The 60,948-nt window shown below is 37.4% G+C and overlaps 4 protein-coding genes, 1 long non-coding RNA gene and 1 pseudogene across 8 annotated transcripts in view; 5 read left to right on the top strand and 1 right to left on the bottom strand.

The window, feature by feature from the left end:
• Nucleotides 1-6,860: 6,860 nt before the first annotated feature.
• LOC130725307 (replication protein A 70 kDa DNA-binding subunit C-like) lies at nt 6,861-9,565 on the top strand. Its single transcript, XM_057576549.1, has 10 exons — nt 6,861-7,016; nt 7,152-7,419; nt 7,634-7,730; nt 7,843-7,964; nt 8,079-8,163; nt 8,264-8,399; nt 8,488-8,642; nt 8,768-8,885; nt 9,033-9,224; nt 9,326-9,565. Exons 1-10 carry the CDS (start codon nt 6,861-6,863, stop codon nt 9,563-9,565), a joined length of 1,569 nt encoding a protein of 522 aa, XP_057432532.1.
• Nucleotides 9,566-13,343: 3,778 nt separating this feature from the next.
• LOC130725306 (uncharacterized) lies at nt 13,344-20,244 on the top strand. Its single transcript, XM_057576548.1, has 6 exons — nt 13,344-13,401; nt 13,709-13,795; nt 14,703-14,810; nt 14,898-16,301; nt 16,389-17,607; nt 19,785-20,244. The coding sequence occupies exons 1-6, from the start codon at nt 13,344-13,346 to the stop codon at nt 19,816-19,818; spliced, it is 2,910 nt and encodes a 969-aa protein (XP_057432531.1). The 3' UTR covers nt 19,819-20,244.
• A 9,634-nt stretch (nt 20,245-29,878) lies between these two features.
• On the top strand, nt 29,879-31,440 carry LOC130724465 (expansin-A23-like; annotated as a pseudogene).
• A 2,911-nt stretch (nt 31,441-34,351) lies between these two features.
• Nucleotides 34,352-39,288, bottom strand: LOC130726239 (uncharacterized). 4 transcript variants are annotated; one of them, XR_009014760.1, is made up of 7 exons: nt 38,665-39,288; nt 37,664-38,079; nt 37,488-37,566; nt 37,296-37,374; nt 36,900-37,195; nt 36,336-36,628; nt 34,352-35,729 (listed from the first exon to the last, which is right to left on the bottom strand). It is a non-coding gene; the product is annotated as an uncharacterized LOC130726239 (long non-coding RNA). The 4 variants fall into 4 exon arrangements; XR_009014759.1 differs by having other exon boundaries at nt 36,900-37,181; nt 38,665-39,287; XR_009014758.1 differs by lacking the exon at nt 36,900-37,195 and having other exon boundaries at nt 34,355-35,729; nt 37,664-37,707; nt 37,959-38,079; nt 38,665-39,274.
• Nucleotides 39,289-48,026: 8,738 nt separating this feature from the next.
• Nucleotides 48,027-51,044, top strand: LOC130722767 (uncharacterized). The gene is made up of 2 exons (XM_057573600.1): nt 48,027-50,104; nt 50,594-51,044. Exons 1-2 carry the CDS (start codon nt 48,230-48,232, stop codon nt 50,702-50,704), a joined length of 1,986 nt encoding a protein of 661 aa, XP_057429583.1. The 5' UTR covers nt 48,027-48,229; the 3' UTR covers nt 50,705-51,044.
• Nucleotides 51,045-59,656: 8,612 nt separating this feature from the next.
• The window catches only part of LOC130722424 (E3 ubiquitin-protein ligase At4g11680), a 3,820-nt gene continuing 2,528 nt past the window's right edge, over nt 59,657-60,948 (top strand). The window contains exon 1 of the mRNA XM_057573144.1: nt 59,657-60,870. Within this exon, the coding sequence (XP_057429127.1) occupies nt 60,395-60,870 (476 nt within the window). The 5' untranslated portion in view covers nt 59,657-60,394. The remainder of the gene's footprint in view (nt 60,871-60,948) is intronic.

Raw genomic sequence — 60,948 nt, 5'->3', positions numbered from 1 at the left:
GCTTTCGCCGTACATTTTTTGGTCGCCGCCTTCTTATTGCTTAAAAAATTTAAGAATGAATTTCATAATTTAACGCCCCACCACGCCGGAGTAATAAAATACCCAACATCCTGAGTGTCCAAGCACTCGCCTTCCACCTTATTCATTCGCCGACCTTATATCTTGCGCTATTTTTTCACGCGTCATATGATTGAATTACGCCTAACAACTTCGTGCATTAATTTTAACTAGGACTTGTTGCTTGGTATTCCACCACCAAGACTTTAGACGTTTTCCCTAAAGGAAGAAACAGCCTCCATTCTCGAGGGCTTCGCCCGGGGCTTTGCCCGCTCGGGGCTTACAATGCTTGGATCCCAATGGCCATTTGGGGGTCCCAAGACTTTTGCCTAGTTAACGGTGCTCGTCGTATTCTGGCGAGACTTACCCAGCACATCGTTTACGGGACCGACGATCACGTCAGACTTTCCGGGGGGTGATTCCCAGGCGTCAAAGGCCATTTGTGGAATCGCCGCCACCTTCAGGGTTCCAGCAGGCCCCTTTGGGAATCAAGCTTGCCCCACTTAGTGATCGCCGTAATTCTTTATGTCGATCGGCAATTCCAATCGTCAGGGAATCCCTGGAATTTTCGGACACGAATTTCGTGAATTTTCATTTTATTTTATTGATGGAGCGCCTCATTAAAAAACTCCTTCCGGAGAAAAAGAGCACGCTTTGTTATTGCAATACATTGGAGAATTTGAAAACACTTTTCAGAAAATTTCAAAGATATCTGGCTCCGGCGACTCCGCCTTGTTCGCTTTCTCGCCTGCGGTCAACTATAATAGTAACGCAAGCTCAAACCATTGAACGACCGAGGTAGCCGCCTTCCATCAAGCTCTTCTAAGTGATAGGCCCCATTACCAAGAACCTTAATAATGCGGTAGGGCCCTTCCCAGTTAGGCGTGAGCTTGTTTCCCAGGGCTCCCGATCGCCACTTGAGGACCAAGTCGCCGACCTGCATATCTCGGACGCGAACCCTGCTGTTGAACTTTGCCGCCACGCGCTGCTTCATCGCTGTTTCCCGAATGTGCGCCTCGTCACGCGTTTCCGACAAAAGGTCCAACTCCGCCGCCATATTGGCTTGATTCTCTCCCCTTCAAAATCTGGCTGGGTTCGCCATGTGAAGTTGTCAATCTCCACTGGCAACATAGCATCAACCCCATAGGTCATTCTAAAGGGGGTTTCCCTTGTAGTGGATTGCACAGTGGTGTTGTATGACCATAGCACCACCGGGAGTTCCTCTAGCCAGGCTCCCTTAGCCTCCTTGAGCCGTCGCCTTAATCCGCGCAGGATTACCCTGTTTGCAGATTCCACTTGCCCGTTTGCTTGCGGATGCTCCACAGAGGCAAACCTCATCTGTACGCCCATTTCCTTGCAAAATTCTCTAGTTTGGTTGCTTGAAAACTGGGTCCCGTTGTCGGATACGATCGCCCTTGGAATCCCGAACCTGCAAACAATTCGCTTCTAGTAGAAGTTGACTATCTTTGCAGAGGTTATTTTGGCCAGGGGCTCGGCCTCAATCCATTTAGTGAAATAATCCACCGCTACCAATATAAACTTCATTTGCGACCTGGCGATCGAAAAAGGCCCTACTAGATCCACCCCCCACATGGCGAAGGGCCATGGGGCGCTCATCGTTACCAGCTCCTTTGGCGGTGCCTTAGATAAATCAGCAAACACTTGACATTTTTTGCATTTTTTCACAAAGTCCATGCAGTCTTTCCTGAGGGTGGGCCAGCAGAATCCCGCCCTCAACACCTTGCAAGCCAAAGATCTCCCCCCAATGTGGCTTGCGCACACTCCCTCGTGCACCTCAGACATTATTGCCTCGTATTTTTCCGGCGGTACGCATTTTAACAATGGCGCCGAAAAACCACGGCGATACAAATGTCCGTCGATGAGAGTATAGTGGCTCGCCTCTCGCCGTTGTTCCTTCGTGCATTGCTCCACTTCCGCTGGGTCCCCCGCTAAGATGGACAATATAGGTCCCATCCACGCCGCTCCCCTGTCCACGCATGCCATGAGCTCGCCTTCAATGCTGGGGAACGCCAGCGTTTCCTGAATCACACTTCTATTGTTGCCGGGCTTCCGCGTGCTCGCCAATTTGGCCAACGCGTCCGCCCGCTGGTTTTCAGTCCGAGGAACATATTCCACCACAACCTCTTGAAAAAGTGTCATCAAATATCGCACTCGCTCTAGGTACTTGATCAGATTAGGATCTTTGACCTGGAAAGTGCCCTTCACTTGGTTCTCCACCAACTGCGAGTCCGTTCTTATCAACAAGCTTCCAAACTTTACTTCACGCGCCAACTTCAACCCGGCGATGAGAGCCTCATACTCTGCCTGGTTGTTTGTGACCTTGAACTCGAATTTCAGCGATTGTTCCAGTACTAGATCTCCTGGTCCTTCCAACGTTACTCCCGCGCCACTGCCACTGCTATTGGAGGATCCATCTACAAAGAGAGTCCACTGAGTGTCTACTCTTTCAAACCGATCTGGGGTCAATTCCACCACAAAATCAGCCAGCGACTGTGCGCCAACCTTGCCTCGTTTATCATATTGCAAACCATATTCGGACAATTCAACCGACCAGGCGACCAATCTGCCTGACAAATCCGGTTTTTGCAACACTTGTCTCAGGGGTAAATCCGTTCGCACCCTTACTGGAAAACTCTAAAAGTAAGGTCTTAACCGCCGGGCGGTGACGAGGACCGCCAATGCTGCCTTCTCGATTTTTTGGTATCTGACCTCTGCGCCCTGGAGTGTGTGGCTAACGAAATAAATAACTCGATGTTCGCCATCCACCTCCTGCAATATCACAGAACTCAGAGCACTATCACTCACAGCAAAATACAAGTGCAGCGGGTGCCCCTGCATTGGTTTTGACAAGATCGGCGGTGATGACAGGAGCTCTTTGAGGCGAACAAAAGCTTCCTCACACTCCGCTGTCCACTCGAATGCAGCATTTTTTCGAAGACACTTGAAAAATGGGAAAGATCTATCGCCAGACTTAGGGAGAAAACGAGATAGAGCTGCTATTCGCCCGGTTAAACGTTGGACTTCTTTCACATTAGAGGGACTTTTCATCTGCCGAATCGCCTTGCATTTGTCCGGGTTTATCTCTATTCCCCTGGATGTGATCATGAATCCCAGAAACTTGCCACCCTGAACACCAAAAGAGCACTTCTCCGGGTTAAGGCGCATATTGTGCTTTCTGATCTCGCCGAATGCTTCTTCCAGATCTTGATGATGATCCAAACCACGTACTGACTTAACGATCATATCATCGACGTAAACTTCCATGTTTCTCCCCACCTGCCCAGCAAAAACCCTATCCATCAATCTTTGGTAGGTCGCCCCAGCGTTCTTTAGTCCAAACGGCATGGTGCGATAGCAATAATTGACTCTGGCGGTCATGAAAGCCGTTTTGTCCTCGTCTTCCGGGTGCATGCGGATTTGATGATAGACAGAATAAGCATCCATCAAGCTAAGCAGTTCGTTGCCCGAGGCACCATCAACGAGGCTATCAATGCTGGGAAGGGGATACGAATCTTTTGGACATGCTTTGTTTAAATCTGTGTAATCTACACACATTCGCCACTTCCCGTTCGCCTTCTTCACCATTACGACGTTCGCCAACCACGTCGGATACTTCACTTCCCTGATGAACTCTGCCGCCAGCAACTTGTCAACTTCCTGTTGAACCGCCTTTCCCTTGTCTCCTCCCAAGCGCCGCCTGAGTTGTGAAACTGGCTTGACACTTGGATTCAATGCTAATCGATGGCAAATGAAGTTTGGATCAATTCCAGGCATGTCTTTGCAGCTCCAAGCAAACAAATCTAAGTTCTCCCCAAGCAGCTTTGTCCAGCGCGTCTCTTGCTCTTCCGTCAGTCTGGACCCAATCTTCAAAGTGCGATCGCCAAACTTCAGCGCCTTCGTGTCCTCAATTGGCGTGGGCCTGTTTACCCGCCCCTCGCCACGTGGGTCAAGATTTTCATCCGAAGCTTCAATTTCATAACATCTATGACCGACCAACACACTCTTCTTGCCTTACAAGTTAAGGCAATTATTGTAACACTCCCTCGCCATCTTCTGGTCCACCTTCAGCTTTCCAACCTTTCCACTGCTTAGCGGATACTTGACCGCCAAATGGGCTGTTGAAATTACAGCACAAAGGCGATTCAATGTATTTCGCCCAATAATGACATTGTAAGATGCCACCACCTAGAGAACCAGATACCTACCTTCAAAACCCTGGCACACTCATCTTCCCCGAATATTGTGTCTAGATCAATGTATCCTCACACCATTACTTGCTCCCCCGCGAAACCTACCAAGGTTCCTGCATATGGAGTCAGATCATTGTCAGTTAGTCCCAACTTGTCGAATGCATCACCATAGATAATATCAGCCGAACTACCCTGATCCAGGAGTACCCTTCTAACGTTGAAACTGTTCATCCTTAACTGCACTACGATCGGGTCATCCTTATGAGGCTTTATCCCCTCAAAGTCTGCCATCGAGATTGTTATGTCAGGGTGTACGAATCCAAAAGCGACCTCATGAACAGAATTAACCGCACGAACATGGCGTTTCCGTGCCGCATGGGTGTCGCCACCGCCGCCAAATCCCCCAGCGATGGTGTTTATGGTCCCGACGGGCGGTCCTAAGTGTTGAGCGAACGTGTCATCAGCTCCTCTTGTGGCGATAGCCGCTGATTCTTGCTTTTTTTTGCCCTTAGTGTCCACTCGCTCCTCTTCTCGCTTATGCGTTTTGTTGTGATCGCCGTTGTTGCGCCACTGGCCTTGGCAATTTCCTTGATATCTTGCCCGAATCAACTTATCAATTTCCCGCTGCAAAGTCCAGCAGTCGTCTGTGCCGTGCCCGGCGGACCGATGGAATTCACACCACTTCTTGGGATTGGCGTCCCGTGATTGATACTTAGGGGCCTCTGGCTCATCCACTAGATTTGCGCCCCTCGCCCCGCGGAGCATATCCGTTAATTCAGTATTCATTACCATGTCAGCTTCCTCCCGCTGGCGATGGGACTTGGATTGCCATGGCCGGCGTTGTTCATAATCATCACGTCGTGGATACAACTGCTCCTTGGTCGGCCTCAATGCCGCCTTCCCTTTATCTTGCCTTTGCTGCTTGCCATCCCCCTTATCTTCGCCATTCTTATCTTTTTTCGCGCGCTTGGGCGACGTGTCGCCCTTTTCCAACTTCGCGCGCTTTCTTTTGAAAGCGTCGTCCTCCTCATCAAGAATATAAGTGCTGGCGCGAGCACGCATCTCCTCCATCGAACGCGCCGGCTTACGTGTCAATTTGCTGTTCAACCCTCCCGGTAGCAAACCGTTTTTAAATGCTAGAGCACAAGCTTGAGGCTCCTCGTCCTCAACCTTGACCGACGCTGCGCTGTACCTTGCCATGTACTCTTTCAGTGATTCTCCTTCTTGCTGGCGAATATTATATAGGTCGTTGATCGTCACCGGCTGATTCTTATTCGCCGAGAATTCCACTAGAAACTTGGATGAGAAGTCTCTGAAATTTGAAATCGATCCGCGCGGCAAAGTTGTGAACCACGCCATCGCCGTCGATTTGAACGTCGATGGAAACATCCTGCACTTCACCGCATCTGACGCCGCAATTATCACCATCTTCGTATTGAAATACAGAAGATGATCCTTCGGATCGGAATCTCCGCTGTAAGAATCCAGAACTAACGTTTTCATATTATCCGGAATCGCCACACTCTCAACATCCTCCGAGAACGGACGGAACTCAGCCACGGAATCTGCTTCTCTGCTTCCATCGTCCCGCTGCTCGCGACGGTAGAAATCCAACTGAGCCTGTAGATGCTCATTTCTCTGTTGGATGTTGCCAATGCTGCGCATCAGATGGCGCCATTGCTCCTGTGTCACCGCCGGTTGTTGCTCCGGAGCAGGTGAATTCTCTGGTGAGCGCTCCAGAGATCCAACCTGTGAAGGCGATGGAGGAGGTGGTGGTGACGGAGGAGGAGAAAGCGGCTGTACTCCCGCCGTTCGTACCGGAGAATCCAGGATCACACGATGAGGCTGCCGAGGCGGCGAAATTCGCTGTCGCACCGGTGAATGATGCTGCCTCCTGCGTCGAGTCTCCATCCAAACCAAGAACGATGCAAACTCGATCGAAAAACGAACACCGGTTACAGAATCAAAATCAAAAGACCAGAGAATTGCCTAATCACCAACAGAGATAACTTCCTGCACAATCAATCTACGTGAATGGGAGTAGAAAGTTTACGGTCCCCACAGACGGCGCCAAATGTTCTAGCAATGAACATTGAAGAAAGGTATAGTACCTAGAGAGTGGAGAATTGTGCTAGAGAGAGAATGAGAATGAGAGAGAGAATGCTGAATTTCATGTATCATTTCATCAAATGAGCCAAGGTCCTTTACAATTGGTCACTCCCTCCTATTTATAGAGTTCGGGCACTATCTCTTGGGCCAATTGGGCCTCCGAAGCCAAGGCCCATCTTAAGGTTAGGGCCCCGCCTCGGGGCGGGCTATATGCTAGGCGTTGCCCCCCTAGGGGCTCGCCCAGTCCAGTTGCTTTTACTGACAGGTACTCAAGTTTTAGATAAAACTTCGTAATAAGCAGTAAAAGTTAGGGATAAACTTTATCATTTATAATTGTTTAATAAAAAATTTTGAATTACAAAATTGTAAGAGCCCGCCTATATTGCCTATATAAGATAGTAATGTGTTGTGGTCCAAGCTAAACGTGTTAGTAGTATTCAGTCTTTGCTTAAGATAAAGTTTCCAAACTTGGAGTAATTTGTGATGGCTAACTCTTTCTCTCTGGGTATTGTTAATGCCTTGTGTCCACCCTCTCAAATTTGGAGTGTGATAGTGAGGGTAGTCAGGCTTTGGACTGTGTACACATGTAATGGAAATGGAGTACCAAAATCAGTGGAGATAATTCTTATGGATCAATATGTATGTAGTATGATCTGAGAATTGTTTTATTTCAGAAGTCATTCAAAGTTTAATTTGGTTATTATTGGATAGTTATTAAGTGTGATTTATGATTGTTTGTTTTGAATAATAAATGCTATATGGTTTCATTTGAAGGGAGGCAAGATTCAATGCTCTCTAAGGAGAGAAATGTATGTTAAATGGGGACAAACATTCATGGAAGGGAATGTATATAAGATAACTTTTGGTCGGTTGGTTCCTAATTTGGGACCTTTTCGTGCAACTGAACATCCCTTCAAGATTCTTCTTACTCATGATTCTATTGTTGTCCCATGTGAGAACACTTTGATTCCGATGTGGGGCCTTTCTCTAAAGAATTCAGAACAAGTAAATATGGCTTGTGGACGGTCAGATTGTTTAGTTGGTAAGAATATTAAAATGTGTGATAAGTTTTATGCTTCATAGTGGTATGTAGAATCACTTATGGATTTTATCGGTTTCCTTAAGCTATTGCAGTTCTGAAAACTTGCATAAATTTGTGGTTGATTTCAGTAGCTGTGTAGGGTTATTAACTTGTTATATTAACTAATGTATGGTATGCATAGATGTTAGTTTATAATTTATTTGTTATTGTGCAGATTTTATTGGGTTGCTCACATGTATTGTTGAAGAAAGGACTTGTGTTAAAAAAGGGAAGATGTCTAAGATGATGATCATAGAGCTTGCTGATGACAAGTAATTTTCATATCCTGTTTAGTTAAGAATTAAACTATTATTTAGTGCATGTGTTTGTTGGTCTACTCTGTATTTATAATTTCATTCTTGTTTGTGTTAATTTTATATTTAGGGGGAGAGTTCAATGTGTTTTGTTTGAAGAGCATGCCAAATTTGTCACGGACTATCTGTCTATTCATTCTACTGAAGAAGCAATCTTGGTTTTCCAGTTAGCCAAAATAAAAAAATTCAGAGGTATAAAGCTTGTATAAAACTTGATATATTGTTTGACTATAAATGGTGATGTGTTTTGTTTGTATTTTTTTAATAAGTAGGTAATTTCTTGATTTATGTAACATGTATTTTTAGGAAAAAGTGTGCTTCAAGGTGTAGTGGGTGCAACGAGGCTAAGTTTTAACCCTCAAATCCCGGAGGTTTTATCATTCTGGAATGAGTATGTTTTTGTTCAAAATTGAAACCTCTTTGTAGAGTAAGGTTTTTTTTTTGAGTTAGGTGGATATAATCTACTTGTGCTTTTATTTCTTCTTTTTCAGGATTATGGTGACTGATACTCAGTTTGCTGATAAAGCTGAGTTTAATATGATTGAAAATTCTGTTGTTTCAGTGTATGATGATTTTATTAAGAATCATCCAAGAAAAACTGTGAAATCATTGAATGAAACGATTGAGGTTTTTGTAATTTCTTTCATTAAGAGATGTTTTATTTCTTTAGTACCTTGTGTTTGTGGAAAGAATGAATTAAGATGTATAAATGCAGGATGGAGATTTTGTTGTTCGAGCGAAGATAGTTACACTTTTGGAAGATGATAGCTGGTGGTACCTAGCTTGCAAGTGCTCTCGTGCAGTTATGAATGAGAATGGGCATTATTACTGTTCTGGCTGCTTTAGACTTTTTAATTATGTTGCTCCTAGGTATATGTTATAAATCTTGACATTTAAAATCTGCAAGGGATATTTATTTTTCAGGAGTTTGAAATTGTACTTAGTTGTTGTGTTGTTTTTATAACCTAAATGACTTGTGTTCTTGATGTTGTTAGGTTTAGGATTAAGCTACAAGTATCTGATGGGGTAGATTCTGCTGATTTTGTGATGCCCGATTCAATTGCTGAAAATCTGCTAAAGAAAACATGTAGTCAGATGCTAAATGAAGTTGAGGTATATATATATATATATATATGTGTGTGTGTGTGTGGGAATTTATGATTTTGATTTGATTATTTTCGATTTTGTTGTCTAATTTAGCCTTAGTTGATGAGTTTAAATATCTCTAAATATGTATTCATCAATTGTTAAATTGTTTAGGATCCGAACTGCACTCGTGCTACCACTGTTATGCAGGAAGGGTTGGTTGAAAGGGATTTTCTATTTAAGGTTGAGAAGAATTTGGTTAATGTGTACAACTTTGAGGATCCATATACTGTGAAACGTGTTTGTGATGATTTTGATCTTATGGAAGTGTTTATGGCAAATTCATCTGTTGAGACTCCCATTATGGTTTGTTTATGTTATTTTGGTGCTTAATTTTTGTTCTACTGGGTTAGTATTGGAAACAACAATTTGGTAAAATAGTTAATTGTTTATTTGATATCTTGTAGGCAAAGTTCCCCAGTTCATTTTCTGAGTTGAACCTTGATGATTATGAGATAGATATGGAGTTATTGGGAAGCCCTCCTGATTTAGTGGTCCCTGTGATTGTGAAGCCAGCTATTGAAAGGAGCACTAAAGAATATGGTGGTTGCTCAAAATCATTCAAGAGAAAGCTAGAGGATGAATTTGTTGTGGAGGAAGAATTTCAGAATGTGAAGTTTAAGGAGTGCAAGTATGGAACAGATTAGTACTTGTGTGAAAATGGGGGTGTTTATTCCTTGGTTTTGAATCAAGTTAATAACTATGGGTAGTTTTTTTGTAGACCATAGTTGCACTATTTGATATCAAGGAAACTAAGAAGTTGGTAGGTTAATCAGTTGGAATATTAGGTAGTGTTTGTAGGTTAATGTTTATTTTGGCTTACTCTAAGCAATTTGTAGTCTTGTTTTGTTAACTACTTGATGACTAAAATTGTTTATGTAATGAATGTATGTATCCATGTTTATATATAAGTTGATGATCTTGTATAGTTCTTTGAATATCGAGTTATTATTTTGTCATATACATGTTATATAGTTTTGCTGTATTGTGTTTGGGTTTTTATTGACTTTGGAGTTTATGTTATTTAAGTACTTTTTATGTGAAAGTTTTTTTTGGGATAGAATTTGTATCATTAAGAGTAAAATGATTTCAGGGTTTCAACTTCTTTTGTTATATGTAAGTATTCAGTGTTCATGATCTGATACTATTTAGGTTCTGGAACTGGCTTAAAGAGAAAAGTCAAGCTTCAAGTGTTTTATTTGTGACTGACAAACTATCCTCCTTTGTTCCAATCTTGTTTGTTATATATTTTTCTCTTGAGCAGAGGCTAACTTGTACTGTGGCTTGTGTTTCTACTGTTTTTGCTGCTGCATTGTGGAAAAGGTTACTCCTCGAGTGCACTTGGGCTTCTTTTAATGGCAATGAGACTTTGACCAAAAGAAGAAAAACAGAAACAGTTGGACGGTGTCTTGCATGCACGGGTATTGGGGGATAGTTATGAGTAAAATCATAATTCAAAATGTTTGTGATAACCATGGGAAAATGAAGTATTGACCAGTATCACTGAGTTTCAAGTATATTCACTGCCACAATCAAAACAGCTTTACATGGGGTGCACATGAAAACTGATTGAGTTCAACAGCATAATGATAAGATTTTTATTCTATTACTGATTAGTATTAAAATATTATATCCACCAACTATTTTAAAAAACAAATCATTATTGTATTTATTAATATTTTTAATTCCTTCTCAATTTCAGAATCAATCAGTAAAAAAACTTGATATATCATGTAGATTTTTGACCGTAATTTAGTATAAGTAAAATAATTTATTTCTTTGTTGACCAGATTTTTATTTGCTTAAATTTTGTTTTGAAACTAAAGCTGAATACATGTTTTATCTATTTTTTTTTTTAATTTGGTCTTGCTTGGTCTATTTCCTATTGTTGCTTTGTTGTCTTGATCTTTTATTTAGTCACAAGGGAGAGTTTGTTCTCTTTACCTATGTTCATTTATGAATGTTTCTGTTTTCTAAAATTATATAATTTCGTTATGTTGAAACAGCTGTTTTCTGTTATAGAATTATGGGAATGGTTGTGGGAATTTTGTTGTCCAAATAATAAAAGGTGGTGAGTAGGAATAAAGTAAATTAAGTTATATAAGTTGTGTATGGTTTGCGCATTGAAATTATAATTTCAGAGTCTTCACTCTTCAGAGTCTGGATTGTCAGAGTCTTCTACACCATCAGAGCTTCTGAGTGTTCAGAGTCTTTTGGTTGCCAGATCTTCTGGATCTCCAGAACTTCTGGTGACTGAGTCCATATCAGAGTTTGTAAGACTTCAGATCTTCTGAAGCTTTTCCACTGTCCAGAGTGAACATGGAGAATGCGAAAGCGTTGCTTGGGTCACTCTTTATGCACAGTGCTTGTGATTTGTGTGAGACAGAATCAAGGTCAGAGCCTGTAAATAGTACACTCAGAAAAACACGTTAGAGTACCATAATTGTTCATATCAAAAGGTTAACTTGTAATCATCAAAACATAGAGTTGTACTACTAGATCAAAACTTGATCTTACAATCTCCCCCTTTTTGATGATGACAAAACTAAGATTTTTGATGACAATTCTTAAACAATAAACTGAATTCACTCAGAGTTTAGGGATATAGAATAAGACTTATCCTGATGTGAATAGTTTATCTTGTTCATTCTGAATTCAAGCCACCACTTGATTCTGAGCTTAGCTCCCTCTGAATCTAGATTCTGAGCTAAATAATATAAGAGTTCAGAGTGAAAAACTTATGACGTAGATGAAATAGAATAATCAGAGCGCATAAGTATTCAGAGTCAACGGACAAGGTATCAGAGTTTTGGGTCGGAGTCAAACTAATATCACTTCAGAAGAAGTGAAATGTATTCCTTGTATTTGCCCAGTGACACATCTATGGTCATAAAAGTGGTACTCTTAAATTCTCCAAAAGAAAAATAAATTACAGTAACACATCTTACACATCAAAAACTGGGTTTTACTCCCCCTTTTTGTCATAAGCAAAAAGCTTGGGGTGTGAAAAACTTAGCTTGAAGTACAAGGTACTCCCCCTTAGAGAATTTCTAAGTTTGAAGAAAAAATAAAATGATGCAAGAATCAGAGTTAGGCGAAATAAATAGAAGAGTTAATGCAAAAGAAGAACGTTTACCACCGGCCAAGGAAGTAATGAAAGGGGTCAGTTACCAAGAACTTAACCTCGAGAAACTGTAGAAGCATTAACTTTCAGAGAGAAAGTGAAGCCTATATAAAGCGATGGAGAAATTGGGTAAGCTTCACAACTGGAACAATTAAAAAAAATGGCATCATACATGGAAGCATTTGAAGAGCTCAGAAGGAAGGCCTGTGAGGAGGACTTGTTCTTGAACATAAGGCATCCAGAGGGTACAACGACCATATCAGAGCTAACGAGGACACTGCTTGAGGAGGACCTTCGTCCAGAGCTGAAGAACGACTTGAAGGAATTTCTTGCTTTCGTGGAGGAAGTTCAAGAACTCAGCCAGCTTGAGCTGAGGCTACTGGAAGAAAGGAAGACCATAGAGGAGAAGCTCAAGACAACAGAAGAGGTTCTGGAGAGGGAAGATTTGAACGTCAGTCTCAACAACATCCAGTGTTCACTGGATCGTCTGGAGAGGGAGAGGTCAGAGCAGCGTCAAGAGTGCAGAAGAATGAGGAAGGATCCTCCATTCTAGACTTTAGGAAAAATAAAATGTATGATGTAACGCAATGTATTTTAATCAAATTTGGGTTACCATAAAGTATTAGTGGGAAAATTATTTTGTTCTTACTTTGATAGTATAGTATAATTTTGTTATTTGAATTTGGTAGTACGCTATTTATGATAGAGGTTATATGTATTCAGTACATAACATAGGGTACTTGACTAAGAGAAGTTCACATAGCATTGTAAAAAGTTAACATTTATTAGTAAATTTTTGTCATTCGTGGAAAAGTTTTTTTAGCTTATGTTTGTTCTAGAAGCTATATTGGTACGATGACAAAATATAAGGATGAAGAGTTGTTTTATCATGTAAAAAGTGTAACGCATTAAAATTTTAAAAAATTGTGTACTAGAGAAGTATTGACTTTTGTAATGAATTGGTTACTTTTTTGGGAAGAATCATTTTCATGAAAAAGTGACTCTAAGTATATTGGATTTAGTTTGCTATAGAGGTAATACCTTTAACACCCGCGGAGGCAAAAAAAACACATTTTCAGTATAAATATAATACAAGTAGGTTGTAAAATTTCACTTGTGTTTTGTTTATTGCCCTTATTTTCTAAGCTCTTACCTTAGATTTGTTGTCCAAGAGAATAGGTAAGACTTGAAGTATAACCAGTGAGGAACAATTGGTTTTTTTTCTAGCATATTCATTTAATTAGTATCATGTTTGTTAAATTTTTAGGTAATTAGTGTGGGCAGATTTGTGGTGCTTTGTCATGGCTGGTGTTCCTAGAAAATATAAAAGAGTAATGTCGTCCAGTAGCAAATCAACAGGTAAATATGTGTTCCTTCTATATCAATTGTGTGAAAGAATTATGATTAAAAGTGTTTGATATGAATATATGAAGAAGAGTTGAGCTTATTAATCCTTTGTGTTTTTTTTTTGTAAGGTATTGGACAGGGATCGGTACCCTCATTATCTGAAGAAAGAACAAGGGGTAACAAAAAGAAATGTTTTCCGAGAGGCCAAAGATATATGCGCCAAGAGAAATTCAGTTGAGTTAATTAACTTAGCATGTTAATTAGTAGTGATTATTTTGTTGTGAAGGTTTTTTTTACCTTAGTTTTTATCTTTTGGTAGTGTGCTCAAGGGTTACCTCAAGTTTGGCTAATGACACTCTTTATGATGCTATGGATATTTCCTCGTCATCGGTGTCGACTAATGCTGGTATTTTTTTCTAATGGTTTATAATGTGAAATTTTGAGTGAGTGAAAAATGTATAACTTGATTTTAGAAATTTTTAAGATAAGTAATATTAACTGTCAAATGAACGAATTATCAAAAGTGGGATTATAAAGATAATTGTTTTTGAGTTAGTAGTTTAAATCCAAGGGGATGATTTTGTGGATTATAAAATATTACAATGGAGGTTATTTAGGTGTCATATGATATGATATGAATCTGAAGTTGTAGAAATTAATATAAGGTATACTTTTTTAAGTCCAGTACAAGAAGATGGCGCGTTTGATGTTGGTGTGGATAATTGGATTAGTAGAGATGATAAGCTGCCAGGGTATATAATTTAAATAATTTTATGGCCAATTTTTTGTGTGTAGGACAGTTCATTTCCATTTTCCAACCATGATTTTGATTTATAATTTAAAGTATTGTTTGGTAGACATTTGTGAATGGAATGTCACATTTGAGTTCAGTTCTGTGATTGTTATTTTTTTATGATGGAGCAGAAGAGAAGAAAAATTAAATGCTCTTGGAATATCACATTTTTGTTCTTTAGAAAATGGTGGAACATAATGAAACACACTCTTAAAAATTTAAATGGTCCATATTGCTCCTAATTTATATTTGAAATATTTATCTCCAAATGGTTTTAAATTGCATCTTTTGTAAAAAAAACTTATTGACAAACTTAAATAAAAAATTATTTTATTCAAAAAATTCACTTAAAATAAAATCAATTATTTTTTTAAGTAAATATTTTTATGCATATCGCTTAACTTTTTGATCAATAGAGTAGAATTGCTTTTTTTTTAATGGAGGTTTTGAATAATGTTTATTTTATTTTTTGTTCTACTCTTTGTATTTATGAAATAATAATAATTGCAACTATTTGTAGATGAAGTTCAAACATTTAGTGGTTGTTCATCAAATGATGAAAGTGAAGATAGTGAAGATGGTGAACGAGAAGATATGCCTTGCAGTAAAAATTTAGATGAGTTTGAGGGTAAATTATTGTTTTATGATATAAATTTGTAATTAAAAGTTGATTGTGAAAATTTTTCCATGTAAGTGTTATTGAATTTAAATGCAGAATATTCTGATATTGGAGACATGAAGTATGAGTGTCAGTATTGCGGGGCTTTGCATTGGTATGCTGAAGGAGTTAGAAAGAAAAAGAATAATATTCCCACAATTTTTTCTCTGTGTTGTCTAAACGGAAAAGTGTTAGTTCCTTTCTTCAGGAAGCCACCGACTTTATTATGGGATTTGATAATGGGAAATGATGTTCGTAGTCGGGAATTCTTGGCAAATATAAGAAGTTATAATAGTGTTTTTGCTTTTACTTCATTTGGTGGAAAAATTGAAAGTGGTCTAAATGACGTAGGCGGTCCACCACAATTTGTTATTAGTGGGCAAAATTATCATTGTATTGGTAGCTTGGTTCCAAATGTGGGAGAGACTCCTAAATTTGCCCAACTTTATGTTTATGATACTCAGAATGAGATCCAAAATCGAAGTTCACACTTTAGGTACGTAAATGCTATTTTTTCTTATGAATGTTGTATATTATGTTTTAATGTTATTAAGCTAAACAAATCCTTAATTGAAGATCTTTTGGCAATGGTTGATGAGTGTAATGTCTTGGTGAAATCATTTCGAAAGGTACGTGATTTCATTTCTATCAACCCATTGTTAAGGATTTCTCTAAGATTGTTTAGGGCTAGACCCAAAGACCCAAGAGTGTACAATTTACCTTCTGTGGATGAGGTAGCTGGTTTAATTGTTGGTGATTTTGATTCTACTGATTGTGGTCGAGACATAGTTGTTAGTTCAATGGATGGTACTCTTAGAAGAATTCATGAGACACACACTTCATTTTTACCGTTGCAATATCCTTTGCTTTTTCCTAATGGAGAAGATGGATATAAAGAAGATATTTTGTTTCGCCAAGATGGAGATGGTCGTGTTTTTAAAAAGAGAGTACGAGTATCTTTGAGAGAATTTATTTCTTTTAGAATTCATGAAAGAATGAGAGAGGATTCAGTTATATTGCGTAGTAGAAGATTATTCCAACAATTTCTTGTGGATTGTTATTCGATGATTGAGGCTCAAAGATTGTCATATATCAAGGGTAATCAAAAGACAATACGTCGGGACTTCTTATCTGGATTGGAGGAGGCTATGGAGAAAGGTGATGTCGATTCAGCATCAGTTGGAACAAGGATAGTTCTACCTTCATCATTTACTGGTGGAAGAAGATATATGTTTAACAATTGTCAAGATGCAATGGCAATCTGCAAACATGTTGGATATCCAGATCTTTTTATAACTGTTACTTGCAACCCAAAGTGGCTTGAAATTCAAAGGTGTGTTTCTGAAAAAGGCTTGAATGCCTATGATCGCCCTGATATCTCGTGTCGGGTTTTTCATATTAAAGTGAAGCAGTTAATGCGTGATTTGAGGAAAGGTCAATATTTTGGGAAAGTCTCAGCTGGTTAGTAATATTTCAATTGAATATAATATATATATATATATATGTAGATATTGAAAAATATTATATGGGTGATTAATTTATTTATAGGAATGTATACCATTGAGTTTCAAAAGAGGGGACTTCCACATGCCCATATACTTATTTGGTTAGCGCCTGGTTCAAAGCTAACAACACCAGAGAAAATTGATTCAGTTATATGTGCAGAGTTACCTGATCCAGTTGCTAGCCCGAAACTATTTGAAGTTGTTTCTATGTTCATGGTCCATGGTCCATGTGGTAGTAGTAGAAAAAATTCTCCGTGCATGGTAAATAGTCGGTGTTCCAAATTTTTTCCTAAGAAATATGTGGATAAGACCTCATTTGACATTGATGGTTATCCGACATATCGAAGGAGGAACACTGGTGTTTTTGTTGAAAGACGTGATGTTCAATTAGATAATGGGTATGTTGTTCCTTATAATGCAAAATTGTTGATGAAGTACCAAGCCCACATTAACATTGAATATTGTAACAAATCGAATTGCATCAAATACTTATTTAAGTATATCAACAAAGGAGTTGATCGGGTTACAGTTTCAATGAAAAATGAATGTAATGAAGGACAAAATGTGCCGGAGGTTGATGAGATCCAACAATATTATGATTGTCGTTATTTGTCTGCTTGTGAAGCTGCTTGGAGATCATTTTCATTTCGTATTCATGATCATTGGCCTCCCGTTCAGCGATTACCTTTTCATATGCCCAACAAACAAGTTGTATTATATGGTAATGAAGAACCAATTGATAGGGTCGTTCAAAGAGGTCAGATGTCTGAAACAATGTTTACTGGGTGGATGGTTGCTAATATGATATATGAACATGGTAGGCATTTGACATATGCTGAGTATCCGCAGTTATTTGTTTGGCATCCTAAAGATAAAGAGTGGCGACCACGCAAAAGAGGGTTTTCCATTGGAAGAATGAATTTTATACCTTTGGGGTGTGGGGAGGTATATTATTTGCGTTTATTGTTAAATCTACAATGTGGATGCACAAGTTATGCCGATTTGAGAACTGTTGATGGTGTTGTTCGAGTGAGCTTTCAGGAAGCATGTTCTGCCTTGGGATTATTAGAGGATGATAAAGAATTTATTGATGGATTAATTGATTGTGCTGAATTGTCAGGTGGTATGTCTGTTAGAAAGTTGTTTATGGTGTTGCTATTATCTAATTCAATTGTCACACCAGGAAAAGTTTTTGAGGAAACTTGGAGGTTGTTAGCCGATGGAATTCTTTATAACCGAAGGAAATTACTTTTGCAATCCAGGTATTTTTTATTTATTTATGTATTTGTTTATATACATGTATATATTTATGTTTTGTACATGTCATTTCTTTGTGGTTGTTAAAGTAATTGTTATTTTGACTTTATATAAATTGTTTTATTTTATCTAGCTTTGCGTTTGGATGATCAGACTTTGAAGACGCTTTGTTTGGTTGAGCTTGAAAAAATGTTAATTAATAATGGGAAAACACTAAAGGATTTTCCTGGCATTCCGTATCCTATTTCAGATGAAGTCCCTCAGTTTGAGAATGTCATGTTGTTTAACGAGTTAAGATTTGACATTGATGATATGTCAGTTAAACATAATGACCATTTGATGAAGTTGAATAATGGTCAAAGGAAAGTGTATGATGAGGTTATTGATGCAGTTAATAAATCAGATGGAGGATTTTATTTTGTCTATGGTTCAGGTGGTACAGGAAAAACTTTTCTTTGGAAAACTCTAAGTTATAGATTAAGATCTGAGCGGAAGATTGTGTTGAATGTTGCATCCAGTGGTATAGCATCTCTTTTGTTACCTGGTGGGAGGACTGCACATTCGTTATTTAGTATCCCACTTGTGTTAAATGAGGATTCATGTTGTAATATTAGGCTGGGTAGTAACAAGGCAGAGTTGCTTAAACATACAAGTTTAATTATATGGGATGAGGCACCTATGGTTAATAGGTGGGCATTTGAGGCTGTTGATAGAACCTTGCGTGATATAATGGAAGTTGGGGATGTTTATGGTGGGGGAAAGCCCTTTGGTGGAAAAGTTGTGGTTTTAGGGGGAGATTTTAGACAAACTCTTCCTATTATCCCGAAAGCAAGTAGGGAAGAAATTGTAATGGCTACTATTAACTCATCAAGACTATGGAAATTTTTCAAAGTCTTAAAACTTACTGAGAATATGCGTTTGCATGGGAATGATTCTTTACATGATCGTGAAAAATTGGTTGAATTTAGCAAGTGGATACTTGATATTGGTGATGGTAATTTGGGTGATTACAATGATGGTGAATGTGATTTAGATATTCCACATGACTTGATGGTTCCCTTTAAAGATGATGCTGTGTCAAGTATAGTTTATTCCACCTACCCTGATATTCAAAGGAAATTTTTTGATGAGGAATATTTTATTGATAAAGCTATTCTTGCTCCCACTTTGGATATTGTTGATAGTGTGAACCAGTTTGTGCTTTCAATAGTACCTGGCAAAGAAAAAGTGTATTTAAGTTCAGACAGTGTAGTCAAAGTTGATGAAGATGTAGCCATTGATGCAAATTGGATAACCATTGAGTTTTTGAACGGCATTAAGGGATCTGGACTTCCTGATCATAGGTTGTGTTTGAAAATTGGAACGCCCATTATGTTAATGAGAAATATTGATGTTTCAGCTGGGTTATGCAATGGAACTCGGCTTATTGTGTTGGATCTTAGACCAAATTTGATTTATGGGAAAGTGCTAAATGGAAATAAAGCTGGCACAAAAACATACATCCCACGCATGACTATTGTTCCTTCTGATAGTGGTCTACATGTTAAAGTTCAACTTAGGCAATTTCCGGTGTGTGTTTGTTTTGCAATGACAATTAATAAGAGTCAAGGGCAGACGTTGTCTCGAGTGGGGGTTTTTTTTACCGAGACCTGTTTTTTCCCATGGTCAACTATATGTTGCGTTGTCGCGTGTGAAATCAAGGGATGGATTGAAAATTTATGTTGACCAGACAGAGGTTCCGCCTTTGGAGCACACAAAAAATGTTGTTTACAAAGAAGTATTCAAAAATTTAAGCTGAGGTATGAAGATGAGTCAATTGCTAATTATATATGTTGGTCCCCTTATTTAAATTTAGTATAAGGTAGGTTTAGATAGTGACAATTTTTAAGCAAATACTATGATAAATAGTAATTTTATGATTTATGTTAACTCAATATTTATGGTAGTTGTTTTATTTTCAAATGAATCTCCAGATGGGGAAGGTCTCCTATGTACCATTTAATGGAAGGCATGGATTCTCATAAATGGTAAGTGATTTTAGGTGTACATTGCTTGAATGGATCTTGTAGCCGTGCTCTTGTATTGCTCAGTTAAATAACAGATTTGTTCAACTAAAATGAAGTATAGATGGCCGTTTTTTGTACTCTAAGTGATGGTGTTGCAACACTCTCTTTTGGTGTAGGATATTGGTTTTTTTGATTGATGCAAACTCTTGAGCTCCCATTAGAATGGCTTTTGCTTCCTGGTTCCTTTTTCACAAGTCTACCTCTGCTGGTTATTTCCTGGAGGTACAGATTTTGTATTAAGAATTTGGTGGAAGGTTTGGTCTTGATTTTGGAAGGCTTACCAATTGGGTTTGGGTTGAGTATTAGTTTTCTTTGTAAACACCCTTGAAAATTCCTCTTGACTTTTCAAAATAGGTACTCTTTTTCCTTGCTAGGTTTTCCCAAGGGGGTTTTATCCTAGAAAGGTTTTAATGAGGCATGTTTTGTTAAGTCTATTTTCAAGGGGGTATTAGGTGGGTAGTTTTCTTCTTTTATAGGGTTTTGGTATTTGTACATGTAAGTATCTGATTATTTAATTTATTATATGTAAAATGTTAAAGATGAACTTATTATGTATTCATTGGTTTCGTTGTTAACTTAAAGAAGCAACTTCCTTTAATAAAAAAATAGGTACGTCTAACCTGTTGAAGGGATAGGCCATTTGGCACTAAGTTTGTTGAACATTTTTCTTCAAACTTCTCTCATTGGATTTGGTATCTTGTTATCTTCATCTTGTTAGCAGAAGATAGGTTTTTATTTATTCTTGAAAACCTGAACATGGATTTTTGTCCAGAGTAAGGTTTTCTTCAGAACTTCTGACCATGGTACCTCTGAAGTCATCAGATGTTACCCCTTTCAGAAGTTACTCGATCAGAAGCACTTAACCCACTGGTTAAACTTCTATGGTAGACAACAATACACGTGTCACTTCATTTGTGACATAGTTCCTTGAGTCGCGTGGTATATCTGCTATAATGATGATGTCTACTCTCCTCTACTATGCTATTTTCAGACTATCTATTTTATAACCGTTGATTTTGCCTTTAATTTCTTAAAACTGTCAACGGTTACCATTAAACCCACGATATGCACTGTCACACACGATCTCCCACTCACTTACACTTACGGTTTTGAAACTATCCGTGTGCATTGCATTCATTCATATTCTTTCCTCCAACATTTCCTCTTCTCTCTGAACCCTAAACCTCCATCTCTAAGAATCATGGGCAAATCGAGGAAACCTAAGGCGAATGTTTCTGCTTCTACCACACAAACTGCCAAAGATCAAGAGAAGCAAAGATTCGAGGAAGCACAGAAGATTCTGAATGCACCAAATGTAGTCACCTGTGCAAAAAAAGTAGAAGAACTGAGTGTGTGCTGCGAAGCAAGAGTTGATTTTGATAATCTTGCTCAACATGGGTTTGATATTAGGGATCAAGTCAATTTGCAAGGATGGTATGGGTACTTCAACAGGCTCTGTGGTCCAATCTATTACAAGTTGGTTGTCGAGTTCTGGAAGAACGCAGTCTGCAACGACTACTACGTCGTCTCCCATGTACTGGACAAGAAAATTGTGATCTCTGAAGAATCTATAGCAAAACTGCTGGGTATGGAGTTTCAGCAGGGAAAAAGGATCAAGAATGTTGAAGCAAATGTTGCTAGGATGAGGACCGTGGTCAACAAGGCGCTCTATAATAACTGGTCTTACCAGAAAACCAAGTACAACATTAAGGACTTGAAGTCTGAGATGAAGATTTGGCAGAAGATCTTCATGCAGTGCATTCACCCCAGAACTGGAGGAACTGATTACCTGAATGCAACTCAGAAGGTAATCATGTACTACATTTCAACTGGTGAGCTTATATGTCTGCCATTCCTACTCTTCAATTACCTGAAGGAGTGTGTTGAGAAATCAAGGACCACAACTGGTTCTGAGAACAAGAGGTTCATCTACTACATTTCATATGGAAGGCTGCTGTCAGACATCTTCGTCCAAAACAAGCTTGTCAAGACTCTATCAGATCTTGGACTCCACGAAGATCTGGCCATGACAATTGGTGATGCTCTCGATGGCATAAAGTTGAAGAAGATGCAGATCATTGAGAAAATTCAAGTTGCTCCCAAAGAAGACACTTCTGATGAAGTTCGTCAGAGGGATTATCCCATTGATGACTTTCCTATTTGGTCCAAGAAGGACAATCCAGCATGCATTCTGGAATATGTCAGGATGCTCAGAAGACAAGGTGATCCAATCACCCTTACAGAATTTGTTAACACTCTTCCTGAAAGTCCTCCTAAGCTGGCTACCAGGAAATCCAGGAGAGCAACAAGCAGCAAGCCCTCAGATCCTAAGGGCAAAGGGATTCTGATAGAGGAACCTGCAAAGAAGAAGGCTGCTTCAACGACTGTGATCATCAGGGAACCATCTCCTAAAAGGCCTCTGAAGAGAACCTCAGCTCGACAACAACAAATGTCTGATTCTGAAAGCTCAGAAGACACATGGAAAGGCTTCTCAAGTGAAGACATGCCTCTGGCTAAGAGACGCAAAATTATTCTTGAGTGTGAGACCCAAGAGTTTAAGCTTAAAATAAATTAGTGAATTCCTTATTAACGAATAAGTTCGATGTATCGTGAAGGGAAACCTGAACAAGAGTTTATTGGATGAAATAAATTTATGAAGGAGAAGGTTCAGGAAAAGTTCAAGGATTGTATCAAAACCGATAAGAGTTATAGCACGATTAATATTCGCCTAAGCCTAGGTCAAAGACACTAGTAAATAGCTAATTTACACTTTAGGACGCGATGGAAACTAATTCCAAAAATCTTCAGAGAAATGTTAGAATTTCTCTTATTCGTCTATAAACAAGTATTTCGATGCGAATCCCTGGAATGTACGAACGTCAAATTCCAATTCTCAGAAGTTTGCCGAAACGAAACCCTGATAGTTCAAAAACCCTAAAATCGACGGACGATGAAGACTTTTTCTATTCGGAGCTTCAAATAAAGATTTTATCCGCGGGCTCCCACTCTAATCGACGTTCCAAATCTTTCTTCAGAAGGAAGTTTCTGCATCCGAGGTCAATATCATAAAGTGCATAAAGTGCATTTTTAATGCCGGTAAGCATTAAAAACAAGCCTCGAAAACCAAAAATCATACTGATATTTCTTTGAAGAATTAGAAGATTCAGCGGGAAGAATATCGTGTCTAAAATACGTTGGAATCAGTAGGAAAAATCGGAATTGCGAAATTTTCATTTTTCCGCATTTTCCATTTCCTATATATAGTATGAAAAATGAAAAAAAAAAAACAAAAAAATCCCAAAACACACACACACGGCCGAGAGCTCTTGGAGGAAAGGAGGAAAAGTGTTTTTTTTCCAATTCTTGACCGATCGTCGTTCCGTTCGTTGCTAATCGAAGACATCGAGGTATAGTTACTATCCCTCACTTCTGATCGTCAGATCTGTCGACTTTTTCTATGTTTTTCTGAGCTCAAAGTTTGGAGCTTTTTGTAAAACTGTCCAAATAACTTGATTTCAGTGTCTAAACTTATTGCCTACGTGCTCTAGAGCATGAATATCCGGTTGTTTTCTGTTGAATCTCGCCGAATTGCCGCCGAGTTTCAATTCTGCTCAAAAACCCATTTTTATGCTGAGGTTCCGCTTTTTGGATCAAAAACTCTCGACTGAGCTTAGCTTTAGTAGGATTAGTTGTTATAAATGTCGTTAGGATCGACCCCATCTAATTTGTTTTTCGAAATTCTGATTTTGAGTTTCCGAGCTAAAAATATTGACCAAAATACCCCTGCGACAGTTTTCGACCCGATAATTTTTCTGAGAGTTTCCCTGGCCTAGATATCGCCTAAGAATACCTAGGAATTGATTTAGATCGAAGAAAAAGTTCGAAAACCCTATTTTCCATAGTGGCCGAAACCTATTTGCTTGGGTACCGTGTCCAAAAATAATTTTTGAGTCTCTATGACCTGAGCCATTGCGTAGCTCTTTCAATTGTCGAAATTTTGGCGCTAGTTTTGTGTCATTCCGAGTTCTGTAGCTCGAGTTATGCACGTTTTAGCGAATAAAGTGTTTTTGTGCAAAACTTGAATCGAGTCAAAACTCATCCATTCGGGGGAAGCCCTTCCATTCGTGCCTAAATGTTGTACTCTGAAGCTTCTCGAGCTTTGTCGACCATTAGTTAGGATTGTTTCGACTGTATCGACTTGTGTTGATTCATTATTGCTTTGTTTGCTCAAAGGTTCAATTGTGGAAACCTTGGGATTGACTGAGCAAGCTTGTGAGCGAGACCTGCACCGCGAGACTAGAACAACTCGAGGTTAGGGCAACTTACTTACTAGCTATTTGTATTGTAGGCGTCGATAACTTCGACTTGAGTATTGCTTGATATTGAATATTGCTTGGATATTGTTTATCGCTTTGAATTGGAAAATGTTTTCTGGAGGCTTCGGCCGGGTGAACTTATATGAGACGTGTGTCTCCGTTTTCTGAGAGGCTTCGGCCGTTTACTGGTTTCTGTCTTATCGCTTTCTAGTGGATATGACAAGGTTATGTTTACAGCACTGCCATATTGATTCATCGCTCGATAGAGCTTGATGTATTTGCGTTTATGATTAAATTGTGCTGACTATATTCGTGCATTTTGACGCCACTTTTGGAGTGTAGAATACACTTACCTTCGTCATGACAAGGACGGGTTTGTTTTGGGAACGTTTGTTAGGTCGGACCAAGGTTCGAACCTTCATTGTTCTAGGGGATCTAGTGTTTTCTCGGGGAGTTGTTTGGGTTTGATGGAAACTTTGAACTTATAGAGTTTTGGACTGAAAATAATCATAATCTGTTTTATGTAAATAAATCCATAATATATTTATTAAGAATATAATGTTTTTAATTAATGACGATGATTCAACGGAAAAGACTTAGGAATGAAAGTGAGTTGGAAAACGGGAATGGGTCGGTGATCCTAGCTTTGGGAACTTTATTTTGAAAGGTGTTGGAAATGAAAAACTGAACTTTGGAATTAACGACATAATGGACTAATTCACGATGGAACATTTTGCCTAATAATAGAACTATTGTTTTAAGGGAACTCATTTTATGGGAAAGAATTTGAAGACGGGCTTTAGCCAAGGGTCTGGGCGTTAGTAAGGTACCTAGTAGAGTACAGTTGGCACAACAGGTAGTGACGGTCAGCCGTGTAGAGTTGTATCGTGCCTGTTGATGTCTGGCGTAGCAAGCAGAATGGTTAAACCCGTGGGGTCACAACCGACTTGACTATAGCCTAGGTTTCTCATTGTAGATGCCTTTGGTCAATGAACCAATTTTACCTGTGAGGACGAATCGTTGTTTAGCTAACCATATTGCACCCATGCATACACGCGATGAAGTGCCAAGTGGAGTACTTCGGTATAGCAGGAAGCAACGATCAGCCGTGTAGAGTTGAATCGGTCCTGACTATACCTGGCACAACAGGAGGTAACGATCATCCATGTAGAGTTGTATCGTGCCTGTTGATGTCCGGCATAGCAAGCAGAAATGGTCGAACCATGTAGAGTTGGATCGTCTTGACTATAGCCAAAGGTGATAAGCGACGCCCGAGCAGAAATGGTTAAACACGAGGCCAGTGTTACGACCGTCTCGAGGTGCCCAGCCTTTAAGTGGCAATACCATTGGTTTGTCCCGTCGCCAAGCAGAGTGACGTTATTCGGGTTTGTGTCAGCATATTCTGCATTGGCACACCATGCATCTTATTATGATTACCGTTGTATGACATATCATGCACTCTAACTATAATTGTTGAGACTTGATGATTTGATGTTGATAAACATCGTTATGTGTTTTGATGATTGAATTGTGTAAGAGATTTGATAACATGTCATGTATATACCTTAGGGTAGGCAACGCATAACTTATATGTATATATACAACATATATATACCCCCTTTATCGCATGTTGGTTGTATATCTATTGTATTCTGTAAGTTGACCCTAGCGCCTTGGCTTTGTTTGTATGTTTGTGTTTGGGCGGTCGGCCTGCTGCCAGGCGTCCGTCAGCCGATTCGTGATGACTCGTCACTCGAGGAGGACCAGGAGCGTAATGACTATTACTGAAGCTTTCGACGAGGACCCGGACTTCAGGCCTGATCGAGGAAGGGTCGATGAAAGTAGTGTGGGATATGGGTGGTTAGAGTCTTTGAGTTGGTTGTTAGAGTCATAGCTCTGATTGTCATTCCTTATTTTGGGGCAGGGCAGGTCCCCGACTATTAGCTTTTCGTGTGATTCCCTTCCATGAGGATCACAGGGAGTTTGTCGGACGTAGGAAGTCTTTTGAGGCCGTTTTGGGCCGACTTACTTTCGTTGGAGGACTGTATTCAGAATACTTGACCTTTTGTTTTAGTTTGTACATAATTGCCCACGGGCACTACCTTTCCGTCACTGGAGGTCACTCGTGACGATGTTTTTAGTTGCAGCGAGGGCTGTGCTTGTATTGTATATTAATCGCTGTTAATCGCGATTGGGTTGAGTCTTTATTTCGACAAGTCTTTTTATTTAAACAAAACGAAAAAAAATACCTGCTTTTCGGCTTTATTTTATTTTGAGTTACTTAAGTGACGCCACCGAAATCGGGGTGTTACATTGAGGAAGAAGAAGATGAGCAGGATGACCATGAGATCATCCAGAATGTGATTCAAGGTATAAGGGAAGCTTCAGATGCTGAAGAATCCACTGATTCTGATGCTATTCCCATATTGAAGAGAAGGAAGCTTCCTCTGAGGGGACCACTTCAGCAGAAGGAAACAGCAGCAGAACAAGCATCTGAACCAACTTCAGAAGTACAGAGGGAAAGAAGATCTAAACGGACTTCTGATCCAGCAAGGGCTGCAAGTCTCACCAGAACCTCACCCATCAGAAGCCCCAGTAAGGTAATTACTGAAAGCATTAACCCTGATTCTGCTTTAGTAGTTATACCTGAGCAACCTATGCCTATATCTACCTCTCTGCCTACCTCAACCCAAACAGAACCTATTCAACCTGAAACACAACCTCAAACACAGGCTGAACCTCAAGCTCCCAAATCTCCCATCCAAACAGCTACCACAGCCATCCCTTCAACTCCAATTTACACCTCTTCCACATCCATCCCAACTGAACCAATACCTCCTTTCAATTCCTTCATTCAAGGTATTGTTCAACATGAGGCCACTCTGAGAACCTTAGTTCAACAGTTCTCTCCCAAGCCTGCATCCACTTCACACACCCTCCTCATAACCCAGACTGGTGAGATCCCTGCTGAGGCAGAAAAAGAGGCTGATGATGATGTTCAGATCCTTGTACCGCCCTTCAATGTGAAGCCTCTTCAGCAAATTGCTTCCAATTTTGAAGATCAGATTCCAGATGCTGCTGAGACTTCTTATGTGTCCTTGTCCAACTACTCAGCAGTCAACTCACAGGATCTGAGTTTCACTTCACCTGAGAAGGCTGTCACCTCAAGGCAAAGGCCAGACACTATCTCAGAAGCTGAGCACATGGCTGAATCAGATCACTCAGGGATAGTGAAGGATCATGAGATTGCTTCCACTCACTCAGAACAACTCAGACCTGATTGCTCAAATGCCTCAAGCTCAAATACTGCCAAAACTTCTCAGCCTGACTTAACTCTGGCAACCTCCCTCAGACCTCAGAATCTTATTCAGCTTATTCAGGAATTCTCTGAAGAGGCAACCCGAAGACTTCAATGGTTATATCAGGTAACTGATAATCAGTTTGATGCCTCCTTAGTGGATAGTCTATGGTCTGCATTTGGAAGATGGTCAGAGAACAGAGGTTATGACTTTCAGAAGCAGCTGGACAGTGAAAAGCGCATTAGAATTCATAATGCATCTGAAAGAGCATATGAGCAAAGGCAGAGAGTGCTGCATAAGGTCTGTGAACCTTTGAGAAGAGCTGTGGCTGCAAGAGATTCTGTCATCTCTGAATGTACTTTAGATGATGCTGGGATAATATCAGAAGAGGCCGCAGAAGAAAGTTCTGAAGGGATAGTGATTCTGGAAGATGCTGTTGTTAATGAAGTTGAGCAGCAAGAACAAATTCAAGTTGATACTGCAGTGTTTTCAGAATCTGAAGTTGCTACTCATACTCAAGCTCCAGAAGCTCCTCCCTCAGCTCCTGCTCCAGAAGTTGCTACTCTTGCTGCCAGAATTGACCGCATTCAAGATGATCAGCAAAGACTATTTCAGATGGTTGAGCAGCAAGGGATTGTTCAGATAGAACAGAGCAGGCAGATTCAGGAATCTTCTCGCAGAATGGAAAATATGATGAAACTCCTGCTTGAGAATCTTCCCTCCTCTTCCAAACCTTGAATTTCCTCTCATTTTTCTTGCATGCATGTATTTGTCTTAACTGCATTAATTTTATGTTGACTATGTTAATTGCTTTATCTATGATTCAATGCACCGTTCTTAGTAACTCACATGCCTTTATGTTTTGTTAAGTTTTATGCATGTTTTTCTGTTACTTTTCTTCCTTATAATCTCTGCAATCTTTCTTCTTCATCACATCGCAATTCACCTCTCCATCAATCGCTTCAATATTCCTTATCTTCTTGTTCAAAAATGACCACTGTCGAGTTAATTTCTGACCTCAAGACTATGGTATTTGACCAAGTCTTTCCATGGAGCGTAAATCTATCTTCTTCTCAACTCTCTCAAGCTATTGAGAAGATTGAGAATCTTCTGAAATGTTGGCTCACACCTCATCAAACTTACTGTCTTCAGAACCTTCAACAAGTTCTGAATGATCTCCTCAGTCTGATCGCTCGTCGGAAGGACGTTGAAGATCAATTTCAGGGCATTTGCATGCTTCTGGAATATGAAGAAGAATATGCGGATCAAGAGGCTGTCCAGGAGAATCAAGCTTTGAAGGAAGACCTGGCTACCCAGTTAGCCTCAATTGATCAGGACATACGTCCTCTGCACCTTCAACTTCTCTACATGAAGGACTCTAGAGCCTTCCTATGTATTTAGGATTAGTCCTCTTCATTTCTCTTTTGCCTTTGTACTCTTTCTGCGTTCATTAATAATAACGTCTGTTATTTGCTTTCCGTGTTATTGTTATTGTTGATTTTTCACTCTTTTTGATTATGACAAAAAGGGGGATTACACATAAAATGGTTTTTGATAAACTTTTATACTATATAAAACCAGTAGAGGAGAATAAGTATTAAAAACTTATAGCACATAGATTTTGTCAAGCATCTCAAAAAGGAATACATTTTGACGCCTCATTCTAATTATATCTGGACGAGACTATATGCTATTATGTGATATACGCTAAGTTCTGAACCATCATTTCTGATGAGTATACATCTATTCAAGCGTAAAATCTGATCACATAACCAGACTCCGAATCTCCACATTGGCTTAATAGCTCTTTTGGTCCCTCACTTATCACAATTTTGCTCTTTTGGTCTCTTTAGAAAAAAATTAGCAAAATTAGTCCCTCACATTTACACACTTTTGCAATTTTAGTCTAAATAGGGATCATTTTTGCAAATAAATAAGCAATGTGGAGGACCAAAAGTGCTAATTTTGTTAGTAGGGACCAAAAGTGCAAAATCGTGATAAGTGAGGGACCAAAAAAGCTATTAAGCCAAAATGTTATTAAGAAGTTGATTTTTAATTTTCAGATAAATACTTCAATTTTTATTCAATTATATGATCATTTTTCGTTCAATTATATTACCAAATTTTATTCAATTACATTATCAAATTTTTAGTATATTTGATCTAATAAAATGTTAATTATATTTCATAATATATTATAGATTATAAACTAATACATATTTTAATTCATAAAAAATAGTGACCGTGCATCGCACGGGTTACTACCTAGTAATTTTACATGGTCAAGTCATTTTACAGGTAAGAGCATACTAATTCAGATTTAAAATACTTAAAAGAAAAATATGGATTATAAGTAAAAATGGATTCTCTACAAATTAATTTTAGCATGTTAATTAGAAATTTATTGTAAATAACATGCATTAAATGTTAATAATAAAAGCATGTTTAATGGGTAAGCCATCGTTTTGAATTACCTAGTGATCACCTCACTCTAGAAAATTCTTACTGAGAGAACCCCCTACTCAACCTTTATAAATACCACCTATCTTGAAGCCTAGCCCACAACTTCACCCTTGTGTCTTTCACCTCTTTGAAATGGCTATTTCTCATTGTTTGGTTCCTTTAGTCATTTTCATGGTTCTCTTTGTACAAGCCATGTCCGTTGGCACTGATCTTGATACATGGAGTTGGTTTGATGCTCGTGCAACCTTCTACGGTGACTTTAAGGGTGGAGGAACCATGCTTAAGTATAAAACTCCCCCCTTTTTAATGATAAAGCACTCTCACACACACTATCAAAAGTTGTTTCCTTACAAATGTCATTTTAATTAATTTTGTGATAATTCCTTAACTTTGATGGTAATCACAATATATTACCAAATTTTGATTCCTTACATATATATATATATATATATATAAATATATATATATATGGCTAAAAAGCATTTTTGGCCCCTGATGTTTTAAGTTTGTGCAAATTCTGCTCCTACTCTATTTTTGTCGATGTTTCTACCCCTCATGTTTTCAAACAGTGCACCGTCTACCCCTCTGTCAGTCAGACTTTCTCATGAGAGGTTCCTGAGTGGATTGGAGAGATGAAGAGAAGTATACGAAGTTGATGATGATCAGGGAAATGATATAAATTAAATTTGCTTGATGTATATATCAATTATGTATGTAACTGAACTGGTTAAATGCATGTTTTGCTACTTACAGGTCTTGAGTTTGAATCTCCCTTGCTCATTTTTTTCAATTTCACTTGTAATTTCCACGTGACAGGTCCAAAAAATATAAAAAGAAAAAGCCACATCAGCTCATAGAGTTAGTTTTTTAACGTCTGACTGACAGAGGGGTAGACAATGCACTGTTTGAAAACATGAGGGGTATAAACATCGACAAAAATAAGAAAGGGGCAGAATTTGCACAAACTTAAAACATCAGGGGCCAAAAGTGCTTTTTAGCCTATATACTTATATATATATATATATATAAATCATTTTCATTTCATTAATTTTGTGATAATATTTTGTATGAATGCAGAGGGTGCTTGCGGTTATGGTGATCTCTGGAAACAAGGGTATGGGCTTCATACCACAGCACTAAGCACAACCCTATTCAACAATGAACTTGCATGTGGTCCATGTTTTGAGATCAAGTGTGTCAACACTGCTTGGTGCAGAAAGGACGCACCCTCAATTCTAGTGACCGCAACAAATTTTTGTTCTCCCAATTATACCAAAATCGTTGACGTTTGGTGCAATCCGCCACAAAAGCACTTCGACTTGACAGTGTTCATGTTCACCAAAATTGCATGGTATAGAGCAGGGGTTGTCCCTGTCCTAGCTCGTCGTGTTCCATGCCATAAAATTGGGGGTGTCAAATTTGAGATTAAGGGGAATCCTTATTATTTGATGGTTTTGGTGTACAATGTTGGAAATGCTGGCGATGTTTCTAGCATGAGTGTCAAAGGTTCTAACACTGACTAGCTTCAAATGGCACACAATTGGGGACAAATTTGGGATGTAGGAACTAATTTGGTAGGACAAGCCTTGTCATTTAGGGTGACTACTAGTGATGGTAAAACATTGGACTTTGTTAATGTTGCCCCTGCACAATGGCAATTTGGGCAGACATATCAGTCCAACTTAAATTTTTAGATTTTGTATACAAAGATTTATTATTTCTCATATTGTAAACTTTTCAAAATCTCATATTTAAATAAATATTAATATTATATTTTGAACGCAAAAGAATAACAACTTGAGGATAATTTTTAATTTTTAATTTTTAATTTCAATTATTGATTACAAGTTGAGGAGAATGTTTAAAATATAATTGAAATTGACTATCTTTACATTAATAACAATATTAGATAGTAATAATTTTTTATATTTATAACTAATTGTAACACGACTTGGACATTGAGCCCACACACCTTTGTGGTTAGACACATGTAAGGGACAATTGTAGTGTTATTAATTTTTTATTTATTTAAGTTAAATCATCTTTTCTGAAAAAAGAAGAAGGAGATTAACTAGATAGATTAACTCTTAGAAGGAGGAGAATGTCACTAGATTAAGTTAAATCATTTTCTAGAGGCTATGTTTTTCAATGATTAATGATGGTAAAAAAGGAGGAGAAAGTGTTTAATTTGCAAAATGAGACTTCTTAGTATTTTTTGTGAAGCTCTTTGACATAACATAAGATAGAAGTTGTTGGAACATTTTGTCTTGCATTTTGTCAAAAACAAATGATTGTCGAAGCAAATGTCGTGGCATCTGATTTCGGAAGCTAGGACATCAGTCCTTTGCTTAAGTTTGATTTTGTGGGCCCTTGAAGATTTTATGAAGATATGTTTTTATAGTTACTTGAGGATCAAGTAGCTGTTCCATAAGGGTTTTGATTTGTGGGTTGTTATTTGTTGAAACAATCTTTGATAAAAGATTTGTTTCTATCTTTACTTGGGAAAAAACGCAACAAGATCTTTGGAGATTCTGTTTTGATTTGATTATTGTTGCAATCTGTTACTTCAGCCCCAGCAAACCCTAGTGTCTTTGCTGCTGCTGCTGAAGTATATAAAAAGGGATGAAGACCTAAAGCTTGAGGATCACCGAAGCTAATTGAGAAAGATCAAGTGTTTTAGGATTGTTCATTGTTCTTTATCCTTGTTTCTTGTGAACAAACTTTGCTCCCTGATTCTATAAAGCAAAGTTGTGTTCTGTGTTCTTTGATTCTTCAAACTCTGATTGTTTATTGTTGTTACCAATCACTGTGGCAGTGATTGAGAAAAAGTGAGAGGGGCTCTCATACTTAGGTTGAGATATTAAGTAGAAACACACTGGGTAGATTAGGAAGTGAACTATGAACTGTGGTGTTCATGAGTGTCTGTAATTCCTGAATCTTGAGATAGTGAATTTCCTTTCTTTGGGTGCAAACCCTCCAGACGTAGGTGAAAGTTTTTTCACTGAACTGGGTTACCAATCCTCTGTGTTCTTCTTTATTATTTTGTTGGTTTTGTTACTGTTAGTCAGTTGTCGAACCGGTTGTCCCAGCATCGCGTAGAACATCTGTCCTGTGCGAGAACCGTAATTACAGAAGTTTTAAATTTTTCATTGTAAATAGATTAACTTGTATTTTAACTTTGGGAAGGTTATGTATAAACCTTAACTTGTCTTATGTTCTCTTTAATTTTATGAAATTACTAGTACTTTTTACCCGTGATCGCACGGGGATATTCACTTTTTTTATGTGATAATTTTGTAATGTTTATCAAAAAGAAAATTTATGAATTATTAATTTTGGATATAAGAGAACATAAATTTAATATGTAGGATTGTCTTGATGAATTTCCTGAAATTAAAAGGAAAAATAAAATTATATTAATAAGTTATTTTTTATTTGATAATATTTTTGTAGAATTATAAAAGGCATTGAAGAATTCATTATATTAATCAAAATTTTTAATACAATATCTACATTGTAGAAACTTCCGATTGTTATTCTTATAACACATTTTTGAAAAGAATATTTATGGGCATAATTTGATTAAATAATTTTATATGTTTTTTTTATTTATATATACAGATCCAATTTTCTTGTACAATTTTCTTTTATATATACGTGGCGGGACCCACCTTCTAGGGATATCAATCCCCACCCCGTCCTTAAATTTGTCTCGGGGGAAGTTTCGTCCCCGTCCCCATTCCCACGAAAAAAGATCTTAAAAATAGGAACGCATATGAGGTAATTCTCACGGGATCTTCATATGCAGGTGGAATTTGTTATCCTAACACTTCTCTACGGTCGTGTATCAAGTTCGTTATCCATTCTAATAAGCACACTAATTACATACCTCTTTTAATTAGCTTATATTATAAAGCTTTGAATTTTATAATTTTTTAACTCGTTTAGTTTCCACAAAAGCGTCTGGCACGAAGCCATATCCCCACCCCGTCCCCTAAATTGGTCTCGAGGGGATTTTCGTCTCTGTCCACATCCCCACCAGGAAAGAAGTCTTTAAAATCAGGGCCTTTCGTGAAATTTTTTGTCCCTACATTTCCCTGCACTTTGTTGTGTATAAGTTCATTATCCACTCTACATATCAATTTTAATTAATTTGTATTTATAAAGTTTTGAATTTTATAAAATTTGAACTCAGTTTCCACAATTCAATTATGCACCAATTGTGTACTGAGTTTATTATCCATTATACATAATTACCCCCACTAATCCCATAAAAGTGGATAGTTAAACGGTGGAAGTATCATAAATAAATTCATCCCATTAAAACGTTAACATTTTGCCGGTGAGTTTAAAAGGTGTAATAAGACCTCACTTGTTTTCCAATGTACCAAAAAAAGACCTCACTTAAACGATTATATCGGTTACCTGATCTGATAAACTTTAACGAAAACAATTTAGAGATTTGTTTTAAATTGTTAATGATTTTAAATTGAATTGAAAACATACATGCTTTTAAGAATGAATTCATTTATCTTAAACAGGAATCATTTGTAATCAAACGTTATAAAATCGAATAAGTAACCCAAAATAAAAGTTATTATATTGAATTCAAATCTTTATTGTCTTTTTGAACATAATTTCTTCACCAGTTAATTAAAACTTAATTCAAAAGGTGAAGAAATCAACTTTAGAAGGCCCTGGTACGAACTCCTCATAAGTCAACACTATTGTAAGAATGAGGGTCTTTAACTGAAACATATGAGTCAAAGAAGGCCCTTGAGAAAACTGCATATGTTTGGAGAACAATAGTGTTCTGCTGCCGAAAAACACAATACGAATTAATAAGGAGGTAATACTTGCATGTTAGTATCTCAAAGAAGGAAAAAACTGAACACCGATAAGTGAAAAACAAAGGTTGAGATGCTTTAACCATTATTTATAAGAAACACACTATGCTTTAACCATTTAGGATCATCATTGAAGTAAAGGATTATGAAGTCAGGGAGAACCGGCTATTTAATTTGGTCACATGGAGTAATACAGTTTCACAATTCAATCACTGACAACTTCTGCAAGCACATTCCTTTCAACTCTAACCTGCTCAACCTGTGATCATCATTACATTCTTTTCCCTGATATTAACTGAAAAGTGGAAGAATGGATATAACGAACTTCAAAGGAAAACATGAAACACGCATATCCCCTATTAAGCATTTCAGACCTTTTCATGGCATATATGTCAGCTAATTTCTTCTCCCTATAGGGTATTACTTGTGAAATAATATGGTATAAGAATTCACAAAATTTCATGGTAGAGGTATACAAACAAAAGTAAAATGTGAGATGTTTCCAGGGACAGCAAGATATTTTTACCCTATGTTCCTCCTAAATTCAAAACAGGGCAATTCTTTGCTCATCCAAGAAACATTGGAAGCACCAAAGCATGGAAGTGATTATAAAACAATGTAGACTATATAATTTGAAAAAAGAATTGCTTAAGATTGTCCCGGCCAATTGCATGAATTCAAGGTAGAATGTGTATAAAATGAAGCATGATATAAAGCAAGATAGCATGTGTATAAACGGTAGTTCATTATAGCAATAGAAACTGTCTCCAAAGCCAGCCAAGTTTTGTGGATGTTGCTGCATTAACATCAAAACTAATTTGAAAATATTAATAGAAAACTTTGGCCTTGTAACACATACTAACAATAGTGCAGCTTGCTTCAAATTTAAAATGTTTTAGACAATAAAGAAATAAAAACAAAATGAAAAAATAGTCAATTGTAACTACCTAAAGAGAATAAAAGAAACATTACTCTTGGCCCCTCCCCAGTAGCAACATGGAAGATTTTGTGATGGTTCTGCAGCTACCCCACTATGGCCTAAACAACTTTCCCGCCAGAGAAAGTGAAAAATAAAATCCTTCAGACTAAAAAGATGACCCTTTAACTTACTTCATCTTCACCATTCTGCTGGAAGACTGAAAAAATGATGTATAGAAATCAGCAATCAAAATGAAAGGGAAAAAAATGAAAACATGATCGAGGCCAGGATCAGAGGCAAATAGACAATGATAAAATATTGGAAACCAATCTTGCTTTAGGAAGAGACGTTTTAACTTCCAACGTTGTGGCAAAAGTGAAGGGGAAAAAAACTATTCTGGAGCACAGAATGTAAGATTGATAGAGAAGAGTAAACCTCACATTTCAAAGAAATTAAAAATATTAAATATGGGGAGCCATCAATAGCAGTCAAGCACAATGCTAATTGACACAAAGATATCGATAGCAAATATTGTTTGGTTTGAGCTTAGCATTTTGTCTTTTAAGCACCATATCCACAATTATAGCATGTTACCTAGGTTCATTAGTTGAATTCATTTTGTTGAAGAGTGAAGACATTCAAATCGAAAGAAACTTAGAAAAAACATGAGGACTGAGGTTGCTAAGGACAGTTTTGACACTTACTACTTGCTGATTTTCTTTCTAAAAGGTCCCAACATAATACAGTAGTGTATTGGATGTTTAGAAAAATAAACTGAAATAAAATTTCAAAATATAAATATCAGAGGAAAAATGCAGCTTACCTCTGGGCATGGAGCCGAAGGGATTTCCTCTCATTTTAAACCCCAAAATCTGTGAGCAAAGACAGAAATCAAAGGGAAATATGTAGATTTAATTTACAAGGTCGTATCTTAGCAACAAAAAACCACAACATTTATTGTTTAGCAAGAAGGAACAAAGTAGTATCCTTCTTGCGGAACAGATTTCATAGGTGGTCGTAACCAAATCACAATGGAGCCCTAAAGACATAAGTTCTGCATCTTTCTCTTTAAGCCCCAACTACCACCTTCCAGATTTATGAGATAGTTGCATAAATCTGTCAAAAGGAAAACTATCTTAGCATTTTGCAGGTCTACTCAACAATGAGAGATATGAAAAAGGAAAACTATAAGCACTAAATTATGAGAGAAATGAAAATTAAAAACTTCCCATAGATATCATTTAGTACCAACCTACACGGCTACACATCTAAAAAATAAAAATACAGATAGAGATAGAGACACATAGAAGTAAACACATAGTTTAAGGGATGCTGTCCAAAAATGTTATATTTATGAGAATTGCATATGTTAGCAAAGGAGTCCAACCTTGAACTTTAATATTATGATCTCTTTAAATAGGACAAACATGAGAAACGTTTCAAGCTTCAGCACTTCTTGAAAGTAAACATGGTTTCAATTTGATAATTTTAGGGCTGAGATAAAGAGATGTGAACACAACACACTTCATCTGTTGTCCTTCCAAGCCATTGTTTCATCAGGTTTATTATCACATTTCTTATAAACTGAATTGCTTTGTGAAGCTATCCAATCTTTCGCCCTAGCCGTCTTTTTTTCCCAATCCTCCTTCATTTCATCATGTGTGTTACTCTTGCACAAAATCACTGCTTAATCATTCCCATGTAGATCACATTTAAAAAAAAACACTACAATATGAAAGGGGGAGACTGCAATTCGTATGTAGATCATAAAAAAAGAACATACTTGTAGCTTGGAAGCAGAAACCATCTTCACTCCTTGGTGTTTTTTTGGATATTCTTCACACTCTTCATCCGGTTATGAACTGCAACATTACATAGATCCATAAATCTAACAGAACAATCAAAGAAGAACAACAAAATTATGAAAAATAAGAGGAAAAGAAGGGAATTTGATCATCATAAAAAATGAATATACTTGTAGCTTAGGAGTAGCAACCATCTTCATTCCTTGGTGATTTTTTGGATATTCTTCACACTCTTCATCCGGTTATGAACTGCAATATTACATAGATCCATAAATATAACAGAACAATCAAAGAAGAACAACAAAATTAAGAAAATAAGGGGAAAAATAAGGGAAATTGATCATACCCACTTGAGTTCAAATAGAGCAGAATCCAATTAGGGCTTGATGTCTATCAAGAAAGTGGAATCAGTGAGAAAAAGGAAAGGAAGAAAAGGTACATTGCAGAATTAAAATTCAACATAGTCCTTGAGAATGCAAAAGTGAGCCTATGTTAACCTAGCAGCTCATCCCCTTTCATACATGACATAATCTCAATCCCCCCAAATCTTGCTCTTATCATTGTAGAGATTAAACACATGACCGAATAGAAAATATGAAAATGTATGATCTTGTTCTATAGCTCAATGGAATTTTACTAACAGATGGTAGAAACACAAAAAAATAATCAATGCAGGTCCAGATCCAATTGAGCAACAGAGAAGAAAGGCAACTTTTAGCAGTTAAGTGCTTCAGAGCACAAATAATCAATACAGGTCAAGATCTGCATGCATAAGATAAAATAATGTGGTTAGTCCATGAGCATACATGATATTCCTGAAGGAACATTTCCTAAAAAAGCAAGAGGGAAACTATCTTGTATACATTGATAAGGCACAAATGGAAACGAAAAGAAAATGGTCACGACATCATTTTATACTAATTTTAAAGAGCACATATTTTGTCAGTTTTCTTGGGGATGCACCTCTTATAAACTTTTCAACAGGTGCTTTTCAGTTTCAATTTCTTCCAATTTAAACTTTCTCTGCCACACATTCAAAGCTCTAAGGAATGGAACCATTGATAAGTTGTGCTTGATTTTCAATTTTGTTAGTGGAATCAAATAGAATGAAACCTATGAGGGTAAAACAGATTAGTAATTACTACCTTTATAAAACAAAGCCTGGAATCTCAATCAAAGCTTGAATCAAATATTCATACCAAATTAGTAATTAATACATTTATAACCTTGTTTTTTTTATCAGTGCAAGGAAAACAAAAAACAAATAGCATAAAAAGAAGATGTAACAAAAGACTCTAAGGTTCCCATACAGCACATAAAAAACTCTGAAAGCTTTAAAGTTGTTACCTTAGCATTGCAAGAGAGCATATGGCATCCTAAATTGGGCCGATTAAGAAGAACATATGAAAGGAAAATCAAAAGACTGAATAAACATTAACCGAATGGATAAATAATAAAAGATGTTACTTTGGCCTTGGAGGAGAGCAGATGGCAGCAATGCAGGATCAATTACGAATAACACATGAATGGCAAATAAAGGGTAAGTAAATTAAAATGAAAATTAAAAGTATGGAAGATTGATGGATTTAATCGAAGGTTAGGGAAGGTGGTTTGGCTAGGGAAAGAGGAAGCGGTGACAGCGATGGCTTGGCTGAGGAAGAAGGAATGGTGTCGCGAGTTTGGGTGTTGAAGGAGGTTGTGTCGATTTGGGTTTGATGGAGGTGGAAGGGGGATCTTATATCGCTGGAATGAGGCTGCAGAGAATGAAGCGGCCGAGTCAGGGGAGAAACTGAAACGGAAGACTTTTGAAGAGGTGGAAGATTGAAGAACGAAAATGTATCGCGCCTTGAAGAGGTGGAAACGAAAACGGCAAAGGTGATAACATCTAGTGAAAGAAACAAATGGCCACGATTGAAAGGGAAGGACGGCTAAGATTTACTCCCCAACTAATTATATTGAGATTTACTAAATTGTCCATAGAGAAATTATAATTCATGTTAAATGGTGTATTAAATTACAAAGTTGCCCTTTAGGCGGTAAAAACTTTGCTTTTATATATAGTATAGATAGATAGATAGATAGATAGATTATCTTGTTGCTTTTTGAAAAAAAAAATATTTTTTTTAATATTATCTTGAGAATTGGGTCTTGAATTTAATAGAGAGGAATGAGTTTGTGAAAGTATAGGTTTATAACAAAGAATGAGAGGAATGAGTTTGTGATAAATGAAAGTCCAATTGTAAGGGACAAAAACCGAGCTTTAGTGGTGCTTACTCCTGTGGCTGATTCATTTGAGGGAGGGAACAATGTGCATAAAATTGAGGAAACAATGACATCTAATATTAAGAAAAGGAGAGGGAGGCCTCCAAAGAAGCGTGGCGGGAGTGTGTACGAGTCGTCCCAAAGGAAGTAAAACCAAACCAACGGCTTCGGGTATTTCTGAGTTTCATTTTGATCTGATTGAAGGGGAGTCAACAAAATTTATCATTCCAAACTCTTGATGTCATTTATTTTATTATTATGATTTTAAATTAAAATGTCTTATGTAAAATTATCATCTAAATAATTTTTCTCAATTAACATTAACATGTTTTATTTTTTAAAAAATACGAATATATAATATAAAAAAACTTAAAATATATATACATTTTTGTAATTAAAAATTAGAAAAAGTTTCAAAAACATAATATTACATAAACTTTAGATTTTATATCACAAAAGTCACCCGTGCATTGCACGGGTTACTCCGCTAATAAATTAATAAATTGAAGGTGTAGGTTTATCAAATTCATTAACTACGTAAAAGCGACGTTTAATTTTTTTTCTTATTCAGGACAATTCTTGAACAACTTCACAGTTTTCACAACACCAATCATTCATAAATCAGTAACAAAAAAGTTATAATGGTTGGCCTTCAAAAAAAAAAGTTATAATGGAGAATACTGATAATTCAAAATTTTAGTAAAATAATTGAGACACGACCCAAACTTCACTCCTTTTTAGTTATTTATCACGATTTTTTTTCTTCCATATCATTTTTCCCAATTTTCTTTTTCTATTTCTTTTTCTTTTTTTATTTTCTCTAGTGTTGAAATTTTATGTATAGAGTTAATGGTAAAATTAGTGCATCATTTTATAAGCGAATTTGATTTTAGTCTTTTGGTAGAAAAATGACGTTTATTGGCGGTCAAAAAAGTTAACAATTGTAAAAAAGACCGTCACTAAACGTCATTTTTCCGTCGAGATTGAGACTCTTAAAATATTTGTGAAAAAAAAGATAGACACAAAATTTCAACACGAGAGAAATTTAACAAGAGAGAAACATAAATTCTCTCTATCTCTTATATTATTATCTTTGTCTATGAGTGAAATTGTGTGTTAATAAACTTGTTCCTCACTCATAAAAAATAAGAGTGTACATGACCCGACACGATCTATTAACCAGTCCAAGCTTAAGTCAATTAAACATGCACTTCATCATGGTTCTTCGGGTATAGGGACTTAGATTTAAAAATTGACCAGATCAATTATTCGAAGAAGTCATTGCGATTTTGATGTTAGCAATATGTATTTCACCTCAGATGCAATAGTACTAATATTAAATTTTCTCTTGCTTCTGTTTCAATGGTCCACCTCTACATGTATGCAATATATTGATTCTTTCTATATATTCTCATAGTGCATTTGTTTTATTGTTTTTAGTGTCAAAGTCACAGTCTTCGGCTGACGTACAATTTTTCATCTAATACACCAATTCTTGCATTTTTCTTACGACTTTACATGTCTAAAGGCGAGCCCCTATCAGAGATGGAATTGACGCGTGGGAGCGATCTTTAAAAGGTGCGCTAATCCAACTCTAGAATGCAGATCTTCACTTATTTAAGTTGTTTTTGTGTCGAGTTACTTTGGATTCGGGTTGTTACCGCATCACTCGCGCCGCCAAGCTTGCCTCTCGGGTATTGAAAATGAATTGAATTATTGACTGTGTCATAAAGACCCTTATGTCCACGCCCTACAATGACACTAGAATAGAAAACGGTGGAAAGGGATGTAGCGCAGCATAGTCAGTAAAGGTTCTCGATCGCATCACATCGCCAAGAAAAGATTTCTTAGTTGGCATCTTTAGGTATGGAGTCTTCATGTTATGTACACTCCATTTTTGATATGTAGCGAAATATTTCTTCGAATACTATAAATTCTTCATGAAGAGTTATTAAACATAGTGTTAAAGCTCAAAGGTTCCATGTTTTGTTTCAACCTCTGAGAAAAATCTCTCTCCTTCCCTCCCTCCTTCCTAGGTTTAAACTATGAACAATTCACATCTCTGGTATGGATTTGGAGCAAGGAAGTCACCATATTTCGAAGTGAGATTTTAGCAAAAGCTAAGATCTGTGCCTTAGCTCGCTACCTTTCAAAAGTGAGATCTTAAATAAAATAATCATTGTTTCTATCTCATTCAACACAAGAAATGTAAAATAAATAATATAAATATTAGGTATTGTAGGTCCAACTAAAAGTATAGTAAGATCTCAATTCTCAAACCATTGAAGCGCAATGTGCATTAGGACCTTCTGAGTGCATTAAATCATATGTGGCAGTACGAGTCTATACAAATTGAGTTAAGTCATAAAATAAGATTCCTTATGAGTGCATTAAATCGTATGTGGCATTAGAGATATTTTTAGAGTAAGAAAATGAAAGTAAAAAGTTGTAAAAGAAAAAGGGAAAATGAGGTGTGAAATTGAGAGGTGTTTCCTATCCTTTATTTTTATTTTTTGTAGCATAGCATGTTCATGAGGTCCCCACAGAAGAAAAAAAAAACCAAAAAAGCAAATTAAAAAATCAATGCCAGAAAATAAAGCCATTCATTCATCATCCTTTCCTTTTCCATGGTCAATACTCACAAAACCCATCTAGTTTCTAACACCAATCAGCTTTTGTCCCTGTTTTTGTTCCTCTTCTGTCACCACAGAATTGGTGAAAAAAACAATTCAAATCACCACTCTCTCTCTCTCTGTGTGCATGTTCTGCTGCATCATCATCACCATCACCATCATCAACCATGGAAATGGTTCCATATTCTGACCCAAACACCACCTCCACCACCACCACTCCAGCATGGCAGGACATATTCCGATCCGCCTCCACCAGAAAGCCCGACCCCACCCCTGAGCCCCACGTGTCGCCTACCTTGAACCACGCGCAGTCACGCTCATCCTGTGCGCCGCCGAATCGCCCCGACGACGGCGACCCAGATGGGAAAATCACATTCTCTACACAGAATAGAAAGAATGCAAATGCAATAAGACAAGTTAGTAAGAAAGTGCCGCGAGGCGGCAATGCAGCTAAGAATATAGACAAACAGGAGGGAGTCCGACGACCTAAATATTCGGGGGTCAGCGAGCGTTGAGCTTCTTCAATAACTTTGGTGTAGTCAAGAATGGGAATCTTGGCGAAGAAGCTAATAATGACTTGGTCATCATCAGTTAAGGAGCTCTCCGGCAGGTCTATGATCCTGTTGGGCTTCTCTGTCGAGTAAAGGGGAAAGCGGGCGGTCCCATCTCTCAGAGTAAAGGCCTCGGGGTAATCGTCAGACACTCCGATCTTAAAGTATCTGCGTGAAAAGTGGGTTTTGGCGTTGGACCAAAAGGGATTAAAACGTTTGCGGCTAGGCCTAGCCTTCAACGACACCCAGTCGCGGGATTGTAGGGACTGGCGTCCACGTCATAAAAATAGTAAAAATGGGTGGTTGACGGTTCACGATGAACAGCATCGCAGAGGATCTCAAAACACCGCATGAATGCCCAGGTATTGGGGTGCAATTGGAAGGGGGCTGCGTTGATGTCCAGCAGCACTGAACAAACGAAGGGTGAAAAAGGAAGTTTTATCCCTAGGTCGGTAAACAGGTACTCGTACATGTAGAAGAATTGGAAGTTATGCACGTCGTCGGCCTTGCGGCGAAACCAAGGGTGCTCAACCGCCATGCAACCCCGTAAGCAAGGATGTTGTCCAGAGGCTTCTCATGGAAAAAATCTTCGATTTCCGAGGAGAGGTCCGAGATTGAGTCACGGGTCTCATAATCGGAAGGCTGATTGATAGCCTCTAGTAGGGGAGCGGACTGAAAAACAAGGGGAAGGGACTAGAAAGTCCTAAGACGAAAGGTCGTAACTTCTGACTGGTCAAGAGGAATCCCGCCAGGAGGAGGAGGCCTGATCGACACTTTGGACGCCAGGTCATGCCGCGGGAGAACAAGCGGAGCAGAGTGGCGAGAGGAGTTCCTGGTTCAATGTTTGGGTGGCATAGTGGAGGATTTGTCGTGAAGTGTAGAGTGAAGTGCTAAGAGGAGTGGTAAGTCGGAGATTTTCTGGAAGAGATCAGGGAGGAGAATAGTGGGGGATTCGAAAGTGGAAAATGATGGGGAATGAAGGTTTTTATAGGCAAGGGACTGATGACGGCATGGGACACCTGTAGGATTTGAGCGGTCGTTTCATTGCGTGCAGAAGATGGGGAGTTGCGCCTCATAATGACAGAAGGGAATGATTGCCTTGGAAAAACAAACGACACAACCTTGGGAGGCGTTGGAAGCGTGGGGTTGGTTCAAATTCTACTCTCCATGAAGTGAAGTGACACTTCGAAAGTGGCAGTTGAGATTTCAAAGATATGCTGACCTTTCCACTTCGCTGACGTGTCGGCGCACTAGGCGGTCAAACTCACCATGACCGCCCTTCAAGCGAGGCGACCAAATGCTTCGCGATCGCCTCTCATCTGTTCACGCGCTCGTGTACTCGTGGGCTTGTGTACTTGTGAAATTTTATTGCTCTTAACGTCATGTGGGCGATCTAAATATTGTTGCACACGTAGCGCTTTAAGTTAGTTATTTTGATCCTTAAAGACACACTTAGCCCTCATGCTTCGTTCTCAGTGTCTTGTGGACTGGGCGAGCCCCTAGGGGGCCTACGCCCAAGGGTTAACCTCCAAGTGGCGGTCGCCCAGCCTGGGAATTGGGCCTCCTCCCGCGAGCCCCAACCGGCCCAACAGAGGCAATTATACGCATTACGCCCAGCTCCCCTACTATAAATAGGAAGTTGTTACCATTTGTAAAGCACTTTTGGCTCATGTGGTCAATACATACTTGGGATTCAGTTATTTTCTCTCTCTAAGCAGTTACACTCTCTCTCTCTAGATACTTTTTCTCTTAGAGCAATCTCTCTACTATAGGTATTATACTCTATCTCAATGTTCATGGCAAGAACAATATTTGTATCAATACTTTTTAACCCTAAGTCCCCGACTATGATGTTTTTATTTCCCGATCACGAACGAGGTTAATTGTTATTGGATGCAAGATATAGATTAAAATATGCAATAACTTTTTTTTTTGAAAAAAAACAAATAAAATCAGAATCAAATTGAAAGATAAAAAATGTTATACAGTGGGTTGCGTGTTTGCTTAATCCCCTTGTTTGGAAACTCATCTCCAACCAGTTATCCCATATAGAGTATTTTTGCGTGGGATGAAATGATTTTTTTATTGTAGGAAATGCAATAAGGACTATCAACATGCTACTTAGGATGAGGGCAATGTTCATGGAGGCAAATTAGTGAATTATGATGGGCTTCGTGCGTGGCAATGGTGGGGATGGGGCTACGATTTCAGTGGGTGCGATTATGCTGGTTGGTGGCCGCATGCGTATGGTTACCAGCAAGGTCCTCCAGGTTCTTTTCAATGGCGGAGGTCCGACATGGAGGTTGCCCAGGCGAGGGATCCTCTTTGCATGGCGCATCACACGTATGACCAATCGCATGTGGATAGCGGTGACGGTGGGGAGCGTCTTGGGTGTGTGGAACAACATATCAATAGAACAGCCACACAAGAGGTGCTTGTGGACTATATTGGTGATGGTGTGCAAGTATTGTCGTTGACTCACCGTGTAGCATCATCTTCAACAAGTGAGAATGGTGAGTTTGTGAAGGAAACAGAGCCAAAGACGCAAAAACATGGAGATCTTTTGTGGCCACATTCAGAGAGTGAGAGGGATGAGTTTGTGATTAATGAAAGTCCAATTGTAAGGGACAAAAACCAAGCTTTAGTGGTGTTTACTCCTGTGGATGATTCATTTGAGGGAGGGAACAATATGCATGAAATTGAGGAAACAATGACATCTACTATTAAGAAAAGGAGAGGGAGGCCTCCAAAGAAGTGTGGCAAGAGTGTGGACGAGTCGTCCCAAAGGAAGTAAAACCAAACCAACGGCTTCGGGTATTTCTGAGTTTCATTTTGATCTGATTGAAGGGGAGTCAACAAAATTTATCATTCCAAACTCTTGATGTCATTTATTTTATTGTTATGATTTTAAATTAAAATGTCTTATGTAAAATTATCATCTAAATAATTTTTCTCAATTAACATTAACATGTTTTATTTTTTAAAAAATACGAATATATAATATAAAAAAAACTTAAAATATATATAAATTTGTGTAATTAAAAATTAGAAAAAGTTTCAAAAATATAATATTACATAAACTTTAAATTTTATATCACAAAAGTCACCCGTGCATTGCACGAGTTACTCTGCTAGTAAATTAATAAACTGAAGGTGTAGGTTTATCAAATTCATTAACTACGTAAAAGCGACGTTTAATTTTTTTTTCTTATTCAGGACAATTCTTGAACAACTTCACAGTTTTCACAACACCAATCATTCATAAATCAGTAACAAAAAAGTTATAATGGTTGCCGTTCAAAAAAAAAAGTTATAATGGAGAATACTGATAATTCAAAATTTTAGTAAAATAATTGAGACACGACACAAACTTCACTCCTTTTAAGTTATTTATCTCGATTTTTTTCTTCCATATCATTTTTCCCAATTTTCTTTTTCTATTTCTTTTTCTTTTCAGATTTTCACTAGTGTTGAAATTTTATGTATAGAGTTAATGGTAAAATTAGTGCATCATTTTATAAGCGAATTTGATTTTAGTCTTTTGGTAGAAAAATGATATTTATTGGCGGTCAAAAAAGGCAACAATTGTAAAAATGACTGTCACTAAACGTCATTTTTCCGTCGAGATTGAGACTCTTAAAATATTTGTGGAAAAAAAGATAGACACAAAATTCCAACACGAGAGAAATTTAACATGAGAGAAACATAAATTCTCTCTATATTTTATTATCTCTAATTCTCTCTATCTTTTATATTATTATCTCTGTCTATGAGTCAAATCGTGTGTTAATAAACTTGTTCCTCACTCATAAAAATTAGGAGTGAACATGACCCGACACAATCTATTAACCCGTCCAAGCTTAAGTCCATTAAACATGCACTTCATCATGGTTCTTCGGGTATAGGGACTTAGATTTAAAAATTGGCCAGATCAATTATTCGAAGAAGTCATTTCGATTTTGATGTTAGCAATATGTATTTTACCTCAGATGCAATATTACTAATATTAAATTTTCTCTTGCTTCTGTTTCAATGGTCCACCTTCTACATGTATGCAATATATTGATTTTTTCCATATATTCTCATAGTGCATTTGTTTTATTGTTTTTAGTGTCAAAGTCACAGTCTTCGGCTGACGTACGATTTTTCATCTAATACACCAATTCTTGCATTTTTCTTACGTCTTTACATGTCTAATGGCGAGCCCCTATCAGAGATGGAATTGACGTGCGGGAGCGATCTTTAAAAGGTTCGCTAATCCTACTCTAGAATGCAGATCTTCACTTATTTAAGTTATTTTTGTGTCGAGTTACTTTGGATTCGACTTGTTATCGCATCACTCGCGCCGCCAAGCTTGCCTCTCGGGTATTGAAAATGAATTGAATTATTGATTGTGTCATAAAGACCCTTATGTCCACGCCCTACAATGACACTAGAATAGAAACCGATGGAAAGGGTTGTAGCGCAACATAATCAGTAAAGGTTCTCGATCACATCACATCGCCAAGAAAAGATTTCTTAGTTGGCCTCTTTGGGTCTGGAGTCTTCATGTTATGTACACTCCATTTTTGGATATGGAGCGAATTATTTCTTCGAATACTATAAATTCTTCATGAAGAGTTATTAAACATAGTGTTAAAGCTCCAGGGTTCCATGTTTTGTTTCAACCTCTGAGAAAAATCCCTCTCCTTCCCTCCCTCCCTCTTAGGTTTAAACTATGAACAATTCACATCTCTGGTATGGATTTGGAGCAAGGAAGTCACCATCTTTCTAAGTGAGATTTTAGCAAAAACTAATATATGTGCCTTAGCTCGCTACCTTTAAAAGTGAGATCTTAAGTAAAATAATCGTTGTTTTTATCTCATTCAATACAAGAAATGTAAAATAAATAATATACATATTAGGTATTGTGGGTCTAACTAAAAGTATAGTAAGATCTCAATTCTCAAACCATTGAAGCGCAATGTGCATTAGGATCTTATGAGTGCATTAAATCATATGTGGCAGTACAAGTCTACACAAATTGAGTTAAGTCCTAAAATAAGATTTCTTATGAGTGTATTAAATCGTATGTGACATTAGAGATATTTTTAAAGTAAGAAAATGAAAGTAAAAAGTTGTAAAAGAAAAAGGGAAAATGAGGTGTGAAATTGAGAGGTGTTTCCTATCCTTTTCTTATTTTTTGTAGCATATCATGTTCATGAGGTCCCCACAAAAGAAAAAAACAAAACCAAAAAAGCAAATTAAAAAATCAATGCCAGAAAATGAAGCCATTCATTCATCATCCTTTCCTTTTCCATGGTCAATACTCACAAAACCCATCTAGTTTCTGACACCAATTAGCTTCTGTCACTGTTCCTGTTCCTCTTCTGTCACCACAGAATTGGAACACACTGAACAAAACAATTCAAATCACCACTCTCTCTGTGTGCATGTTCTGCTGCATCATCATCACCATCATCAACCATGGAAATGGTTCCATACTCTGACCCCAACACCACCACTCCAGCATGGCAGGACATGTTCCGATCCGCCTCCACCAGAAAGCCCGACCCCACCCCTGAGCCCCACGCGCCGCCTTCAATGAACCACGCGCAGTCTCGCTCATCCAACGCGCCGCCGAATCGCCCCGACGACGGCGACCCAGATGGGAAAAACACATTCTCCGGCGATCCCCAGGTGCGACTCGCTCTCTACATTGCGATGGCTCATGCGGGTCTTGGCTTCGCCATCTTCATCCTCTACACTGTGTCCAAGCTCTTGGATCAGTACCTGAGACCTCTTCAGTGGGCTGTGATATGCTCCATCCCTCTGAGAGGGATTCAGCAGACCCTCGTCGCCTTCTGGTCGGAACCCCTCATGTTGGGTCTCACGGAGACCGTTCTCGCCGTTCCTGTTGCGGTGTTCAGGGTCTTTGTTGGCACCCTCGTTGAGATTCGTGAGGCTTCTTTCAGGGTCATTCTCAGGAAACCCAAGCCTCAGACCAATCACCCTTCTAGGAAGCGTAGTGGGTTTTCCAATATGCTCCGGTTGCTTGTGTCTTTTGGGATGTTCATCATTGCTTATGAGAGGCTTGGTACTTTTGGTGCGCTATCTCTTCTTGGCTTGGGGTTTCTGTTCAGCTCTAAGAATGTGAATTCCACTTTGCACACTTTGTCTTCTTTGAGGACTAACAGCTTCAGGCGTAGTGCAATCAGTGCTTTCTTTACTAGAGGGGTGTTGAAGAAGTTGAAGACCCTTGTGGCTGTTGGGCTGATTGTTGGTATGATTTTGGGGTTTTTGACTGGGTTGATCTTTTTCTCTTATAAGATTGGTGTTGAAGGGAAAGATGCAGTGGTTTCTCTCAAATTGCATGTGGAAGAGAGCAATTATACTGAGAGAATTGGTGTTAAGCAATGGATGGAAGAGAATGATGTTGCTGGGATGGTGGATAGTTACACTACCAAGTTTTATGAGACTGTGTCTGATCAGATAGATGGGTTGGCTGTGCAGTACAACATGACTGAATTTGTGACTGGCATTAAGCATTTTGTGATATCTACACCTGCTAACTCTTCAGCTTCTTCAAGTGCTTTGATGGCCCCCTCACCCTACACACACAAGTTCGTGAGTTTGAAGACCCGGGTTAAGAACCGAGAATGGAGCCAGATTTATACAGAGCTCGATTCCCTTGTCCGGGAGCTTGTAATCACCCGCGAGGATTTAGTTGAGAAGGCAAAAGGGTTTGCCGTTAAAGGAATTGATGTGTCTCAGCGTGTGTTTGCTAGCAGTAGAACTGTGCTTGGAAGCAGTACCAAGTTTATGTTCTCCATTGCAAATTCCATAATCTCTGGAGCTGCAGAGGTTTTCAATTTTGTGTCTCAGTCAATGGTGTTCATTTGGGTTTTGTATTATCTCATCACATCAGAGTCTGGTGGAGTGACTGAACAAGTGATGCACATGCTTCCAATTTCAAAATCCACTAGGGTTAGGTGTGTTGAAGTTTTGGATAAAGCTATTTCAGGAGTGCTTTTGGCCACTGCTGAGATTGCATTCTTTCAGGGATGTCTTACTTGGCTTCTGTTTAGGTTGTACAAAATACATTTCGTGTACATGTCAACTATCCTTGCTTTCATGAGTCCTCTGCTGCCAATTTTTCCTTCTTGGCTTGCAACAATTCCAGCAGCTACACAACTAGTGCTTGAAGGAAGATATATACTGGCCATTATCTTGTCTGTTTTGCACCTTTTCCTCATGGATTATGGGGCATCAGAGATTCTGGAAGATGTGCCTGGGAATAGTGCATATCTTACTGGGCTGAGCATCATTGGGGGAATGACATTGTTCCCATCAGCTGTGGAGGTAAATTTCTACCCTCCTTGATTTGATTTTCTGATAATTCTTGAAAGTAATTTGTGTATCAATATCTCACTCTTGTTGCATCATGTTTCTCAAGGTTTCAACCCTTTTTGTTTCAGCATGTAACAATTCAGGGGATAGTGCATGTTTGGAAATAGTGCATATTTGAAAATCATTTCACAATTGGTTACCAGAATTGAATCAATTGATTTTATAAGGAAAAAGAAGCTGATCCAAACATGCATTTTATGTCAACTTGCTTCTCTTGAAGATTCTTGTTCTAAAATTTAGAATGGGTTTTACCTGCATAACTTGATTAAATTCTTTTCACTGAGCTTCCAAATGTGATGGCTTCTGTGCTGGCTTTCTAAACTTACAAGCTGTTTATTTATCATGTTTGGACTTTGTATGAGTCTCAGAGGCTTGCTTAGATGCATTCTCTTGTATCATATGACATTGTTAGATTGACTGAAGGGGTATGTTGTTCTGCAGGGTGCTATTATGGGTCCATTGATAACTACAGTGATGATTGCTTTGAAGGATTTGTATGCTGAATTTGTATTGGAAGAACCTAAGGACAAGGCTAAGCAGAAAACAAGCTAAGCTTCTACCTGTGTCTATAGAAGTATTTATTGGCAGTTGAAGTTTGTTGCAATTGCATTCACTCGTTGCCCTTGTTGGTGGAGTTTGCCATTAGATTGTGAGTTGCTCATAGTTATTTATATTTTTTCCTTTTTGATTTGTATCAATGGCTTATTATAATTGTAAGAAGTAGGACTGTTTTTCTTGTTTTTATCCATTTTTTAGGGGTCATCAAATATTTTCACTTGGTGGCAGTGTTTGTTAATTGTACACTTAGATCTGTATGTTATTCCTGTAACATTTTTTCTTATTCATTGTGTACCTAAAGAAAAGAAATAAATACTCATGCTTGTTGGAAATATTTATTACCTTGAGTTTTCTTGATTTTTTCCATTAAGATGAGTTTCACAAGCAAACATTAATGTTTTTTATTAACTATGCCAAGTTCGGGTGGTGATAAATATCTTCTTAGAGAGCAGGAAGTTAAAGACAGAACCTTCCAATTGACTATTTTTTCTTGTTTCTTTTCATGAAGTTAATAGGATGAAGAATCCTACCCAGGAAGTAGGAACTAATCAGTAGGGTTAGAGAAAATTAGGAAGTGTTGAATGAAGAGTGTGAACTACAACAATGACAGCAGCAGTAGCAGTGTATCACAAACAAAAGCAAGTAAAATTAGTGAGCTGAGTCGTGGAATAGATTCATTATCCTCGAGAGTTTTATTCGAGTGTTATCCCAAACTCTCCCCCATATTAAACAACCCCTTCATGTGTAAGCTCTAATATCAGAACTAGCGTGATCAATTTACAATATGTTTAGGAAAAGAAAGGAGAAGAAAAAAGGTTGCTGTGTTATGTATCTAGTATGCGAAAATAGGGTTGGTATTTATGGGCAAGGACTTGTGAATAACAAGATAGTGGGGAGATAAATGTTAGGTGACAAATATTTAATACTGGCAGGCAAGTCTTTAATTAGAGGATGCCAACACAATAAGCAAGAGTAATACTACAATTTAGGTGGACGGTGCACATATGAAAAATGTGTTTTTGTGGAAGCTACAAAAAGGAAAAACAGGTTCAGCAAAGAAAATCCTAAGACCCATATATCATTGGCACATGGGTGCAAATCCTAATTTGCAACCAACATAGCCCAATCTCATGTGCGTGAGACCTAACTTCTTACTAAACATTTTACCACCACAATGTGAAGTTTAATATATAAATCAAATTGACAATGTTGAAATACGGTTTTGCCTAGCGTGGGTCAGTTTCAAACCCACGGTGGATCAGTTCAACTTTTCACCATTGGATTTAATATTTTTTATTTGAACGGTCCAGATCAGCTAATAATAATAATAATTCATTAATTAAATATATATAACTTTACTAAAATACCCTTGTCTTTTCCAATGCTTCTTCAACCCCACTACCGTCCCTGAACCACTATGCTGCCACCGCCAATCTCCCTTAGCCTACCAGCACTGCCACCAGCCACCACCATCCTCAACAGCTCACCTCCGCCCCTCTCCGCCACCTTCGTTCAGCCACCACCATCGCAGGGCCAAAGCTACTCCTTCACAAATCCTTAACCACAAAAGTTTCCAGATCTGAGTCCCCAAGCATTCATGTGAAGACGCAGCAGCCTCCACCCACCTCGCTGATTTCTTTCTCCCTTCTCTGATGTGTGCCTCTGAATCTTCCTTCTCACCCTCTCTTTGGTGCTTCCACAAGTTAGGTTAATGGCATGATCAAGTTTGGATCAGGGGTCCACTTCCGCTTCCGGCGAACCCACCACCACCCGGAGCCTCCACCGAGACTTCCTCGTCGGATTTGTCACCTTCCATTATTGAAGCTTTGTTTTGAAAAAGAGAAGGCTTGAATCTTGGTCATTGTTGTGGAAGGCTGGGAAAAAAGTTCAGTCATTTTCATTATTTAAGCTGTTATGAACAAAAAATATTGAATTGTGTTCATTGTTGATGGATGGTTTGGAAAAATGTTCAATTTTTTTAATGATTGATGCTTTATTTTGAATAAAAAAGCTTGAATCTTGTTTATTGTTGGTGGAATTTGGTTGCTGCATGTTAAAAGAGGTGACGAAAAAGGGAACATTTGGGAACAAGCTTTTACCTTTACCTGATTGGTTCGTGTTTTTGCATCTGGTTTATGGTTTTCTATTCAATTTGCTTTCTGGGTATGCTGGAAAAATTGAGACATTCAGCTGATTGATGATTTAGTTAGATTATGTTGCTGAAGATGGTGTTGGTGGTGGCCACTCACCACTGCCACCGTGGGAAAAGCTCAAATCTAAGGTGAAGGAAAGCTCAAACTCGTTGAAGGAGAAAGAACTGGGTGGAGCGGCGAGGCTACGGTGGTGCTGCAGCGGCGAGGCTTGGTGCTGTCGGTGGTAAAAGATGAAGAAGAAAGAATTTGAGCGGAGGATAAACATGGAAAAAATTGAAGAATGAAGGTTATTTTTGTCTTTTTATAGGAATAGTAAAATTGAACCACCGTGGGTCAGTTTGAAACCGACCCACGCTAGGCGCAGCCGTTGAAATACTTACTACTTTTCCAACATGAAGAACAAATAAAATTGGGGAACAATTGCTCAATTTTCTGGTCTTTTTCATTCATTAGAATTAGAGTACATTTTATTGTTAGGGCAAATCTTTAATTTAAGGAGAACCATACAAATGACATCGTCCTACTCTTAGGAACATTTGAGAATGTAAACATTAACATAATTAAAGAAAAATAATTTGTCATAATGGAAAATAACTAGACATAATAATACTACGTTTGGGCCTGGTGTATATCACATTAGAAGGCCCATTAGGCCTATCAATATCCCCCTCCTTCTCTTAAAGGTGGATCGCTTGGCCCAAAAAAGAAGTACAAATGGGAAAATTGTGTTTCTTTTGTTTGAGAAAAATGGTAATCCTCACAAACATAACAATAATGTTTTATCCACCATTCATTTCCGCCTCCACCTTGGGAGTTAATGAAGGAATGAGAGAGAAATTAGTGATATGATATGTGATGTGACAGGAAATGCAGAGAGAGATAGAAAGAAAAATAGGTGGAAATGAGATGGAAGAAAAAATGAGGTGTGTATATATCATTACTCACATAAGACTTATCACATTTAACAAAAGGAACTTTGTTCTTTATAATATCAACACACTTGTTTGAAACATGACCAAGATGAAAATGTCAAAGTGTGGCAGAATCAACAGTAACTAAATTTACAAGTTTTGTAGTATGTGGTGAAGCTTTGATGTAGGAAGGCACCCTGAGCAGTAAAGTACGTGCATTATTAATATCAGCCAAACCAATCATCTTCAAAGAACTATTGTCCTGAAAATAACAATGAGGAGTCATTACAAGATAAACATGAAGACAATGTTGCAATGGGTAAGAGGTTGACGTTGATGGTAATTTGGACCATGAAGGACCATGGAAACAAGAATGAGTGGGTGACTTTTCTAATGGATGAAGGTAATATGGTGAAGTGGTGTCTTGAGATGGATCAAAATCTTTATTTTTGTCCATGAATGAACCTTGGAGGTTGTCTGGTAGCTGAGTAAGTTTGTGCAGGGAAGAAAAGAAGATGACTTATTTATTATTTTTAAATTAAGAGAGTTATATAATTAATATTATTTATATGATAAATAAATTATTAGTATATTATATTGATGCTACTTTGTCCTTTATAATTTTTTTTTTAAATTATCAAATCAAATACTATTTATTTAAAAAAAAAATAAAGTCATCCCCTCTACTTTCCTTAAGAACCTCCTCCCACCCAACCATGTAGACTTCAAACCCTTCAAATAAACAGTTTGGATAAAATAAAACCTGAAGAACATTTGGAAAACGGTTCTATTAATTGTTGCCTTTGTATACTATTTTTCTGAAAGTGATTGTTTTCCCTTGCAAGAAAACGGAGATGTCGATTATTAAACACGTTGCATGTGTCACCCGTTCAATAGGGTCCAATTAAAGTCAAATACGTTACATACAACCTAAACCATTTATTTTTTATGATGATTATAGTCGTCTTCTTCATCAAGCACAACCACTTAATAGGCAACATGCTTGCTATTTATATTGGTTTAGCTCGAGGTTGTATTCAACTTGTTCAAGTAACACACGTAGTCACGTACCCAACTTGTTTTAATTCCACTCATACCCTTTAATTTATTGTAATGTCGATATGTCCATGATATTGATGGATTAAATTTTTTAAGTAGATCCTTAAAAATTAACACCAAGTTGATTTGAATAGTAAATCATTAATCATTGTATAACAATGCATGAGACATGAATTCACATGCGTTCTAATTTGAAGTAGTGTCCTTGTATAAATAGAAAATGAAAAGATGAAGTACATTCTAAACGGTAAAATAGAAGAATAATTTTTTTTTGATAAGCATAATATTTTTACATACGTAAATTAACAAAATTAATTAGACTCCTTAATACGTGTTTTTCTTCTCTCTTCGAACAGGCAAATAAAAACGGAGATAGAAAAATTTAAAATTTATAATTAACAATTTTATTTTTTCTAAATTTGTATTGAAATTAACCATCTCAATATTTTGTTGCTAGTTAATTAGTGATTGAATTGTGAGTTGGTAATTGATATAATTCATATGGATATAGTCTTTAATTAAAAAATTTGAATTAATTGAGTGTAAGGGGGTGTAGCTCAATTGGTAGAGTCTTTACAACGCTTGTGAGTTAATCGCGGTTTGACTCCTCGCACCTCCACTTTTATTTCTAGATTCTTAATAATAACTCTTTAAAATAAAAAATTGTATTTCATAATTTTAAACTTGGACAGTTAAATATTTATTTTTTAAACTTAGACGGTTAAATAGGACTGTGGGGTATAAAATTAAAAATTGTATTTAATTTGTTTCTAGTTAATTAGTGATTGAATTGTGAGTTTCTAATTGATATAATTAAGATATAATTTTTAATTAACAAATTTTGAATTAATTTTATGGAAGGGGCAAGGGGGTGTAGCTGCTTATCAAAAAACAAATGGAAGGGGGTGTATCTCAATTGGTAGAGTCCTTAGAACGCTTATAAGTCAATTGAGGTTGGACTCCTCACCACCTCCACTTTTATTTTTAGACAGTTATTAAGAGCTCTGAGATATAAAATTGAAAATTCTAGTTAATAATTTTAAACTTTAGACAGTTAAATAGGACTGTGGGGTATAAAATTAAAAATTCTATTTAATTTGTTGCTAGTTAATTAGTGATTGAATTTTGAGTTGGTAATTGATATAATTCATGTGGATATAATCTTTAATTAAAAAATGTTGAATTAATTGAGTGTCAAGGGGGTGTAGCTCAATTGGTAGAGTCCTTACAACGCTAGTAAGCACATCGAGGTTCGACTCCTCGCACCTCCACTTTTATTTTAGATTCTTAATAAGAACTCTGAAATATAAAATTAAAAATTGTATTTTAATAATTTTACCTTGCTTTTCACTAGAAGTGGATCTATCAGAAGTCACTGGAAAAGAACAAACGGATGCACAATCGGCCAACAGACTTCATGAATCTTAGGAAACCAGTTATGATTTGATAGACTTTACCATATTCCAAAATCTTGCTGCTATGCCTTTGATTGCGTTTACATATTGTTTGACTTTTGAATTTTTTGCTACAACAAAATCTTTCACATACTATTAGAAATTGACAATTTTATTTACAAGAGGAAATGTAACACTCCCTTTAATATTGCTTTTTTTTTTAAAAAGTCACTATTGCTATTTGTTATTAAATATTAGCTTTAATTTTTTTTTATACAAAAGTAAAGAACGAAAAAAGAGAAAGGAAGTTAGACCCTCACGAACGAAGTGCCCATGAGGCCAGCCCTCAACAAATCAATGGAATGGAACCGTTTCGGCAAATGCAATGGAACCGTTTGTTACTTTCAAACCAAAACATTTAATAATTTTACTTTTTCTAAATTTAAAATTAAATTAATTCTCTACTTACTTTTTTTTTTTGGTACAGTTAATCATCTCCCTGTTGCTATTTAAATAGTGATTGGATTGTAGTTGGTAATTGATACGATTCCCTACGAAATTTTGAAAAAAACTTAGATCAAGTTTCATATCTCCATTTTATTAAGTTCTTTTTTTTTTGAAATAATTAAATTCTTTATTGAAACAATGATAAATTCACTTTATTTCTAAAAATAAATGATATTTAATTATTTATTAAGATTTAATTGTTAATTTTTTAAAAAATTAGTCACATAACTGAAGAACCGGATGGAATGAATATAAAGAACTTAATGTAAGTTTTATCCTATAATCTCTTATTCACTTTATTACTTGATAGCACTCTTTACACTTGCAGGTACGACAGTATGAGTGACAATATGAGCTCAGTTCGTTGGGCCAACCCGCTCACCAACATTTTCAAGTGGGCTGGACTAGGCTTGGTATGAAACCCACCAACTTGCTTAACCCGTCCGGTTTTAGCCTGCATATCGGCGGGTTAGGATAGACTGCGCCGCCGATATGGATATAATCTTTAATTAGAATATTTTGAATTAATTTATTGTCAAGGGGGTGTAGCTCAATTCGTAGAATCCTCACAACGCTTGCGAGACGTTTGAGGTTCGACTCCTCTCACCTCCATTTTTATTTTTATACAGTTAATTAGGAATTGTGAGGTATAAATGTGTTTACATTAACGACAACTACAGACTAACTTTTTTTTTTACTCACTTCAGACTTCAGGGGGAACAGGGTCGAGAGATTTGTGACTTCAAACTTCAGTTGCCTTGCTCCTAATTATATTGTGATCAATCTACATATGCCTTTTATTTATATATGATTAAATCTGATACCCTCATTGATTCAGAAAAATAAACACCCTTTTCACCTCTACCTTGATAAAATAGACAGAAAATAGAGAAATGCGTGATAAGATAGAAAATATTGAAAAAAATAGGAAGAAAAAAAAAAGATATGAAATTAGTGAAATTCGAATGAATCATAACTTAAAAAGAAAACATAAGATGCCTACTACACAAATAGGCAATGTTGAGTATAGTCCTTGTATTTTGTCGTGTCTGATGCTCTAAAGTATGACTCATACTCATAAGTACTTTGATCTCAATTTAGAACCTTCATTTATTTTGATTTGAAATTTTTCTAACGAATATAATAAGTTTGTGTAGTTTAGGTACAGAAGAAAAAATGATGCGTAAACGAAAGCTTTACGGAATAATGATACTATATATATTTTCCCCTTTTGATTCAATATTATTTGCAATCATTGCTTTAAAATATGATAAAACTTTGCCATCGTTTCAGGTAGGCCTACTTTCTATCATATTAATTAGGGGATGTTGACCTATTAAGCTTGATTGATCCCTGAGGTTTATTTGGCTGCCTGTAGTAGATATTCAAATATATAAAACGCTCCACTCTTAAACTTATTTTTACTATAATCAATTTCATCATTGTTAATTTCTTTAAGCATTTAATTTAAGATTCGATCATTGGACAGAGCGTATGAAAAATAATTTATTAGAAGAAACATACCCACTTAAATCTTATAGTTATCGACAGTAGACATACATTGAGAAAAAAAGCAATTTCATCAAGCTCAATTCTATTATATTTAAAAAGAGAGATTCAATTTATATGCATAGACAATATGACAATGTGAAGAGTTTTACACATGCATCCAATCACATATCTCCATCTTTTATTTTAAGTTGAAATTTAATTATGACATGGTCAATTAATAGACTATAACTAAATAACTGTGTAAATCTCTTTAGACTGTTTGTGCATAGTAATTAAACTCAAAAGAGTGGAGAGAACACAAAAATTATGTATGTTTTCACTCATTAATAACATTATTTAGGTACCGTTTGGAAACACAGCTTAATTAAGCGTTTATGACCATAAGCGCTTATCACATAAGCGCTTATTCATAACCTATTTTAAAATATTTATTGAAATAAATTGAAAATAAGCTCAAAACAGCTTATGGCCTTGCATAAGCTCTCCCAAACACTGACATAAGGGCTTATGTTATTAGATAAGCTCAAATAAGCTCTTTCAAGCAGACCTTAGTAAATATCTTACATACCCGATTCATTGTCCACAATAAAACTAACCAGCAAACAGTTGATTTAAGTTATACATGCTTTGATCACTCTTAGCAAATATTGAGATTGGAAAACACACCGTTAAGAGAGTTAGTCCCACGAGAATAAGACGTTAAAAACTTGAATAAAATCATCGCACCGAGATGACACATGTATTAGATAAAGAAGATAAAAGTCTTTATACATAGGCCCCGTGCGCACAACCACTATTTAACATATGCGTTTAAAATCGCTGTTAGATGTGAAGAGTAAAAAAATGTTTAATGGAAGTTTTTAACCGCAGTCAATAAACACGCAAATTTTGAAGCAATACATATAGCCCTCCAAAATTGCAAATTTTTTTTAAATACTCTGCAGATTGTAGTGGTCATAATTTAAATATGTCAATTAGTACTCACACGATTTTTCATATATAACAAACATTACTGAAAGGAAAACATACTCCAATTCTCCTTCAATTCACTTCAGTGTGCCCAATATTTTATCAAAAGAATTGTGTTAATAACAAAAGCTGATGTCGGTCTTCTCTTAAAATATCAAAACAGATAAACAACAAACTACCCCCACACAATACCCTGATGTGGCTAATATGCAAAATTGTAACACAATCATTCCTACGCATAAAAGGAGGGCCACACTTCTCTCATGAACAAATTGCTGGTTGGATTAGGTCGACAACCCTCACCACACCACAAAATCTCATTGTCCCCGCCAGAATTCAAATCAGTTTTTTTGATTCTTTCATCACATAAACAATGCAATTTTAGAGACCATGACATGATGGTATATATATCTACACAAACATTAGACCTTAGTAGTCTTACGTATGAGACAACCACTTTAAGTCTTATCCACTTGAATTCAAGGAGAGAAAAACTACTAAACTTTCATTTTCTTAAAATAAAAGATCTTTGCTTTAGTCCTAATCTCCTCAAAGCAAAGAGAGAGAAAGGAGGAAAATTGTGAAATTGAACTCACTTTGCTTTTTCAGCAACTCTTCCTTCATAGAAAATATAGCTATAGATGAAGTTGGCCAACGGTTAACTTCCCTCCAAATCTTCGAGTCTCTTACAATCAAAGCAAAGTTCAGCAGTCCATTCTTGGTCACCATCTGAGACTCAAACTTCACCTTCCTGACACATCCTCCATACCAATCTTCACCTTCATCCTTCTATATACACATACATATACCTTATATCCTCTGCTTCATATATAATTTCAAGTTCTCATGGCATAAAGTTTGTGTGTTTGTGAGGTTCAGAAATATTTGAAGCTGATTTCAATTGTTTATACTTGTGGGGTTGCTGAATCTTCTCCTCATGTGCCTTCAAGAGATCTATGTTATTTTGAATGAAATTTCTTGAATGGTTCTTTCCTTTAAATTATTCTCTCTAGAACTTCCACATAGGTTCTTTCCTTCCAATTCTTAATGGTAATTTTCAGCCTTAAGAATCAAACAAAGACTTGGTCTTAGCACACTTTTTTCAATTTTGAACAAATTCTGACCTGAATATCAAAAGGGGTATCCTCTCTTCAATTTCCACAAGTTTTTCAATTTCCAATGAGTTCTCCATGCCCATCAGAGCTATTGTTCAGTTCAAGCAGCACAGTTTCAATTCCTTCAAATTCTGCATCAGAAAACAACATGGGCAGTGTCCAATTAAACAGGCCTTCCTCACCTTCAATTATGACAAGGGTGGCCATGAGAGCCTCTAGATCAAGATGGTTCACCTTCTTGAGAAGAGTTTTCCATTACCAGAATGGACCAAGGTCTGATCTTGGCTCCAACCCTTTCAATTCCAGCACTTGGATGATGCTGGAATTGATTGCTCTGATGGTGCAGATAACCAGCACAACTTTCACCTTAGCAATTTCAAAGAGTGAGAAGCCTATTTGGCCAATGAGGATTTGGATAGCAGGTTATGACATAGGTTGTGTACTTAATTTGTTGCTTCTTTGTGGCCGCTACCATCAGCTTCATGTGACTCATGATGGCCTTTCTGATATGGAGCAGCAGAGTAACAATGAAGAAACCAGGTACCTATATATGCTTATTCACTTCAAGAACTCCCTTTTAGTCATTTTATCATATATTTGGAGTGCTAATAAATAAGT

The sequence above is a fragment of the Lotus japonicus genome, chromosome 6, assembly GCF_012489685.1.
Source record: "Lotus japonicus ecotype B-129 chromosome 6, LjGifu_v1.2".
Taxonomy (NCBI): Eukaryota; Viridiplantae; Streptophyta; class Magnoliopsida; order Fabales; family Fabaceae; genus Lotus; species Lotus japonicus.
This window is presented reverse-complemented; position numbering and strand designations above follow the sequence as displayed.

What these genes read in the sequence shown, in the direction of transcription:
- LOC130725307 (XM_057576549.1), top strand. Translation starts at nt 6,861, where the DNA reads ATGGCTAACTCTTTCTCTCTGGGTATTGTTAATGCCTTGTGTCCACCC. An exon ending in CAAAATAAAAAAATTCAGAG is followed by an intron (nt 7,965 to 8,078) that starts GTATAAAGCTTG and finishes ATGTATTTTTAG; the next exon opens with GAAAAAGTGTGCTTCAAGGT. An exon ending in GTTTTATCATTCTGGAATGA is followed by an intron (nt 8,164 to 8,263) that starts GTATGTTTTTGT and finishes CTTCTTTTTCAG; the next exon opens with GATTATGGTGACTGATACTC.
- LOC130725306 (XM_057576548.1), top strand. Translation starts at nt 13,344, where the DNA reads ATGGCTGGTGTTCCTAGAAAATATAAAAGAGTAATGTCGTCCAGTAGC. An exon ending in GTCCAGTAGCAAATCAACAG is followed by an intron (nt 13,402 to 13,708) that starts GTAAATATGTGT and finishes ATCTTTTGGTAG; the next exon opens with TGTGCTCAAGGGTTACCTCA. An exon ending in AAATTTAGATGAGTTTGAGG is followed by an intron (nt 14,811 to 14,897) that starts GTAAATTATTGT and finishes ATTTAAATGCAG; the next exon opens with AATATTCTGATATTGGAGAC.
- LOC130722767 (XM_057573600.1), top strand. Translation starts at nt 48,230, where the DNA reads ATGGAAATGGTTCCATACTCTGACCCCAACACCACCACTCCAGCATGG. An exon ending in TGTTCCCATCAGCTGTGGAG is followed by an intron (nt 50,105 to 50,593) that starts GTAAATTTCTAC and finishes GTTGTTCTGCAG; the next exon opens with GGTGCTATTATGGGTCCATT.